General features: G+C 40.9%; 1 protein-coding gene across 1 annotated transcript; it reads left to right on the forward strand.

Annotated features, from left to right (window-relative positions):
• Positions 1 to 10335: 10335 nt before the first annotated feature.
• On the forward strand, positions 10336 to 60107 carry sema6a (sema domain, transmembrane domain (TM), and cytoplasmic domain, (semaphorin) 6A). The gene is made up of 20 exons (XM_007897367.2): positions 10336 to 10364; positions 22499 to 22639; positions 22977 to 23094; positions 27554 to 27614; positions 28494 to 28556; positions 28865 to 28966; positions 33245 to 33335; positions 34340 to 34459; positions 35546 to 35634; positions 38255 to 38472; positions 39255 to 39386; positions 41643 to 41798; positions 43958 to 44131; positions 44346 to 44486; positions 44637 to 44714; positions 45234 to 45292; positions 46518 to 46538; positions 46756 to 46806; positions 49742 to 49903; positions 56185 to 60107. The coding sequence occupies exons 1-20, from the start codon at positions 10337 to 10339 to the stop codon at positions 57357 to 57359; spliced, it is 3180 nt and encodes a 1059-aa protein (XP_007895558.1). The 5' UTR covers position 10336; the 3' UTR covers positions 57360 to 60107.
• Positions 60108 to 70815: the final 10708 nt, after the last annotated feature.

Consider the following 70815-nt stretch of genomic DNA (forward strand, 5'->3'; position numbering starts at 1 on the left):
TGGGTCTAATTGCACTCCTTTGGTGATCAGGAGGAGGAGATCATTTGCCTGTTCTGTACCTGGTCTCTGAAAAGTCCCATGTTTTTTTTTTTGGGGGGGGGGGGGTTGGAAGTAACTCGCATGGGGATTTATTTAGAGTTCTGTGACATCTCTCTGTCTTGCACCCCGTTCTTTTGCTAACTACTTCAATTTGGCACGAAAATGGCTGGTAATCAAATGAATGCATCACTAAATCGGATTTACCGAACCTCAACACGCAGAAGCTCCTGCAGCAGAGCAAAGCCTTTCACATCCCACGGAGTGAGAATTTTAATGGCATAATGAACTAGAACCAATTCACTGGCAAGATGAGAAAAAAAAACCCACCCCATCTGTGTGTGTGTGTGTGTGTGTGTGTGCATGTGTTCTGCTGCAAAAGGAATTCTCCAAACCCTGCTTTGAAACCAAAACATGATAGCGGTCAGGCTCAGGCGTTTCCAGCCACTTAAACCGAATTACTGTTGTGCACATTAAGGATTGAGACTGCATTGGGGGTCAAATGTAATTCACACAGTATTATGCATTATTTCAAAAAAGGTTCTCCGACCATCATGAAGGCAGCACTGTGAATTTTCGGTGCACTCAAGTGGTCCCAAGTGTCATTCAGTCACAGTTTCTGCCTGTCATTGTAACAGTGTGTAGCTGTAGGTAACTGCAATTGGGAGAGGGGTACAGATAAGTTAGGACTAGTTGAGCTCCCCAATGGCTTGGTGTGTAGAAGCAGCACAAGCTTAGTCACACACTGCAGAAAAAGTCTGACAGTCTTTGATTTAGCTGATATCATTCAGGGAGGTGGCAGAGCTTATGTACAAAGAAGGGAGGGAGCAGAGCTTGAGGGTCCAAAACCCAGCGCTGGTTGTCCAGCGCCCTTTCCGACGTGAACGGCGCTATACAAGTGTAATTTGTTGGGTGTTAATGGATCTCAGGCTGACTGGGCTGCGGAATAAAGCGGCATCAGCCAGGATTCGTGCATGCCTTTTATTCCTATTGTGAATGGAAAGTGCTTGTGTGAGGATAGGGGCTCAAGCTTCGTTGCTCTCCACGGTGGCTGAGCTGGCTCGTGTAGAAAAATGAGCACTTGTGAAAGGTACTGGGCAAACCTACAGGAGAGAAGAGGGGAGAAAAAAATAGGATTTGAAGGATGGTCACACATCAGGTTTTAGCAATGTTCTTTTCCTCAATGCTTTATTTAGCTAAATGCAATGCTGGGAGATCAGTGTAGCAAAGTCAAACATTAATGGTAGGTGCAATCTGCAATTTTAGTTTTGACTGTGAGAATGGTCAGAGCACTTACCCTAGTGGGGGCCAACATGCTTTTTACTGAAACAAATTTCTGCTTCAATTCAGTTTGGTTCCATGAACAATCCCGGTGCGACCCAGTAATAAACCAGGCAGTCAACTAGTTTACAGTACATTTTGCGAAGCACTTTGAGATGCCTTGAAGACGTGATAAGGTGCTATATCAAATGCAAGGATTGTTATTATTATTATCGTAACATCATTGCATTTCATATCACAATAAACTTGTGGGTCTTGCTGTCATTGGCACCCATTGCCAGGTAGGCAGTGACTGGGCGATAGTAAAGCGGCCTACATTCATGGACATCCCAAAGGAGGCCAGCTCTTTTTCGTTGCAGTTGTGACTATAAGATACTGATGACCTGCAGCTTAAACCCATTATTATAGCAACAGCATCTGGTTTAGGTTTTACAAGAACAAACTGATGTATTTGTGGATCAAAAAAATAGAACATCTCTTGAGCATCAATTCATTGGCAGTTGTAAACTTTTTCTTTGTGTAAAAAAACCCTTTATTTTGAATTTTCAAGGCAAAATCCACGCCACAAACTGAGTTCACACACAAGGTCCAATATCTGTTACAAAAAGAAGTAAATGTTCTAGTTTAATAGATAACCTGTAATAATAGAACTGTTGTGTCTGTCCTTGAATAATCAATACAGTGAGTGGGCACATACACTAAATTGCAGTCTGTGTGTGCAATTCAGAAGGTAGAATTAATTCTCAAGAATACGAAGCTGCACAGCTTTCTCAATAAATTATTATGGTCAAACAAAGCTTCAGAAATCACCCAAATGCTTGAGCAAAATTTGATCCCGGTGATGGCAATATAATTCTTATTTCATACAAAGAGTTAGTTATTTGTTAGATTGGAGCAGTGCTGCATGGCAGGAAGACAGTAAACTTAATCTGCTTGTAGTCTGCCTTGTCTGGGCGCCGTGTCTAGTTTTTAATCAGTACAGTTTTGGTTGAAAACCGCAAACTAACTAGAAAGCTTGTGTAGTGTGAATACTGGTTTACAACTTGGATTTCTGAGGGACGACGTTTTATAGCTCTGTACATAAACAATGCCCCAAATGACTGTGAAGAATACACCTGTCAACGGTCTGTTTCAATTGTTTGTAGATTACTGGTGAAACAGGAAATTTCTCACAATAAAGATGTCCGACTAATGTTAGTTACACTTGTAGCTGTTAATAAAAGAAGTAGACCTTGAGCATTCAAGTCATTGAATGAAAGAGAGGGGGAGGCGGTTTGCACTGCTCTGACAATTCTGCTAGCAGTCACACTGCCCTCCAACGTCTAAACATATGCAGTGCAGCAGATGGTGAAGGATATCCATTTCTGAAATGTATACTAATGTATTTTATAATGGAGCTATGTTGATCCAATCCTAGCCTAGAATATTATGTCAAAAGTCTTTAAGAAAATTTCAGGTCAACCCTGCTGACGGTTTCCACAACAGTAACCAGCGATTACATCAATAGTATTTGATATATCACTTGCCCTGGCCAACAATGCTCCAGATAAATTACTCGCTCTCTTTGTGGGGCTTGAGTCAAATTGATTGCAACATTTACCTACAAAGAGGCAGTTACTACATTTCCCAGCAATTACCTGTGAAGTGAGTTGAGATGTTTTAGAGGCGTTATATATCAGATTGCAAGGATCGTTATTATTTGAGGATTCACATCAGTTCCCTCAGTCATGAATTTTCTAAACCTGGATTTTTTCCCTCTGATTGTCACCTCTCCTCAAGTGGGTGACTTGTGCTGAACTGCATATGAACAGGTGCACAACACCCACCACAACTGTTCATCATGTGTAAGACATTGAGTTTTGGTAGATTAAGACTGAGAGGTAACACAGCTGAATCCTATCCTCATCCAGAACCCATTCAATTAGGAGTTGATGCAGCAGTAGAGTCAGTGATATTATTATAGAACAGTGATCAGAAATAGGAACAAGTGACCTATTTCTTTTCCGCCTCAGAATCGTTCATCTTTCTCCCCCTCTACCGTGCCCCCAACCTCAACTCAGGAGTACAGAGGTGAATTCTAACCTGGGATAGCAAAGCAATAGGAATGATTAACTGACTGGGCGTGATCAGACTTCTAATGAAACTGCACAACATGGAATTCTAAACCCATCTATAGTAAGGTATATCCTCGTGAATGAAAATTGCTTTTGTTTATGAATCAAGAAAAAAGGTGCCAGAACCCTCTTCCTGAAAGCATTTCAGACTCACAAACTGGCAAGATAAGAAGTTCCTGTGGGAATTATGGTGTTACGCTGCCATGGTTACAAGGAGCTGGAAGCCTGGGTCTACCGTAAATCCATCAATTACTGAACAACATAAGTTAGTGGAGAGGGGGAGCTTTAATTATCAAGTCTCCTTTCACATGTTCTGTTGGTTCAGAAGTGACTTCTGCACATCTGTAACAGATAAGCACCAATCTGTATTTTAATTACTAACTGATCTGAGCCAAACCAATTACATTTGTTCAGAAAAGTCAAAATTGTAACCAGGTTTAGAAGATTTAGAGCAATATGTGTCTGTTCTTTCTTCATCTGTTGGTGTGTTTACTCACCCATATACAGTGGGACATTTGGCCAATTTCAATGTGTTCTGCCTAATCGTAGGGTATTCTAGAGTGTTTGTACTGAGTTGTTGTACACTTTTGTATTTTTCAGGCTTAATGTATTGATCTCTGAAAGGGAGTGAGTTGCAAGGGGATTTTCAAAACAAATACTCTTGTATTGTATATTGAATGGGTTTATTTAGTAGTCTTGTGTTTGTGGTCTTTAGGAGGTTATCTTTCTGAGATATTTACATCCTTGAGTGCCAAGGGGAGAATACTGTGATAGTTGTGGGGTTTACACAGTGTACACTGGCTGTGGTTTAGTGAAGGGGTAGGAGAGAAATGGAGGGATTTGCATAATGGCTACAGATAATCTAAATATGGAGAAGGGCCCAAATGTGTCTGAAATCAAATTTAATCCAAACCCTCCCACCCCTCCCCCCCCCATCCCTGGAAACCATTCGTGATCTAAAGGCATGTCAAAAAGCATCCCATAATTACCCTGGCAGAAGGCTGCTCTTTGTTTTGTGAACGGGGAAATTTTAAAGGGACAGTCCCTGTGCAAAGGAAGTCAAGAATGTGAAATGATGGTTTGGAGTGTTCTTTACCTTTTACTGCCTGAGATAAAGTCGTTACTTGATGTTTAGCTGCATTTATGTTTGATGCATAATTTTTTAAAAATCATTTTTAATGTACCTATCTGTAGATGGCTGCATATATTTTTACTAAGTAAGTATCCAAAACATTGATCTGCTTCATGTTCGCTAACTAAAACAAGCTTTAAAACAAACCCTGGATGCCAGTGCAGCCAAAGACTACAGCGTTCTATAGATTTAAAATGTTCCCACTGTTTATAGCATAAAATTCCTGGTTGCAAAACACTGCTTCTGCCATCTAGCATGGATTTTTTTCACCTCTGGCATTTTAGATGGAGATTGTCGTATGCATTGGACTTGAACCTCTAGGCCATCAAGGTGGTTGTCCTGTATAGGTCCTTCCATCAAACTACAAGAAAATATCAAATAGCTGATGAGGAAACCCTTGAGACATGGGATCACAGATGCTACCTGGTGACTATTCTCTGGGGAAGAATTTAAGAGAGGTTTCTTTGGGGATGAGCTGGCTCCAAGGTGATTTGTCCAGCAATGGAATATCAGAATTGAATCAATCCACTGTGTCAATCTTGGTAGGCTAATTCTGTCCAGAAAGACCCGCAGTACTCTGTAAAGCACTGCCATCCTGGCTCGTCGGCAGCATTGAAGGGATAGACCAAGTCCTGGGGGCAGAGATTATTCTCACTTGGCTCCTATTAACCCAGCAGGCCAAAGCGCTAACAGGATGATCTTGACTGGATAAGCCAGACAGTACTTACCATTGCAAGCTATGCGGATTTAGCTGTTTAAACTCCAGCAATACCTCAGCACAGACTCTGGGGACCTTACATCTTTAGCTCCTGCCAGCATGTTTCTAATACTTTCTGGAATGAGGTAAACAAAGTGTGTCATTCTGTGGAGAGAGTTCAGTCTATACTAGACAAATGGGAAATTTCGTGGTGGCATGCATATGTGGAAATCTTTAGTATGGATACTGACTAACTAAACAAACAGGGATATATATCATAGGCAGTGAGCAAAGGACAAACTGGGTACTGTCTCCAACTCAATTATTTATCAGCCTTAATTCCCTTGAGTGGAAACATTGTTATGATGTAAATAGATATTTGGGCTAAAACACAGTATTCCAAATGGATGGGCTTTATCAATTCTGATTTGTTTAGTTTTTATTGTTTGAACTACATAGGAACATAGGAGGAAAAGTAGCTCCCAGAACTGGGGATTATAGTAAATTAGTTGCCTTGGTCTTCTATTTCTTTTGCCTATGACGGAATGGTTTGAAAATACTGTTGGTATTTTTATAGTCCCTGAAGATAAACGTTTCACACCACTGATACAAACTCATTGCCAGAATGGAAGTAACCTTTGTGCATTAAACTCCAGACCAACGGTGACTCTTTGATAAAGAGAATATGCCACTAAGTGTTCTACATTGAATCATTCTTTCACTTTTGCCAAAGACCTTCATAACCTGTTCACGGCTTTGTGTCTTGCAATCATTCACGATACAACTGAGGCATTGTGGTCAGTGCCTTATTTTGAATGAGTTAATGACATTTCTGGGATCTATCCACAATGTGTCTACCAATGTCTAATTGTATCTGATCTATTTTGTACAAACCTAATTCCACACAAAACAAAGGGCAAGTTTCCTTAGGTAAAATACAAGGGCAATTCTAAGATGTACAATGATTGTATCTATAAGTTTGCGGTAGGATTTCCCAGTGGAGATCATGGCTTATTGATATTAATTTTGTTTCTCTGTATTCTCCCACATTTGTTAAAAGTCCAGTCACTATTTCCTCAGACCGCTATGAGCCGAGCGGACAATCATTTATAATCTGAGGTAGAAATGTTTCTTTTCATATGTTCATTTTTCATAAAAAAGATTGTTTACAAACCCAATGCTGTATTTAAGCGCATTTATCTGATCAAAGTTGTCACTCTCAGTGTAGTGCTGCATGGGAATGTGACAGCATTTGCAATTTAAGTGCCTCCTTGATTGTCTTTTCCTCGCTTGGAAGGCACTGCTCATTAGAGATGGCAACATGGTTCGTTTAGAGCAATGGGGACCACAGCTTCCTTTGTTTACTGCTTTACTGGAGGCCTTCGAACTTCCCAAACCTCCACAACTGAAGGCAGCGACAGAAGGTCGCAATTCGGCACCAAGAACAAAAAATAGCTGTTGTGGCCTGGTTCACTCATTAATTATTGACAAATATGGGACTATTAGGAGGAAAGAAACCTCTTTTGTGCATGTGTGTGTGTGTTTTAGGGCTCACTTGTTATCAGAAATGAGAGCAATGGTGCATCACCTGGTCGCACGTTGTTTTGCACAATGGGGGCATTAAATAAATAATTATGGTTCGTAAGCCAAGACGTTCTTCATTCATGAGCGGAGTCCAGACCGGAAAAAAACCCAAGAGTATTCCATCAGCCCAAGGATCTTGCATGCACACATCTGATTTTGCATTCCACCTCCAAATCTTCTCAATGTATGTGCTCTCTCCCAACTGAATCACAATCTGATTTGTATGCTACCTTCAAAACATCTCACGGAGAGTGCGCCCTCCCTCACAGCCATCTAATAGTGAGCAAAAATGTTTTTAAAAAAGAAACAAACTTGTTTTAACTCAATAACTGGATGACGTTCAACAACAATTTGAAGGTTATGTATCCATTCATATTAATCTGGATGGCTTTTAACTGCAGCAGAAGGAGGAGTTAAGTTATGGGTTCATTTTTTAAAATTGAAACTACATCACATTGTTTCAACTGTGCTTACGGTCATCTCCTCCCTCCAGCTGTGCATTGTGCTCCGCCACTGTCAGGCACTCTGGGACACTACCCTGCGTCTGGGATACTATAAAAATGCATGTTGTTGTTGCTGTTCCCTTGATACGTGTTGCACGTATTGATGAACCTCATTTCTGCAGTGTGCAGGTGAGCTTGCTTACTTTGAATCTTACAACATTGTTTTGAAATTGTCCAAGAAATCATGGGGGGCGTTAGCATGGGTTAATGCAGCTGGAAATGGATCGATTATGCTACACCGTAATACATGTGTAGTGATTCTTTCTGTGTATATAAACATAATCTGTAGTTAGTTTAAAACTTAAAAGCTTGTACCAGGAATATCCTATTGGTTCAAGAGGCCTCAGTCCGTCTGCTAGCAACAACTTGTCTGAGCCTCCTGGAGTTTTCTGCAGTCGAGAAGGTGTTTGCCTGGGGCAGTTTGTTTAATGCTGGCCTTGGAACAAGCTAAATTGGGGTTAGAGTTGAGAGTGTCAGTAACTATAACCAGTCCACTCCCTCTCTAGACCGTAGCGATTGCGACTGCCCCTCACTTTGTGACTGAGTAGGTTTATCTTTCAGATTAGATTGAGCTAGTTCCTTACCTCTACCAGCAACCCAAACACAAGGAATTTGGATTGGTTTGGGATGGTCCGTAAGCCAATCTGTGCAGGTTTAGATGTCGCTTTGCTGATGTTGCATATTCCTGAAGCATCTCTTAGTTCACTGAGGAAATCTTCTAGTTTTGCACTCGATTAAATCATTAAGCTAGCGCCTGCCTGTGTGATGACTGACTACACTGGGGATAGTGCACCTTGATCCTTGCTATCTACGCAGCCAGCAAGTGATTTTATTGATTATGCATTTAGAAAAGGCATTTGTGTGTGTACTGCTTTTATTTGCGTGCAGAACGAATTAAGCCTTGTGAACGATTCCTTATTTTATAGGCTTTGTTTTCTTCATTTTTAATAAAAAAGCATATTTGCAAGTTCTCTGGTGGCTGATTGCTCCTTTGTGACAAACTAAATCAATACATTTCTTAATCAGGTTCGGGAAGCTTCAGTCTGTCAGCTGGAGCATGAAGAGAATAGGTACAAGATTGAAGACTGGAAGAGGCAGCCCTATCTAGTCACATTACCTTCTATTATGCAGCTCTGCAAGGTTCCTCTTTAGCAATTATAATTGGCACATCTGCCTTTGCCTTGACAGCTAAGTGCATTTTGCAAGTCTCAGCTTTCGCCATATGATGGCTGTGATAGACCAGAACTGTGAAGTACAAGTCAACACTGGGCACAACTCATGGTGACTATTGCTGGTAGTTTATATTAAAAATGCATCTAGTGGAATTCAACAGCTCCTCCATTGCCTGCGAGAAAACCTCCAGCTGAGTAAAGAGCAGGTTTTAATGCTTTTAAGTGTTTATGCATCCATGGCCTAGATGTTCATTCAAGTGTAAGCAGTACCTGACTTTTCATTTACTGCGATGCACTGTACTTACCGTTGTTAATAGCTGGTAGTAAATGCCACACTTACCTGTTATTGTTCCTGAGCCCAAACTGATTTTCTAATTAAAAATCTAATATTAGTGATAAAGTGCGAGGCTTGTAATTTTCTCCCCTATTATAACTTAAAATGATCAACCCCAATGGAATGGTTAAAGCCAAACCACCTGCATGGTAGTTTGGCAAATCCTTTATATTTGTTTAGACCCATGTGATACAATGACCTGCTTCGATCGCATCAGTTGCAAGTGGTATATTCCAGCTGTCTCCATGCCAACAAAAAAGTGTGGGCAATGTTTTTTGATAACTGGACCAATCCCCTTTCAATGACTGCTCACTGAAATGATACACCCAGAACTTTAAACGATCTTCCTGTTTTAGAAGCTGTTTGACCTGTTGTGGATTTCCTACATTTATTTTTGTTTGATTCCCAGCACTGCAGGTTTTTTTATTTCCCAAGAAATTTTAGTTGCGAAATGGTGAATCCTGAACACAAAGCAATGCCTATAACACAAGCAACGGAAACAGGATTGCATTTTTTCCAAAAGGCTCTGCTACTGAAAGGGCTTCTTTTTATAACCTAATCTAGTTAAAAGGGCACTGTGTTCATGATTAATAAGTATTTGACATATCTTTTTGGATTTGTTTACAAACACAACTGCATTGCTATGACTGCAAAATCAGATAACTTACTCAGAACAACAATGATACATGGCTGCAAGAGCCTTTTCTCCATCTAAATAGTTAAAAAAAACTTTTTCAATATTCTATGAAAAATATTGTTGATCCCCTCGATGAACGAAAAAAGATACCGAAGATACCGTCAACCATTGAAACCTCAGTGAGGATATTGTATCTGATATTTGTGTGGCTGTTTGTGGGACACTGATATACGCAAATGGGATGCTATATGATCTAAAAATACAGTCACTACAGACTCACAGTAAAATTTTGTGAAGCACTTCTGAGATGCCTTGACAAAGTGATAAGGCGCTATATCAAAGCAAGTATTATTATGGTCATTATGGATTTCCAAATCTCCTAAACATTGATGGCATACTGTGAGCAGACCAAGAAAGGCACCCCTGCCCCTTTTCTTTCCAGTTAGTGCAGCGCTTACCATCTGGGACATCTCTGTGTTTGTCTTGTGTGACCTTAAAGCAAACATTAACAGACGAGAGCTTTTTATACATCGGGGCCACTTCTGAAAGCAAACGGTTTGGGTAGCCTGCTCCACTCACTGACTAATGTTGTGGTTTGAAATTGGATCAGCCACAATACTTGTCCTGGTGCCAGAGAAATAAATTAAGTTATTCAGTAGTTTTATTACAGCTTCATTCGCAGCACCTTGGCACAACTACACCCCCCGCCCCACCCGCACTTGTCTTCAATGAGCTCATTGATGAACTTTGATCAGGAGGGAAGATCCAGAGTCCTCATTTTAAAATAAGTTTCCATCTCAGTGGCTTGCGTGCTCGCTCGCTCGCAGGCTAGGAACAAGCAAGCTTATGATCTTTGTGTCTTCAGGACTGAAAGGTGAAGGGAGAATTTACAGCGAGGATGGAACTGGTTTAAGCTGCTAACTGCTACTGGTGCTTACTTACTGTGCTCTTTAGAGGCCTGCGTGTTATTCTGGTGATGGTTTGAGGGGCACATTTCTAACCAGCGAATCTTCAATACTGCATTCAAAAGCAGTTAAGGTATTGCTTTAGCTGTTAACTGAATGGAATTTGTGAGGCTATTTATTGGAGTGAGGCCAAAAGAAAGCAGTCCTCTTTGTTTTACTTTGCTTGGCCAAGCTAGTAGGCAGAGCTAGCACCTCAGCAACTGTTCTACCGCTTCAGTATTGAGAACTTTTGGGTTAATTCCCTGTTGACACGCTCTTCCCAATTCTTACTGTTGTAATCATGATTCATTACAACAGTAAGAATTGGGAGGTGATGGTGGAGGGTGAAGAGTTTAGGCAGCAACGCTAAGCACAGTTGGCACACTGCATTTACTCACCACTTTGAGACCAGCCAGAGAGATCTGACAGTTTTCAAAGGATATTTAGGGGTTTGAAAACCTATTCACAGTTTCCTTATTTTTGCAAAAAAACTTTTTTTTCAGCTTATGGCAGTCCGTTCCTCCAACCTTGTAATTTGTTGTTAATTTGTTGTTATTGAGCTGTCATTCCTTTCCATTGGAACATCACTTGGTGTCATTCGAGAGCTGACTTTTGCTTCAGTAAGCAATTGTCATTGTTCTGAAAACTGGATTTCATATGATCGGACCAGTCTGCTATACAGCAGGTCACACAGAAGCAACTGAATCAAGCTGAGCTCCCTCAGCTTGTTTGACAAAACCATCTGGTTCGCCTTGTTTCAGCATGCATTTGTTTCCTTCTACTAGCCTCAACCAAACAGTGCAACCACCACAGTGCCAGCTCTAAACCCTCTTCACTTGATGCTTTTCCTGCAATGCCTCGCAGGCAGATCAGACCATTTTTGTGCGCTCTTATGTACATAACACATTCATTTCAATGGTGAGATGTAATCCCTTTGGAAGAACTTGCATAAATTATTTCAGAGGATGCTGAGGACTTGCAAGTAGGCTGTTTAATGAAAGAAAGCAGCTGGTGGAAATTGACTTATTTGGAGACTTAATTTGAAAAACCTTACGAAGTTTCCAAGTTAAATTAATTGGAGTATAAATGATTGTAGTCTAAATGAATAATCCTGTGATAACCGATCTGCTTAGTTCAGAAGTCTCCATTTTTAACCAAAAATGTTGCTTAGTTTTGTACTTTTGCTTGGATATATAGGCTTGTCCAGGAGATCAACGTCTTCTGGGTAGCAGACACCCTTTGGCAGGATGAACCAATCTCTGGTTCAGTCCTTCAGCTGCCATTCTGGCCAACAACTGCTAACACTTAATAATAATAATAATCCTTGCATTGTGATATATAGCGCTTTTCACGTCGGGAGGACGTCCCAAAGCGCTTCACAGAATATACTGTAAAGTGAATTGACTGTATATTTGTGGGCGAACGCGGCAGCCAATTGCGCACAGCAATGTCCCACAAACAGTCGTAGATTGAAAATGACCAATTTATTATTGTTTTGGGTTTTTTGGAGGGATTATTATTAGGCGTGTGGAGTAAGGAAACTTGCCCAAGGTTTCGCCCTGCCTGGAATTGAACTCAGGTCTCTCGCTTGCAAAGCGAGTGCTCTAACCACTGAGCTACAGGACTCCACTTATCCCAAATAGCAGGCAGATTGGAGTGACAAGCAAGCACACATGAGGGATTGACTCCCTCAGCCATCTAGTTGGGATAAGAACACTTTGCTGCCAACTCTAATGGTTCGCTTGTAACTTAATGTATTTTTTCTGTAAAGTGCACATTCAGGGCTCAGTGCCCATCTAGGCCACGATGCTGAGTTCCTTGGTTCCCTTTCAAATTAATAAATTTTGCGTTCATCAGAGCAAGGCAAATTTTGAGAGAAATGTGTAAAGCTTATATCGAGGCATGTGTCTTAGTGGTTAGAGCACTCGCCTCACAAGCGAGAGGACCTAGGTTTGATTCCCAGACGAAACGTTTAGCAAGTTTCCATACTCCATATCTCTTTGTTCATCTAGCAGTAAGTAAGAACCGGTTGGCGGATTGCTTTTCCGGGGGTAATACTCTCTCCAAAAATAATAATAATTTGGTCACTCAATAATAATAATAATAATCCTTCCATTTGCCATAGCGCCTCATCACATCTTTGAGACGTCTCAAAACGCTTCACAGAATATACTGTAAAGTGAATTGACTGTATATTTTGGGCGAAACGCGGCAGCCAATTGCGAACAGCTGTTTGTGGGACACTACTGTGCACAATTGTTTGCTGCATTTCGCCCACAAAATGTACAGTCAATTCATTTTACAGTATATTCTGTGAAGCGTTTTGAGACGTCTCAAAGATGTGATAGGCACTATATCAAATGCAAGGTTTATTATTATCGCAGTCTCTTAATCGTTGGTTGTTCCTCTCACAGACCACCGTATTTTCTGAGCTATGTCAGACATGTTTCATTGTCACAATGACTGTTGGCTGTAGATTTTAACACTGATCTGTTATAAGTGGATGTTGGTTTCTTGCATACCGGTGTTATTTGCTTGCTTTATCTTTGCTCTAACCCATCTCCCTTGAATTCTTGCATTACCTCTGTTGAAGACATTTGAACATTTTTTTAAACAATATAATTTAAATTTATCTTTCTCCCTAACCTTCAGGTCACTGAGCTTTGGTTACCTTATGTTACCTTGCACCATGGTCATCATAAATTTGTAACCCCAAGCATGAAGGTTAGCAAACCCATTCAGTTGTGGATGTGTTTCAGAGATGAGCCTAACCTTGCCCAATGTCCATGTATGCACACTTCCAGCAAGGATCACTGGTTAGTGGTCAGCAGCAAGAAATCTGATTTGAGTTTTCTCCCTAACGTGGGGCACTGAGGTCAATTGTAGCCTCCCTATCTGTCTGTACCCCAGCTAAGATCATAGCTTGGCACAGACTGAGGATTTTCACAGTCTTATATGGCTTAACTACTCAATGAATAATACCACTGTTATTTGAGCTGAAAAGTAAATACAAAGCTTCCATAATTTCCGAAATAGGTTTTTTAGTTTTAAAATATATTATAAAAATATTTAATGAAGCTGGAAAATAAGTTGTATTCTTAGATAGATAGGAAGGTAATAACTATTTATGCTAATCTTAAGCAGCAGTTAGTTAACATTAAAACAATCTTACTTATGAGAATCTGACACTCAACACTATTATTGCCATGTGGAATTCTGATAAAACACTGACATAGAAAGCTCATCTACAACAACAACAAGATGTATAGCGTCTTTTACGTCGGGAGGACGTCCCAAGGTGCTGGACAGTGTACAGCACTTCAGACCCGGGTTGTGGGGGGAAGGGAGGGGAAGGGGGGTGGCTGATGGCATGGTCGAAGAGGAGGGTCTTGAGGCGGGACTTGAAGGAGGCTAAGGAGGGGGCGAGGCGGAGTTACTGGGGAATGGAATTCCAGAGGTTCGGGGCAGAGTAGCTGAAGGCTCTCCTACCAATGGTGGGGCAGGTGGGTCGGGGGACGTGTAGCAGGCCAGAGCCAGCTGAGCGGAGGGAGCGGGCTGGTTGTTAGGAGGTTAGGAGGTCACAGAGGTAGAGTGGGGCGAGACCATGGAGGGCTTTGTGGGTGAGGACCAGGATCTTGAACTGGATCCTCTGAAGGATAGGGAGCCAGTGGAGTCGGACGAGAGTGGGGGAGATGGGCTCACGGAATTTGGTGCGGGAGAGGACACGGGCTGCAGAGTTCTGGATTATCTGCAGCCTGTGGAGGGAGGAGTTGGAAAGGCCGACAAGCAGGGCATTTGCATAGTAGAGCCTGGAGGTGATAAAGGCACGAACAAGAGTTTCATCGGCCTGAGGGGTGAGGTAGTGGCAGAGTCGGTCGATGTTATGGAGGTGAGGGAAGGCAGAGTGGGTCATGGCTTGAATGTGGGGAAGAAAAGACAGTTGAAGGTCGAACAAGACACCTAGGTTCCTGACTGGCTGGTGAGTTGTAGTGTGCAACCGTGGAGGTTGATGCTGCCAGAGCCTGAGGTGCTGAGGCGCCAGCACGAGCCAAACAGGTGGGCTTCAGTCTTGTTCACATTCAACTGTATATTTTACATTCATCTATAGGTTTATGGAGACTGCTTTATAAAATAAAATTGATTAAAATAAAATCACTTGATGGTTTAAAGTGAGTAAATGAATTACGCTTCGAGTGATAATTCTGCAATGTCAATGAATTTACGGATTTTTTAAATTTTGTTTGAAACCCCATTAATTGCGCACACCCAGAGATCGGTGACGTTACTAGCAGTGAATAATGCTCATCTGCTGCCAGAGATTGGGAATGGCACCAACCAACCAGGAGAAAGTAGCCTTTGTCTAAAACTTGCTCATTTACTATGCATTACATAGTACTTGCAGGATGTGTGTGTGTTGGGGGTGAGGGGTTGCTAGACAGTGTGAAAAACTTGAAAATAATTGGAAAAATTCAGCTCAAACTGGATTCTACATTTTATGTTTCGCCCATAAAATACAAGTCAATCCACTTTACAATACATTCTGTGAAGCACTTTGAGGCATCTGAATGATGTGATAAGCGCTATATCAAACGCAATATTATTTTTCGCATTTTGTCTTCACTGTGGGAAAGGCTTTGGAATTCTATGCTTGTATCAGATATCTCGCAAGCCTTTAGTTTTCCTTTTTTGTTGTTGCATTGTCAATGTCTGGAGATAATAGAGGCTGCATTGAGTCCGTGCGCAGGTTCGAAGATCAGATAAAAAATCTAGAGTTCCATCGGTTGTTTTACTCCACTTCTCAGTGTAGCAGAAAACAGGTCGTTGGCAATTATGTTAATGAAGTGCACACAGTCCAGAAATGCCATGTTTCAGTAATGAGGACATAATGTCTGCACTGTTTCCTACTGGCTGCCTGGACTCTTATTATGGGATGTACAGTGATGTGTGCAAGGCTAACCCTGATTTGGTCTGAAAAGCAGAGCTTTGTAGGATGCACAAAATGCCATGGATAGGGACCATGCCAGAATCCAGACAGCCTTACGATCAAGTTAGCATTGTTCAGAGGTTAGTCTCAGCTTTGTGTGCTCATCGCATAACGAGTAAAGGATGCTATTTCAGTTGTTCAGCTTTTATACAGTGTAACGTATCCACAATAACTAATAATGCCCCCCCAAATATTTTTGATCACTCAATCCAAGACTGTCTGTGAGACACTACTGGCTCAATCAGCTGCTGTGTTTCGCTCACAAAATATGATCACAATATATTATGCAAAGCACTTTGAGACGTCTCAACGACGTGATAAGGTGATATATTAAATGCAAGGATTATTATTATTATAACTCCTCACATACACTGTCTTATGTCCCCATTTGAAGATGAAGAGTTAAAGACCTTTTTAAGAAAACTGTACTCTTCTGCTTAAGCACAGTACAGCACAGTTAAGAACTTTATAAATCCATTGCGTTGCCTTCCTAGGTTAAATCATTGTTTATGCTATTTGACTGAACCACATGAGGATTAATAGCTTTTAGTTTGTATTGGATCAGTGATGTTCTCGTAGTTAGTACTCAAATCTCTTATAAATGAAATGAAAAATTCCACAATGGGCTTGTTTCCTGTGTACTTGATAATTTATCAAAGAAGTGTTGTCTTCATGAACAAAGTGCTTCAGCAAATTGTATTTTGTCTATGTACAAGCAGAAAACACTCAGTTTTAAGTAGAATTGAAATGCATCAACCGTGTCTGACAACCTCACTTAAAAATGATTGATGGCTCTTCGGGTCTTCCTAAACAGAAAAAAGGATTGCCAAACAGTTTTTTTTATGAACCCATGTGCTCTTGCTCCTTCTCTCATTTTCTCTTTCTCTCAAAGGCACTTCACCCCTTTCCCCTCTCCTTTGATTTCTACTGGTCCCAATAAACCTCTCATACCTTGCTCTCATACTCATTGTTGGTATGGGCTCCTCGAATTTGAGTGTCAGAAGATGATTCAGCCATGAAGTGTATCCTAGCAAAACCCAATCCCCTCATGTAAACAATGTCCACTCCACACATGTGCACCTCCAGCAGGGACTGCTGCATAGCGATCAGGAGCTGTGATACAAATGGAAATTGAACCCAGGATCTTCCCAGTCTCTGGTTTAGCTAGTTAGTGGATAAACTATCGAGCCAGCTATATCCTTTAAATATGATGTCCTCACCAGTTGCCTGTACATGTGCACTTGTAGCACACTGAATAAGGACTATTACTAAGTAAGAACAAGACTGTGTAGTGGTGCGTGTATTTATATTGAGTACTTTGTGTACATTTCGTTGGCTGTGAAGTAGACATCAAATAAAAATACATAGAAAGGTAAGCAGCTAAAAGGAACTGTTTATTCTGTCTGTGGGAAAAAGCGCTATACAAATGTAATTTGTTGGTGTTTTTGTTGCTCGTCTCAATAGTTAAGAGCATTATTTGCCTTTGACTGGGAGATTCCAGCTTGAATCCTGATCTTGATTTTGGATTGAATTCTTATGTTTTTTATAGGAAATAATATCTTGGGATACAGTATGTAGTCTGCATGAGCATGCGACTGCCAGGGTGGTGGGAGGCAAACTGGGTGGACCTCGGTCTTCTTTCGTCCAGCAATTCTTATATTCTATGCTTTGCACTGAGGGCTGGGCTGAAGTTTTGTGTGAAATAGAGGGAGTCGGGTTCTGATGTGAAAGGAGATGAGTTCCCTTCCTGTCAGACTCTGCTATTGTTCAGCTCTCAAAGAGGCTATCCCGCATGAAGGGAGTTGTATAAATGCAAGTTGTTGTTCCTAATTTACTCAAATATGTGAACCAAGTTCGCACGACTGAACAGGTCCACGGGCAGGAATGCCTCAGCATTTGGCAGCGAAACATTAGAAAGGGAAATTATGGTGTGAGCACAAAACCCCTACATTTTCTTTGTTATTTTGCAGCGATAGCAGAGAACAGAGAAGAAAAATGATACAATTAAGCAGGAAGACACTAAGATTGATACAGCAGAAAAAATCTTGATGCTTAATTTTGCGGTGCTCATCTGTGTTCTACCTCAGGCTGCATTTGAACAGGTGTCCTGGAAGATTCCCAGGGGACCATTTGCAGCAATGGTTACAAACAGAATTGATTAGCTCTGTGAGGGTATTCTAGTGCAGCAGGACGGATATATCACAGTGCAATCTAATGGTCTCTGCAGTACAGGTTCTTTCCTATTTAGGGGTAGTTATTAACAGTGCTGTGTAGGTCAAGAGAGGGGTTGGTTCAATTTAAACATTCATTTGTGCTTCAAAGTTTTGCTAACCCCTAGAGCAGTGCTGGTCTATCCAATGCTGTTGATGTATGTGACCCTCATTGCTCTACCTTATCACTTGTGGAAAACAAACTCTCTTAGGTGACATATATATATTAAAGAGGGAATGCTCTCCTGAGCCTTAATCTTTATAAATCAAAACCATCAAGAGATCTATGTCTTGAAATATTCACTGGTTTTCATTCGTCAAAGATCAAATCTTGTAATTGTTGAAGATAATGGAAGATTGTTTCAGGACAGCTGTCGTGTCTTACTCAGTTTCAAATGCTTTAAACTTTTTTGAAAAGCTTGAGATAAGAACTAGCAGCATATAAAGCCCAATCCATTCCAAGAAATGCTGACAAGAGGGAATCATGTCTGCTTAATATGGATCTCATGTGGGTTATGAACTCGGTGTGACTTTAATGTTTTGGATTTTTGCTGTCTTTAGTGACATGCTGCCTAATTGGTTTACATTCACAAGAGCTCACAAAAGATTGAGATGAAACAGGTCATTCGACCAATTTGATCTCATTCTTCCATTCCAGAAAAGGTTTAAATCAGTATACGTGTGAAGTTCTATATTGGTATGAATCCGAAATCCTTTTTCCAGTGTCCAGTGTAAATATTCAGGATTAACCTATCAAAACTGAAACTTATGTATATATTGACCTCTCTGACCCAGACTGCACCACATTTAACTTCAGTTTTACCTCTGTGTAAAACTTGTGGTTCAAAGCTTGCCCTATATTAATATAACAAATTACTCTATACAGCAATGTCATGCACTATTGTAAATGTCACATTGCTAGACTGTGGAAGGGTGGATTTGGGTGGTAGAGAGCGGGTTTCACTCTATGGGAAGCCTAGCTGAGTGAGGTTAACCGGAACAGTTCAGACATTTTGCTTGATTCCCAAAGTAGCTTTAAAATAAAGCAACTATGGGACTGGTATAAACAAGGTTAAGCCTATCCAGTATGAACAAAGATTGTTCTAAAAGTCTCAGTAACTGCATCTATCATGAAGGACTTCCCAATAATAATAATAATCCTTGCATTTGATATAGTACTTTTCACGTCGGGAGGACGTCCCAAAGCGCTTCACAGAACACACTGTAAAGTGAATTAACTGTATATTTGTGGACGAACGCGGCAGCCAATTGCGCACAGCAATGTCCCACAAACAGTCGTGGATTGAAAATGACCAATTTATTATTGTTTTTGGTTTTTTTGGAGGGATTATTATTAGGCGTGTGGAGTAAGGAAACTTGCCCAAGATTTCGCCCTGCCTGGAATTCAACTCAGATCTCTCGCTTGCAAAGCGAGTGCTCTAACCACTGAGCTACAGGACTCCTAAATGGCTCAGTGTGTGAATGGACAGCTTGATGTGAGGTACTGAGCTGTCCAGATTAGGAAGGTTTGATTCCTGTTCTCTAGCGAATTAGATCGTCTCAACCAGGACAGCAGTAGAGGCTTTAATGCCGTGAGGTTAGCATGGGACTGTCAGTCAAGGTTGCTGCTCCCTATCGCTATTCTTTGATCTTGACTGGAGAGTAGATATTGGGTCAGTTCCAGGATCGAGTCAGGTTGTGATGCGGCAACAGTCTAATAGTCTGGACAGCTAGCCATGCAGCTCGCTGTGCAGGTTGACTTGCGCACCTACGTCAGGTCATTGAGTTCCACTGACCCATGTACTCCTATAACGATGAGTCAGAAGAGGAGGGGAGAAAATTGCGGTCACGGAGGAAAAAAACTATCACTAGAATCAAAACACATTAGTGTCTGGGGTATACTATTCAATCACAACAAGCTGTTCTCTTCTTTTTAAACATCTTTTTCATACTTATTCATTAAGTGGAATAACCTTTAAATTTCTTCATAAGGCAGTGGAATTTTAATTGTTTGGATAAGTGTAATGCTGAGCAGAAAAGGCTAGGCTCTGACCTCCAGCTTCATTGCGTAACTTCTCTGTGATGTCTCCTTGAGTCATGATCCAGCCCTTTACCCTTCATTAGCTTTATCTACTCTTCCGCCAACGATGGGCACTTAATCATCTCCCAGAGATTTATATTTTATCCTTTGCAGACTGCTGACCATATTTCACCTCTTCTAACATTAAACGCTGCTTCTGTCACCTGGGTGTGCAAAGACAGAATTTACTACAAAAATAGCAGCTTTTCCTTCAACGTAGAGTGTGACACTTGTTGCTGAGATGGACTGAAAAGGGTGAGATATCAAAAATAACCAAGAAAGAGGAAGTGCTCAGTAAACTGTGGATATACTAGAGAAGAACAGAGGCATGTGAGCATAGTGGGTAGGTAGTGATAATCTGTTCCAAAATACGTGGTTGTGACTGTGATTGATATTATAATGTCACTGTTTTCTTCAACTGCCTGGGGGAATACTTGGCTTGGAGGGTGAAGATAGGAGGTTGGTAGTAATATCCCATTAACAATATAATATGATTATGATTGACATTGTAATGTCAGTGTCATTTTGATGCTCATCACTTGAAAAGGTATTCGGTATCTGAGGGAATGCGATGTGAAGCTATTCCTACTGTTAAATAGTTTAGTGGAATGAAGTATAGAATGTACAAAACTTACAATCTTTAAAAAAANCTTGGGAAAGTAAGATAGAATACATTGTGATTAATATTTGGAGATACTGTACGTGCTATTGTTTTCTCATGCCTACTGCATCGATGAAAGAATTTTAGATTAGGGACCAAGCAATGTTCCTTTGAGGAAAATTTATGTTAACATATGTCATTGTAATGAATGCTAGTGGTCTGTATTCTGGGCTCAGGATATTTTGTTGAACGGTAAAAGGTAAATTTATACAAGATTGAAGTAACCGTTTAGAAATGTAGTTTTCAGAGGGATGCTAATTCGATATATTTTGAGTTGTTTTCTTTCTGCTCAATTAGAATCAATTACAACTGTAATTGATTGGCATGATTATCAAAGTATTAAGTTATAATAGGTGATTAGTCTTTCATTCTTGCAATCCTCATTGAAAGGTGTTTTCAGATGAGTTGGACAGTCATTGTGTTAAAAATGCTTTATGAATTGTTATAGCAAGCAGATAAATATTATCAAAAACCCTCTTGTTGTAGTCAACACCCAAAATTCTCCCCCCCCTTTCTCCCTATTCAGTGATCTCCATTGTGTTTGAGACATTTATCCTTTGTACCCTTAGTGCTCTGTGAGTTGGTTGGTGCAGACTCTTATGGGTTGAATGGCTTCCTTCTGTGTTGTAAATTTCTATGAAAGTAGTGATGTAAATGCATATTACTGTTGGTTACATACAGATTGCAGTACAACAATAAGAAGTTGTTCTAAGGCTAAAAGTCTGGCAAATTATGTCATAAAAGCGCCACATTTATAGAACAAGCTTAATAATTGCAGCCCAATTTGATCTTAGTTGTCAGTAAGTAATTCGTAAATTGTTAGCTGGCCTTGCAAAGCCTTGCCTCCTATTCAACATAAATATAATGCTGGAATATAAGAAATAAAATTGTTTCAGGATAGCTCGGTCAGGAGAATGCCAAACTCTTAATCCAGGAATCAAGCCCCGTTGTTGATGAATGACCTAAGCACGAAGATGTGAACCCCTATGATGGGCGCCATATAAATGCATCTTATTGTTATTGGTGTTTCTCTTCACACTGAATCATGCTGGGATACAGTTTTATGGATGCTAGCAAGTCTCCAGTACCTTTGGCGCAATTCTTACACTGTGTGAGCCAGGCAGTGATGGTCAGCAGAATGTTCCACCACTGAGCCTTATTCTATTCTCACCTGATATTCACATATGCACTCAAACCTTTTAGAAGAGGGTCACTGAATAATAATGTGAAATGGGAACCCTGCCTGATTTCTTTCCCCCTCCCATCCCTTGACTTCTTCTGGGTTTCACTTGCATCTGAGCTCTTGTTTATACAGCCCTGGAGTGGAGAGGATTATATGACCGGTAATGAGCTGTTCTTGACCACACTCCCTTAGATCCTAGCATTTCAGCAATAATTGTGTCAGCCCCGCTCCTGACCGACACATTGTGCAGTGACTGCCTTCATCTCACTGTCTGAGAGGTGAGTCTCTGTTGGCATCTGGACCGTGTAAATTCAGATAGGGGTTAGGATTTACACTTCATACGAAGATCCAAACTGGATCAATGGTGCATTTGTTGTGCTGTAATGATGTGCCATGCCACAAGACCGAGAATGACCATTGCTGTTATGGGAAAATGAAAAATTAGAATGACGTCCTCCTGATGTGAAACACGCTATACAAATGTAATTTGTTGTTGTTAACTGAATGCACAGGGCAACTAGATCCTGTGTTAACAATTGTGTCAGGGAGGTCGAAGACTCAGGCCTGTTTTCCTCTGTTCCCCTCTTCCTCATACAGCTGGCTTTGTTGCACTGCTAAGAAAGTAATCTGAAAACAACAGGGTATGTTCGAAAATAAATGAGCTAATAATTCTTCAGTTTATATCCTTTTAAAATGGGTGGGAATGTTTAACGCAGACATCTTGAACATTTTCTCCAATATACTGTGTATCATAAGCTCAATAAAGTGGTTGAATGCTAGAAAGATTGATGGAAACAAATTGATCTTTTTGAATTATAAATAAGAACTGCTAAGTGTGCATGATCAGAATATTAGTCACTGTTGAGAGTCTTGTACGTTTATTTTACATCTACAAATGGGCTGTGATGCTGACTTCTGTCTTGTTTTGCCTTTGTTTCTTCTGCAGGCTTAAGTGAAGAGAATAAATCACAAGCTAGCTGTGCTACTATGAAGTCTGAAGCCTTGCTGCTATATGTGTCGCTACTACATTTCGCCGGGGCTGGTTTCCCCGAAGACTCTGAGCCTATCAGTATTGCACATGGCAACTGTAAGTCCTGAAACCAACTCAGACATTGGGGTAGGGGTAAAAGACCTTGAGAACCGATAGATAAATATCTGAGACTGGGGTGGGATGTGCTAGTTAAATGTTTCCACAATGTAGCGCAGTGAAAAAATTATTATCCTCGCAAGCACAATTTCTTAGCTTGTAAAAGAATTAAGAGTGGTGTCCCCGCTGACTCATAACATGGATTAGGGGAATGAATGCTTGTGAAAATTGCTGTGCGATTACTTTAGTGCCTCGGGCACTGAACTAGCGTGTGGTGGACTGAGTGCAGGAATTGTAATTTAGGCTGATAGTGTGATTATATTGCTTCTCCTCTCAGATACAAAACAATATCCGGTATTTTTGGGTCACAAACCAGGACGGAATAACACACAAAGACACAAGCTGGAAATCCAGCTGATAATGAAAATGAACCGAACACTCTACATTGCTGCTAGGTAGGAATTCTTTCACTAACTTGTCAAATGCAGGCTGGATTTACTTACAAATGCTTTGAAGCTTCAATCTGGCGTTGGGATGCAAGAGAAGCTGCTCCAACGACTTATCTTGTGTATAAAGGGAGCTGTGCAGATGTGACTCGGTTGTCAATGTGGGGGCAGTGGGGCCCCACTGGATGCAGGACATGGCTCAGTGCCTGATAGTCCCTACGTAACAAATCCTTGATCTCTGTTCAAGGGAGTTACAGTGCAGAGAGTGAGGCGAGACTGCAGATGAGGCACCCTGCTGCTGCTTTTGTATTTGTTCTAATGATATTTTACAGAGTGGTGTTGACGGAAGTCACCTGGCCACAATCTGGAAGAAGAACCTGAAGCAGGAAGGGAAATGGGTCTTTATCATTTCACAATATGCTGCTGTTTTGTTTATTGCTTTGGGAGTTTTACTTACTTCTAGAAATGCAGAACTGCTGACCACCAAGTTATAGGTACACTTAGGTTTTGATGGCATACTAGAATTGTTGATCACAGACATTAGGTAATTGGTAGTCTGCCCATTTACAAGAATGAAATAAGAGAAATGCTGTTTGAACAAATTGTACCGTCAAAATCCACTGTCGCAACACTTTACTATACATTCCTGTGAAGCACTTTGAGATGTTCTCCCAATGTGAAAGGCGATTTCATAGAATCATAGAATATTACAGCACAGGAGGCCATTCAGCCCATCGTGCCTGTGTCGGCTATTTGGAAGAGGTACCCAATAAATCTAATTCCTCCGCTGTTTCCCCATACCCTGCAAATTTTTCCTTTCAAATACTTATATTTGATTTATGAAATATAAATCTTATTAATGTTATTATTTTGTTTGCTTTTTTCCCCCCTCAACAAATGTTCTCCTCTGCCCCACCTTTATCTGTAGATATCTCCTCCCCCCCACCCGTCTACTGGAGTTAGATCACTGACTGCTTGGCTGTATCTCACTCAAGTAATCATTATTGATTGTCTTAAGCCTTTGTGGTGAGTCTTAGCAAGCTGTCTGACTGCAGCTGAACTCCACCTTGTCCTCACTTGGCATCACTTCCAGCAAAGATTTCTCACCAGAAGAGATTTCCTATCTCTTTTTCCTCCTCTTGCTAACCCTGAGGCCAATTGAAGTCCAGTACCGTTGTCTGGGTGAGAGCAACACAGACTGGAGATCTAACCTTGGATCTTGCCAGTCTAAATGGTTCAGCAAATCACTGCATAAACTCTCTGGTGAAACTCTTTATTTGCCATTGCAGCTCCCAGATAAGGAGGTAGGTACCGTGTAGTTAAATGGGGCCTGGTAAAGCTGCCTTTGTTTGTAAACAAATGTCCATAAGCCCTGTCACGTGTGCGCAACCTCATTCTGAAAATGTCTGTGACTTTTCCCGATCCCCCAAATAAATAACTATTTAGATGAAGATCTTACCATTACAATAAAATGGCATTGTCATCGGTAACTTTCCATAAACCCAGGGGGCTCTATGTGCATGCTAAGCAGTAGGTTATAGAGGTCATTCTTACATACTGGGGTTGCAAAATGCTTTTGGTGCCTGAGATAAAATTAGGGGAGACTAGATTCAATTTTGAAGACTCGACGTCGGAAAATTAACTGTTGCCGCCAGTGTGTGAGACCTGGTAACTGGGTTAGTGTAAGGCAGCTGCAGGCTATATTTAATAACATGAAGAGAATCCCAGGAACTCATTAATCTTTCCATCAACAGTACGGTAACCGGGTTTGGGCACTGATTTATGACGTGTATAACCAGTAAGATCAGATTGGTTTGGAAAAGTTCATTAGAAGAGGATTTGGGTGTTCATAATCTGTGTGAGAAGCTCAGTCCTTCAGGTTGCTCTTAAAGGAGCACTGATGTCAACAGAAATTGTTAATGATTAGTCACAATAAGGCTGTGCTCAAGTGGCATGTAGTTGGCGTTTGAAGCAATTTTTACTGTAGCATTGCCTTGTTTGCGAAGAAGGCAAAACTTTTCAAACACTTTCAGTACATTTACTTTCCAGCCCTGTAAAGGCAGCAAAGAGAATCCCAGGAACTCATTAATCTTTCCATCAACAGTACGGTAACCCGGTTTGGGCACTGATTTATGACGTGTATAACCAGTAAGATCAGATTGGTTTGTCAGTGTGTCAGTGCTTTTTCATGCCAGTAGTGTGAGCTTGATGCTGCTAGTCGCTGTTAGAAGCCTGAGCTCTCTGTACAACTATACAGGCCACCACCACCCTCCCCTAAAAACAAATCCAGAGATTGGAAATATCCAGTGGTCGGAAAACAATAAGCCCTGAAAGCTGACTGTTTCCACCCCCCTGTGAAATTTGCACACCTTAATTAATGTAATTTCAGGAGCTTTGCAGTCCCCTTGTGTATAAACTCCTGTGCTGCACTTCAATTGCATGAGGAGACAAAGCAAAATGCAAGAGACGCCTTGTAAAGGGAAAGCATAACTGAAATTAAATGGAAATCATTTCCCGTAAAAGAAAGCAGGCTAATCTACATATGGTTTTGTAAATACTTGGGTTATCCTTGAAGCTGGTGTATATTTAACGTGCCCAGTTTTTAAAGGGACACTGACTACAGTATATTTTTCAAAACACTTTGGGTGAGAGATAGCTCTAGGTTTGTCTCTGACATTGAAGAGGTGGGGGAGAAGACTTTGTGATATTCACGAAAGCTTTAATTATGATTTCTGAGAGCTCTAAAGGTGATGAAAGAAAAAAACAGAGAGTGAAGCACATCACAGAGATGGAAGCAAGTGGTGTTTCACTCTCCAGAGTAACTCTTTCCACCCTCTTGTGAATATTGGAAATTACCTCCCTCCCCTTAATCACAGACAAGTTACACACTGATTGATTTGGGCCTGATTGATGCCTTTGAGTTTGTTACTCGGTCGTTCATGAAGATAATGCACTTTTAATTACCTTCTGTCTCTCGTTTTATTTAACCGTGTAACAAAAGTAATTTTCCAACTGTGTTATAGAAGAGATTAGCATTTTGTTAACTGCCCTCATTCTAATCCTCTATTGGTGCTGCTCTGTCACAGTGCTGTACAGTGAATGGGAGGATGATTAAAATAATTCTGTGTCTCTCCGTGCCTGAAACCAAGTCCAAACCCAGAATTTCCGAATGACTTATTGTCTTCCTTTCCAGAAAGTCTTTGGCTGATGAGTGGACACCATCTTATATCACCCAAAGATAAAGCATAGAAATGGGTTTAGCATCTCCAGTTAATTCTTCTTTCTCTGCTATGTTCTTGTAAAGGGACAGTGGGCATGGAGCAATTCAGAAACAGTTACAAATCTGATGGAAGTCATTTTTCTTTGTGAAGATTAGTGTACATTTGTATAGAGAAAGCATAGTGCAAGCAATGCAACATTTCACAAAGAAATAAACATTTGTGAACACAAAGGACTTGTCAGTGCAAGGCACTAAGTGAGAAGAAATGCATTAGGGTTGAAGCATCCCTTAAAATACCTCTGCAGCTACAGGCGTTTCAACTGAACATTTAGCATAAAGAAAAGGGTTACTTTGAGCATGGCCTTGTTGTCGGGTGTAAACATTCTGCTGTTCATTGCTTAAAGTCAGACAATCCGATATAAGAGAGTGTCAAGTTAAGAGTATATGCAAGGGTGGATTTTAAAAGTGCACAGCCAAGGGTTTTGAGTTTGCTGTTCGACTACCTTTCAAGGTGGTGTCTCATATCCACCTTCTCCTCATGCAATTACATTAGGAGATCTAATTGTATTTGTATTGGAAAGACTTAGTGCGAAGCACTGTGCTGTACATTTTAGAAATTGCATCTCTGACCTTTCTATACATTATGTACAGCTGTACACTGAATCCCCTTCCTACTATTACATTGGAAGAAGTGATACCATCACCTGAGGCTGTGTTTAACCCTTGGAGGTTAACACAAACAAGCCTGGAGTCATGTTTACATTTAAGATTTTCCAATACAAACTCACAGATAACTCTGCACAGAGACTGGGAAAGGTGGCTGGAATGTATTGTAGAACACAAACTGTAATTCTGAATTGCTGCTGAAACTCTGTAATGAGGAAATGAAGATACACAGTTCCTGAAAAGCCACAAACAATTACGAGGAGCTCGACCCGTTATCTAAAGTAGGAGAATAAAGTGGAAGAATAGGAAACCGCACAGTTTGCAGTTGAAAATGGATGCACTTAGCTTTATTAAACATGTGGCACATTAAATTGAAATTATTTTAACATTTGATTTTTTTATTAATAGTGATTATAATTCTTTTTTTTTAATGAATCTGTAATAGTTGTATGATTATGTGGTGAACCATTAACACTGAATCATTTGCTCCAGCTGGCCTGCTTTCTGTTTAATGCGATAAGGTTCTGCACACTGTGTTTAAAGTGCTGAAATGAACATGTATCTTCTTTGTTCTATTTATAGAGACCATATTTACACTGTTGAAATGGATACATCCTTCACAGAGCAGATTAATTTTAACAAAGTAAGTAACATGCACTTTTGTTTCTGAGACTGCACAGTGCAAAACACGCACAACATGCAGAAACCTGATAAGACTAAACTGTGCAGTTCAAATGGGGACAGTTACAATTTCTAGTACAAATAAGTTTAGATAAATCCAAACATTAGAATTTCAAAGTACCATTTCCATTAGCTAGCATTATTGGCAGACTTTTCCCAAGCGGAACGCATCCCGGCAAATATGCCATACATTTACGAGAGTCTCGGCTAAACTTATCTTGTGCATCCCACCTCATTAATATATCTTTCCGAGGCAGAGCCATGTGCATTTCAATATGCAATCTGCTAGTTCTATTGAGTAAAGCTCCCAGTTTACATAAACCTAAAATATTCATAAATATTTTTCAGTTAGCATGATACAGCAGCATCAGCAATAGAAATATTAGTTTTTTTTAAACAAAATGTAATTCCACTAAAAATAAATCATTTCCAAATATTTATAGTCAAATCATTAATCACAAATAGTACATGGTACTGGATTTTGAATGTTAATTACTTTTCTGTGTTGTATACTTAAATAGTACTGTGTGTTAAGATCCAAAGCACTGTATTTTAAATATTGTGCGTCGCATAATAATGGGGCCATGTAAAAAATGGCCAATTATCCTGCTTCCGGGTTTTCGGCTTGCCACTGGAAGGTGTCCACCTCAGTGCAACTCAGACTCTTTATTGAGGAATCCAATCAAGAAATTCTCATCACATGAAATAGTTGGGCAAATGACCCATTTCTATGCTGTATCACTATTTAAATAACGCAATTTACACCCAGACAACTTTCTATATTAAGTATTGGCAGTAGATAAGATATATACCATTGTCTTACTCCTTGCTTTCATTCCAGAAGTTAACATGGAGGTCGAAACAAGCTGACATAGACATATGCAGAATGAAGGGAAAACGTAAGGTGTGTATCATTTCTCTAATGGATGCCACTTTAGTGCTACTCCCCCATGTTTGTTATACTATGACACCATTTTTGTTGGATCACAGATTCTATCACTGTGTGGTTCAGTAACTCTATGAGCAATCTCATAATAGGCTCCCTTATTGTTGGCTTTACTTGTTATTATATTGAGTCCTTATAAGAGGAAACTTTAGGAGTTGCATATATATGCAGTCGAAAGCCATAGTTTATGGTAATATTGCACAATGAAGCAATCTGTTTTGATGGGCTGACTAATTTTGCAAATGCTTGTGTTTCTGATCCTCTAGGATGAATGTCATAATTTCATTAAGTTGCTTCTGAAAAGAAATGATGAGACCTTATTTGTGTGTGGGACGAATGCTTTCAACCCATCCTGCAGAAATTATAAGGTACGTGTGGATAAATGGTTTTAATGAAATGTAGGTCTTAAAGTTTTCTGCTCTGCTTAATGAGCTGGATTTCTTGTCAATTGATTGTGACATTACTATGGTCTTTATTATTATTTCATTTTTGATAGTTTTAAAAGATGTGAGTTTTATTAACAATTATTTTGAAGAATTTGCAGACTATTAAAAAAATCTTGATCAAAACAAGATGAGAATCCAGCTGCAAACAACCAACCTGATGCAAGCACTTTACAGCCTTGTTTTCATGACTTTATCGATTGCTGCAGGTGTCAACAAAGGTCTACCGCATTTGCACTGTAACTTGCAGACCTTGGATGTGGGAGTGCTAAGTTGATGTGAGTGACAACTTACATCAACTTCAGACCCAGTACAATGCTGATATACGTCAAGTACACATTGGAATAGAAACAATAATGATGCTTTCACTGAAAAATGTAAGCATTCCCAGTACATTTGACGGCTTTCATTACAGAAATGGCTTTGAGCAACTTCCATTGGACTGAGATGGTTGGCTGGTCACAATCAGCAAATGTGTTACTGTGATGTCTATGCCTTGTCGGATTGCTTAAAAGTAGTGTGGATATACCGACTGCTGTCTGTATAGAAAGGGCAGCATCATGTGTGAAATTGGACACAATTTCCAGGAGGTGAGTTAGTTTAGTGTTGTGCAGCTGTCGTCATTTAGTAATATAGAAAGTGGAGTGATGCTTACCAGACAACTGACTGCTCCCAATGAACTTGTCGATTTTCTTTTAGTTAATTGGGCTACTTTACTTTTGTTATTGTAGTTGTTGCTGTTCACCTCAGATTAAAGATCTCATTGAAAAGAGAAGGTGTATCCCCCAGTGTCCTGACCAGCGTCTAGATTTACTGGTTATTTATTTAATGGCTGTTGAGCACAAATTGGTTCCCATGTTCGCTTACACTACAATCGCTACACTTTACAGAAATTCCTCACTGAGACATTTTCGACATTACAAGCAATATGTTAAATTGCAGGGATTATTATAGCTTTCCAACTTCTCCCATATTACAAAGGAATGAGTGATTTGAAGCTATTGTTTACTGTGTTTAAATTCAATTATTTTACATTTGGGTAATGGAAAATTCTAACTTGGTAATGGATGATCATTGATCCTGATCAAAGTCAGGAGGTAATGTTAAACATCTTGTCTACTTATTCCTATGTAACGTGAGCTTCCTGTTCCAAGTTTCTTGGAAGAGAGTTAAAATTCAACAGATAAATATGTGATCACTCCCTTAGGTTGACTGAAGAAAACTCCTTCAACCCTTTAAACAGCTCAACATTTTACACACCAACCTCATTATAAAACTACCGTGCTTGCCTTATGTCAAAACTTTTCAAAGTACTTCATGTATGAATTATTTTAGTGAAACAATTGTTATGTAGGCAAATATGGCAGCTAATCTGTGCCTGCAATGTCCCATATACAATCAGATAACAACAACAATTCCTTGTGTTTATATAGTGCCTTTCACATGGGGTAGTATCTAGGAACACTTAATGGTGGCAGAGCTTGGTGCCGAGGGCGAGGGATTGAGATAGACGGTTCCAGAGTCTCAGAGCGTAGCGACATTGACAGGAGCCAAGTCTGGAGATGAATTGTTAAATTGGACCTGCTCTCCTTTGGATGAGAGAGAGAGAGAAATATTGTCTGGACTTGCAAATTGTGCAAATGGAACTTTGAGTTCCATTCTGAACTGTTAGAACAGCAGGTGAATCCTTGGGGTAATATCTCATCCAAAAGAAAACACCTCTGACACAGCATCACTCACTCACTCACTGGAGAGTAAGGCTAAATTATGAGTTCACATTTCAGTAGGGGATTGAAGCCCCAACCTTCGGACTCAAGAGTTGGTAATACTGGTACTGCAGACAGAAATTCACTGGCGAGAGTCCTGCTTACCTCCTTTAACCATGTTAGCTCTGAAGTGTGTGGAAGCTCTGGTGTGCGTATAGTTTGGTGTGAGACCGGAAATGTAAACGCTGCACATTTGGAGAGATACGATATAAACATTTTTACCCAGTAGCTACAACATTGGAATATTAAACACCAAAACAGGAAACTTGAATCCACTCCCCAATTTCAGCATATGTGAATTTTGCTTTTCCTTATGTAGGTTTTACAGTGTGGGTGGTGGGAGAGAAGACTGATTGGAGTAGGGTTAGGGGGTGAGGAGTCCCTCCCTGCATTGCCTGACATTACAGCATTGTACAGTTGGATTTGATTTTGAGCCGTGGAGTATGGTATGGCATGAGAGGTACAATTCAACTCCCATGCTGGCTTGCTTTGGGAGAAAGCAACGACTGCATATGGGAAAAAGGGAGGACTGCAGTCAATTCCCCTCTTTATATCAAGAAGAATAGCAGACAATCTTTTAATCTCATTGGTTTACCAGCTGTCAGGGCCTTAATACCTGGAAGGAGCTGAGCATGTGTTCTCTACAGCTTGGCTTGAATTTTTTTCCGTCTCCTCCGCAGTGCACTTGATGGGGCTTCAATTTCACAGGCAGGCTGGTTTCACGTTAATCATAGTTACCTGATCTAGCAGAATGAAAGTCAGTCGAACCGCTCAGTAAATGAGCTGTCCATAATCCCCTTCTCCTGGTTATCCTGATCCAATTTCATCCTAACGTTTACCTTTCAAACATCACTTGGCAATGAGCAGTGCCTAGCACAGTTTAGCATCTTGTCACAAAAATGATCCAGCAGCCTCTTCACTTCCAGCAGAGCGCAAGCCTTTCGTGGATTGCCTGTTGGAGCCATTTGTTAGTGAAGGATGCAACTGCAAGGGTTCTTTTTAATGCTTGCTCCAGCTGTTTTGTGTCTGTGATGGATAAGTGGTGTCGGTTACATCACCTGTTTGGTTTGCAGTTGCGCTTATGGGAATACTGCTGACCCTGGCAGAAGGTCATTGGGCTGAAAGGTACCTGTAATAAGTGTTATGTTTTTGTATCTTGTTTTCCACCATTAACTAATGCCTCAGAAATGTCTTATTACACCAAACGTAATCAGATCTGCCTGCACCTTGTCTGTATTTTCACTTATAGAAAGCTTACAGTACACCACTGGGGAAATTATTTAAAAATACTTATTACATGAGAATTGGAAAAGGGGGCTTGAATATTTCCATAAACTGGTATATTGCTTGTCCTAATCCCAATTTACCACTTTCCGTAACTTTTAACAAAAAATTACTAGGAAAAGGTCCCTTTTCCTTTGCAAAGCATGATACAGTATAATTTTTTTATACAATACACTTCTATTTCTATAGCACCTTTCATATCAGGAAGACATCTCAAAACACTTGACATTGCTTGCTGGGCACCTACACTGGGGGTGGGAGACCAGGGTAGATGGAGAGGGGAAAGATGACTGAAAGCACAGTCAAAGAGGTACATCTTGAGACAGGCTTTGAATGAGGTGAGAGAGGGAGCGAGTCAGAGGACCTCCGGCATGGAATTCTGGAAAATGGGGGCTGAATGGCTGAAAGCCTGCCCGCCAATTGTGGGGCGGTAAAGGCCGGGGACGTGAAGTAGGACAGCATTTGATGAGCGAAGTGTTGAAGGAGGTCTGAGAGGAAGGGTGGATACCCATATAGTTTGACTCTCTAGTGCTGTTCCTTCATGCAGATGAACTCCTAAAGTGGTATATTCTTCCTGATTTGCTGCTTTCATTTATGACAACAAAGTACTGCCATTGGGAAAAGTTCAGGCTTATACATTGTTATTTGTTCTCTTCTTTCTGTTATGTGCAATGCACCCATTTGTAAAGGCTACAAAGTGGACCAGAACAATAAAGAACATTACAGTCACTGTGTTTTCTACAGTTAACATTTTCCCTGGATGACCTGGCCAGTTAAAGGCTTCCCTTATGGTTCAGTTGGAAAAATCATTATCCAATATGAAACTAAGTTACAAAGACATGAAGCCTGAAATTCTAACTTATCTTAACATTTAAAATCATATAGAATTGTGGGAAACATTTAAATTCAGTCTTATTTTGGAAGCTGGTTCTTTAGACTAACTGCAGAAAAACAGCTTCCAAATTCAGACTGAATATAAGAAATTTCTGTAACTTTTGTGCTATCTAAAATTTCTGACAACATAATATTTTGGGGTTAAATCTAGGTGGAATTTTGAGGCTAAGGAAGGATCCTCTAGGTGGAATTGACCCCTTCTGGAAAGTATGTCTTAATTATATATAGCTTTTTCAAGGAATTGTATGTTGTCTTTCAGTTGGATACCCTTGACTTCCTTGAAGAGGAGATCAGTGGAATGGCAAGATGCCCCTATGATCCAAAACATGCAAATGTGGCACTTTTTGCTGGTAAGCAATTTCATAGGGTGTTACAGCATAGAAAGAGGCTATTCGGCCATGTAGTCTGAACCACTGTTTAAACTTCACATGAGCATCCAACCATCCTATTCCCCTCTCCCTTGTCCCTCTATTCCCTTCATGCATGAAATAATTGTGTTGTAGAACCCCTTTCTCCTCCCCGACTCCCTCCATGGGACAAAATTGACATTAACTTACTCCAAAAGCAATAATTCTTTTGAATAAAATTGTTTGCGCAACATGAAGATCATAGTGACTGAGCAAGAGGTGGGTAGAGGGGAGGGAATGCATAGAGTTCATGTGGAGACTGAAGCAGTACTGTGACCTAATAAATGCCTCTTATCATTACTGGAGCACATGACCTAGAAATGTCACAGTAGAGAATGGCTTAACCTCAATCACAGGAGGTGGGGGAAGCAAATCCTTTAAGAGTTGAAAAGAATATTCCAAATGTTATATAGGGAACTTTCAACCCATCACCTGTATTTCTACACCCAAAAATTTAAGCCCAGAAAGCTCATCGTGCAAATTTCAATCCGGCTGCTAGTTACATATAAATTGAACACCATTTTAACAAGCTTATATCTGACATTTCCTGACACATGCGGAAACCTAACTCCATGCTTAAGAGTAGCCAAACCAGACTGAGAGTTCCATCTTTGACGTGAAAATTTCTTTGGAGTGGAATGTGCACTCCTCCCAGGAGAGATACATCCTGAGATACATTCCAGAGAGTATTAGACACAGATTGGTGAGGGTCTAGGCTTGGGCACAAAAAGTGTGTGGAACTGTATTAAATCAGGAGAATGAGCGAGAATTTGTTTTCAGCAAAAAAAAATAATGTTTTTTTCTTGCCTTTCCTGCTTTGCATAATAAGCTAATAAAATTGCTAGCTTCAAAACTGCACCAGAACTAATGTTTTAAGGTACATATAGCATATCCTCCCAACTATTGAAACCTGCGGCCATTGTAGAACACCTTTGTTTTTCTTCCAGAAAATAAGCTTTATTCTGCAACCGTAACAGACTTCCTTGCAATTGATGCCGTCATATATCGGAGCCTTGGAGACAGTCCTACGCTGCGGACAGTCAAGCACGATTCAAAATGGTTGAAAGGTGAGTTAGTGAGATGGTTTAATTTAAAGGAAATCGATAGCGTTGATATGAAATGCATAATAATATATAGACAAATAAATGTAAAAATTAATGTTCGTACCCCTTGCCGCCTCTGTTGCGAAGTAAATAGCTCGCCGTGTAACTGACTGATAGAGATAGGAAGGTCTCAGCTTTGAACCCAGGTCTATGCTGAGTTACCTGAGCTCTGCCAGAGGTGATGCTAGAAGTGCTACACCTGATTTTTTTGTTCCGGGGGTGGATAGTAAAATGCACGTTAGGGCTTCATGCTCTTAATTTGTTTTGCCCACAAAATACACAGTCTATCCATTTTACAGTATATTCTGTGAAGCACTTTCAGACGTCTCAATGATGTAATAAGGAGCTATGTCAAATGAAAGGATTGTTGTTATGATGATTATGATTGTATCTATTTTCTCCCACAATTTCTGTAAGGTTTGCATGTATAGATCTTTATAAGTTTTATGTGTAGTGGCTTATAATGATTTTGTGACCTGCTGGGATATCGTATAATACTTCTCAAATTGGCTATTGGGTAACAACTGGACCACGCAGATCAGAAAGTTTGCTGAGTTCATTTACGAATTCTGGATGTTGAGTGAGGACCGAATCAGACTCTGATGTCATGCAGCACCTTGTTGAATAGTCTGCCAACTCTCACTGGCTAGGCTTCTAAGAAAGGTTACTTCCATGCAGTACTGGAGGGCATGCATGCTGAAGGAACCATTTAGAGAAAAAAAAGAATTTAAAGTCTTGTGCAATAGACAATTCACTGTTCATTTAATTGTCAAGTGTGTTCCTGTGGGAGTCATGCACAGTACCATTAAACAGTGTCCTATGGGTGTTGTTCTGCTCTCTTATGTGTAAATTAAACTGCCTGATTTCAGTACTAACGTATTGAATGGGATCATAGAGAATAACTCATTATAGTCTTTATCTGTGTCACTACTGGACCCTCTTTCACGGCTATGTTTAATACACCTTGGGAAGTCCTCACAAGGTGAAAGACACTATACAAATGTAAATTTGTATTGTATTAATAATATGTTTTTCCTTGTTAATTTGCAGAGCCTTATTTTGTCCAGGCTGTGGATTATGGGGATTATATCTACTTCTTCTTTCGGGAAATAGCTGTCGAGTACAACAGCATGGGAAAGGTAGAGATCAAAATGACTTTTGAATGACTGGGGATTATGATCAGTAAAAGATATAGAACTCTAGGAGCCTTATCCCTTGTAAGACTCTGTTGATGTACCATGACCTCATTAACATGGACTGTTTATGGCCTCTTTACTAACAAAGGATCCATCTAAACTATTCTTCTTACAAGCTGCATTATAATGTAGCATTTATCAGTTAGAAGAGGGAAAGGTTGCTCTATGTACTTTTATAGTGCAGTTCTCAATGCCTTATATTGATTTTATGATCTTTTGTTGAAATGTCTTATATATTCCCAAACAAGCCTTTAGGCTCTTTCTTCCTTCTGGTGGCTTTTCCAGTGGGCTATTGGGCAAAAACTGTGCAACATGGATAAGAAGGTTGCTGATTTTATTCCAGCTTTGTGCTGAGTTGACTGATCTTAGGCAGGATAGTCATTAGATTGCTATAATAAAACTAGAAGTCGCTGGGAACACACAGCAGGTCAGGCAGCATCTATGGGGAGAGGAAAATGAGTTAACGTTTCAGGTCGATAACCTTTCGCCTGACTATTCCAAGATTTCCAGCATCTGCAGTATTTTGCCTTTTATTTATTAGATTGCTACAGTTAACCTTGATCCTCCTGGACTATGTAAGGGTAATATCACACAGGATTCCCACTCCTGATCACTGTGCAGTGACTGCTGCTGTAAGCCTCTCTGCCCTCGCTGTCTGGAAAGGTTTGAGAGGAGTACTGGAATACAGCTAGTCAGCATTTTCAGGAGAAGGGAAGAGAAAGAAAAAGCCAAATTATTAATGCAAAAGAGTGCGTCTCTTGTTGTGAGTAAAATGGAGTAGTTTACTTTGTCAAAGTATCTGTGCACATATGCATCACCTGAAATAATTCTGTAATTTTTAACTGATTTGGAGAGATAATGGACACAGTTGGCAATTTGTACAGCAGGGACTTGAAGAATATCTCTGACTAGTACTTAGTGGTTATGATTCACTGGCCAAATAAGTAGGAAGAAGACCTTGTTTATTCGTAGTAAAAATCATAGAAAAATTATTGGCCTTTCACAGAAGACTATTGTAATGAAATGTGCTGACAGATGTGCAAGTTTCTGAATAAACAGGAAGAGTGTTAACAGAGGGCAGAGTATGAGAACAAAAGATTGGATGGGTTTGCATGTTTATTTAAGGTCACGATAGTAGCAGAAAATTCCAGTGTTGGGCACAGAAATTGCGGATGTGCTGTTGCTTTTGTGTCCAAGGCTGTTTATTTGTCAAAGCCAGACCTTCCTATGTAGTGGGCTGAGGTTGGCTGGGATGGATATTGAAAGCTGAGTAATCTGCATGGAAATGTGTTTTGAGACTAGGCAGTTACTGTTTATGGGGCTCCAAAGGGATTTGTTTTGTGATATTAAAATGTCAGGTTTTGACGAGTTTCAGCATCAGCCCTCATGGGTCTATATAATGAAGCAGGAGGTTCCTAGATCCCTTTAAACTGTTTTCTGTCAACTCACAAAAAGTCAATGGATTGAAATAGCCTGTTTTGCTTGGATATAAATATTACCAGGCTGTTGAGATTGGTTAGTGGATGGACTGAAAGGATGGCAAGAATAGCTTCCATACTCCTTAAGGAGAATGATGGCAGGGCTGAAAGCAAACAGCTCTTTCCTTTCTGTGCTGATTAATGCAATAAGAAGCAAAAGACAGGCTCACAAAAGGGCTGAGTTACCACACTTTACCTGATGCAGACAGCAATCTCTGTAAAATGCTGCTGTAAGTACAAGTACAACTACAGATGTACCTAACCAAACAACGTTTAAAATTCTAATCGCTTTTCTCACCCACTTCTCTTTTGTCCACTGCATTTTAGTTTCCACGTCAGTTAGCAAATAATCTCCGGTGATCTTTGTTTAACCTTGCTCCGCAACACTGCCTGCAGCTCCTTTAGATCTATCGTGGTTGTAAATGGCAACAAGCACAATGACATAAAGTAAAGCACTAGCCAGATGCTCTATGTTTAAAGCAAAATCCTTCCCTGCATGTGAGTTTCAAGTTAAATGCTTGTTCACTCTGTTGTAAGGATCTTGTCCTATACATACTGTTGTTTGTACATCAAGATAGAATGAAAGGCCATTCAGATCATCATGTCCATGCTAGTGGTTGCTCCCTTATTGGAGCTATAATCCTATAACCTCCCTCTTTCCCCATATACTTTAATACAATATTCCTCAAATATTTATCAAATTACCTTTTAAATAATGTTTTTGGACTCGGCTTTACCATTCATTTGTGGTGAACCTGTGTGTGATATAGGCCACTGGTCCCTTGGTAATGGCTGAAGGAAACTTTTGATACTTTTTTCCTACTCCATTTGCAAACCATTTGAGAAAGGAAAGGGAATCTAGCTGGCAGGAATAAATAGTATGCTTTAACACACCAGTGCACCAAGACTCTTGTGCCACTGGGAACCTGGCTTCAATTTATATTAAAATTTTATTGTATGTGATTTATTTGTGTGTGTGGTGGGGTGGGCAGGGGCGTTGTTGGAGATAGGGACAATCTTACTTAAATTAGTGTTGGTAATTGGTGGTTCGAGAGAGATAGAGACTCGTGCTTTTGTTCCTTCAGGTTATTTTCCCGCGAGTGGCCCGGGTGTGTAAAAACGACATGGGAGGTTCTCAAAGAGTACTGGAGAAGCAATGGACGTCATTTATAAAGGCTCGTCTGAACTGTTCCGTACCAGGAGACTCGCACTTTTACTTCAACATCCTTCAGTCGGTCACAGATATTGTCCATATTGATGGCCGTGATGTCGTTCTAGCTATATTTTCTACTCCATATAACAGGTAAACATGGTGTGGGGTAAATCTCCCTCGAGGAATGTAAGACTTCTATTGTTAGAATAAGCAGCCTCGTCTTCTTGAAGAAACAGTGCTTGTTTAAATGGCCAGTGCTGATCAGTAGGCTGAAGGCTGTTATTACAAATAGGTCAAATGTAATTTTACTGGGGTCCCATAATAAGATTTTCAGAGCACACATGCTAATCATCTGCCATTTCTTAATCTGTTCAGTGGTTTGCTGTTTTAAATGAAATTAAATTGTAACAGTATATGTTTACATTTTAACTCTGTAAAATAGCTAGTGTTTATCAATAGAGGTAATACTTATAAATGTTTATCTATTAGCCTAGTGTTTTCTTTGTTGCATTAAGTATCTCGGGAAAACAAACATTATACTGAAAATAATACATATATTTCTGAATCCTTTTGGAATGTGGCTAGAATTTTTATGCAGCCTTTTTGGGGGAGGCTTGATATCTGTTGTCCATTGCTTTTTGTTTGAATTTCGAGCATCCAAATGGTTATTGTTTTCTTGTTAAAAATAAATTCAAGACTGTAAAACATTTGTCCTCGGCAGGGAGCAGTGTCCAGAGAAGTGTGTGCGTGGGTGTGCGTGCATGTGTGAGAGAGTGAGTGTGAGAGGACCTCCGAGGTTAGCTGTGAAAGCTCATTACTGAGTAGCTTGTTTGTAGCAGAACAGGATGCCAAGTTTACTGTGGTTTAAAGATGAATTTTGTACATAGCTCTTGTGTGAACTTGTGTTTCTTCTGGTCAACATCACATTTCAGCATCCCTGGCTCAGCAGTCTGTGCCTACGACATGGCGGATGTAGCCACTGTGTTCACTGGTCGGTTCAAAGAGCAGAAATCCTCGGATTCCACTTGGACACCAGTGGCTGAAGAACGGGTTCCTAAGCCAAGGTACGCTGGCGCCGCTCAGGAATGTTTTTTTAAAAAATTCATACCCTTGGAAGTATAAAAGCTTCTTGGCAACAGTCCTAAATGGTTTTCCGCTGGAATGAATGGACAAAAAGAGAATAAGAATTTGCACTGAAGAAAGCAGTAATGATTTTGTCCTTAATAAAAGTTTTCATCATTTCAAGATTCCCCCTCCCCCCGTGAAAATGATACAACCCTTTTCCTCATCTCATCACAAAACCATAATTCAGCTAAAGGGCGAGCTAACAACACAAAAGATGCTGAACAACCATTAAAGAAAGGGATGTAAGTTGCTTTGACCACTATATATAGGAGTGTTTGTTTTCATTTTATTTGAATATTTTCCTCGCAGTAGATTTCTGGTCTATTCTAAGGGATCAATGTTTAGTCTTTTTCAAGGACTGGGGTTGGATGCAATCTAAATTGGATGCAGTCTAAATTCTTCAGCTGCTGTTCTTACTTGACTTGGTTTATTGCATGAAAGTTGTCCCTTATCAAATAAGTTCTTTATTTGATAAAGATATTTGATAATGGAGTCCTGTAGCTCAGTGGTTAGAGCACTCGCTTTGCAAGCGAGACACCTGGGTTAATTTCCAGGCAGGGCAAAACCTTGGGCAAGTTTCCTTACTCCACACGCCTAATAATAATTCCTACAAAACAATAATAAATTGGTCATTTTCAATCCACGACTGTTTGTGGGACACGGCTGTGCGCAATTGGCTGCCACTTTTCGCCCACAAATATACGGTCAATTCACCTTACAGCATATTCTGTGAAGCGCTTTGAGATGTCTAGAACACATGAAAAGCGCTATATCAAATGCAAGGATTATTATTATTATTATATCAAATGCAAAGATTATTATTATCATTAAGTTTAATTTTATTTGAAAAGTTGATGACTCGTGCTCCTTGTTCCCAATCCCAATTTACTTCAAACTAATTGGTTTGGGGGTCCCTCTATTTTTCAAATTCTGTACATTTTTCCAGCAAAAGGACAATATCACCTTATCTTCGACTGCTGTACTAATATGAAAATTAAAATTGCCCTTTTTATTTCTACTTTCAGCCACATTACTATCCTCATCACTAATTCCTTTTGCTGTAGTTGTCCAGGCTGCAGACTTTTTCTCGTCTTTGGTCAGCGCTGCTTTCTCATGTTTGACAGGAGGATTAGATCCCTTTTGCTGGTGCAGAGAGGGAGCCTGATGAGAGTTGGCAAAATATATCCAAAGAGAGTCATGAGCAAGTTGCAACCAGATTTGGATTGTGCTGTTCCGACAGTAGGCTTTCTACACCTTCTCCTATTACATCTAACAAGCTTTCCACTTGCATCTAGATTTTCCATCTGCAGTATTTTGCTTTTTTCTTCTTCTAGATTTTCTATGTTGAGTTAGCGTTTCAAAACAACCAGAATTTTAGCAAATTCTTAAATGCAGCCCTAATTTCAAAGATGGTTTTCTGCACATTTCTTTTAAGAATTATAGAAGTGGAATTACCAAGCAGAATTTCTACCCCTATTGTGTGAACCTTACAACCAAAACCTCTCTGCATGACACAACCTCCTATACACAAGAACACTTTGGTTTAAATCTTTTGAAGGTTTCTGAAGCTTTTTGACTATGCCAAAACATAACTGACTGCTAGTCTTCTGTGTTAGGAGAAAGGAGACCACTATCTATGGTCCTACATTCACTTTATGATATTCATAATCTCCTTGTTGTCTTCTTTAATTAGAAGAGACACCAACCAGCTAAGCCTCACCAGAATTTGCAGATCTTTTTCTTAATGGATATAAATAAAAAGAAAGCCACCGCAGAAAGAATGTAATGTGATTGACACTAAGAGTAATTCAGTTTATTTGATAAATAATTAATAGAAGAAACTGGGACACGGATAAAATATTAAAAGCGAACATGGTGTACATTGTGGATTGAAGTTCTGTAATTGATGCGGAGAAAATCCCTGGGTCTGTATGTTTCAGCAGCACAGCTACCCCAGTGTGGATCACATGAGCTGTTGGTAAGTCTCCAAGCCTTACAGAAGAAAGCAGTCTTCAACTCCCATTCAAAAATTAAAACCCAAAGAAAGTCCATGAATAGTTTAATGGACGAGATGCAGTGTTTAACTTCCTTTTTACTACCTCATGTGAGAATGCACCCATAATCCTCAAAACCTGGCTGCACTGCTGGCTCCTCTTGGCTGCTTCTTAACAATCCTCCTCTTTGTTCTATGGCAGGCCTGGATGTTGTGCAGGTTCAATGTTACTCGAAAGATATGCGACTTCCAATGAATTCCCAGACGATACCCTCAACTTTATTAAAACGCACCCTCTCCTGGACGAGGCTGTCCCTTCAATCGACACCCGGCCGTGGTTTCAGAGGACGATGGTCAGGTTAGCAACGCCTTCTTCATTCAGTCTTGTTTTCATGCAGTTCAGACTTCGTCTGGCATTGGTTTGAACCAGAGCAACAGAATCTCTGATCCACAGAGGAATTTTATGCAAAGCTGGACCAAAAAAGAAAAGATGGATTATAACTGAATACAACTACTAATCCTTCACTATTGCATCAAGATATTTGAAGTTGAAGCTTTATATGAGGGTTCAGTGGGTATATACACACCCTGGTTTGGAATTAGAGCGTACAGCCTGGGAAGGACTTGCTTTTGATCCCGGTTCTATGTTGTATTAGCAGAATATTGTCGGGGTGATATGAGAGACCACGTGTGGACTTTGTGGCCCCAAGCTAGAGATAGGGGGGATAAATTATTCCTGCTTCTGATCACTAACCAGTCATGCTTGCTGGAATGTGTGTTTGCGTGTGTGCGTGTGTTTGTGTGTGTGTGGACATTAAATGAAGCTAGGATGTGCATTTTATGCAGAAAGAAATTCAGAGGATCAAGAAAAGCGTGGCACCATAGAACATTTTCACAGATGCATTTGAACAGTGGGTTTTGTGGCAGTGTGGACTGCTGGGTGATCGTACAAAATACCTGTTGTAAATCAGCCAAATTTTGTCATTGCTTCAAATTGGAGTCCTGTAGCTCAGCGATTAGAGCACTCACTTCACAAGTGAGAGACCTGGGTTCGATTCCCGGCAGGGCGAAACCTTGGGAAAGTTTCCTTACTCCACATGCCTGATAATAATCCCTCAAGAAAAAAACACACAATAATAAAATTGATCATTTCAATCCAAGACTGTTTGTGGGACACTGCTGTGTGCAATTGGCTTCCATGTTTTGCCAACAAATACAGTATATTCACTTTACAGTATATTCTGTGAAGCACTTTGAGATGTCTAGAAGACGTGAAAAGCTCTATATCAAATGCAAGGATTATTATTATAAGTAAAAATCAGAACAAGCTGAATGTGATATCTATTCAACTGTCTGTACTGACTGAATACAAATATCATATATAGGCTTCTGTGATAGGCTAATGGGTAAAGCCACTGCTTTGTCCGAAATAAGCCACACAGATAAGTCAGCTGATCATTGGTAGGACAGTAGTTGGAATGCTGTGCTTGGCCTCATCTTTTAGGGAGGGGAAAATCAGTCGAGATTTGCACTGCACGTTAACTATCCAGAGATTTTCTCCCTCTTGAATTGCCGACTCCCCGTGACTACATTCATCACTCTCTGTGCATCAAGTAGTTAAATGTAAACTTACCTGTGGGCAATCTGACAATGTTTGAAAAAACGTATAATTTGGTTCTTTTCCAACTGTGTATTTGGGGACTGTTTTAAGTCATCAGTGAAGATCTTCTAGCTTAGTTGCTAGGGAAGTGTTTTGTTTAGTGTGTAATTTGGAGTAACGTGTACTTAAAGGAAGCACAGCTGTTAAACAGTGAACATGCTGTGATTCCCATATATGGAAAAAAAACATTATAACTTATTGTTTTGAGTCTATAAACCCAAGCATAGTGTTGTAAAGGGGTACAAAGCCAAAATGGCTGTCAGCCACAGAGTCACTTTCTGTGCACGACATAAGCATGTAAGAAGCACAGTTGATATTTGCTGCTGACTTGACTTTCTACACACGCACGCTCTCCGTGAGTGAAGGCACCTTAAAATGGTCAATAAATAGTTCCTGACAAAACTGTCAGTCCACATAACTAAATAGCCTCATCCAAGTGTGGAGAAACTGCTGCATTTTGTTGAGTTTGGGCTTTTGGTATTGCAGCTTCAGGTCACTACCCAGTTTACACTGTGAGGCCCCAGTAACACTATCATTTTCCTGGGTACTGTTTTAATATGCATCCAGTGGGGAAAATTGATAATTGTGGAGTACATGACATGTCCAGCAAGAACTACCCTGCTAGTTTGGCTAGCAATGCTTAGGACAATCAATGGACTCCACTTCCAACTCTGCCTTGGGTTACTGCAGACTTCCTCTCTGCAAGGATTCTGCTCTATGTGAACGTTATATTAAATTACACTCTACTCTCTCATGAGATATTTTATGAGCAAAGCTTAAGATTCATCAGAATTTTTAATGTGCATCACTTTCAAAACCTTCACATTAGCTTGAACATTCTCTCTTTGCTTCTGCAGATATCGACTGACTAAAATTGCCGTGGATAATGCAGCTGGGCCCTACCAGAATTACACTGTGGTTTTTCTGGGGTCAGAGAGAGGAGTTGTCTTAAAGTTCCTTGCCAAAACAGGCATTGGCATCATCAATGACAGCGTCTTCTTGGAAGAGATTAACATCTACAATTCAGAGAAGTATGTGTACTGGTACTTCACAATGGGTATCTGCTAATGAGAACAGCTCATCTCCGATTGTGCAGGAGGCATGTTATTGTCATTTCTGTTGAGCGAGCGGCAGGCCAGTTGAAGGAGCATATTGTGCACATGGTTATAACAAGACAGCCTGGTGACAGACAGCCGAGCTAGTGACTACATTTCATTCTCACTTACTAGTTGCCTTTTTTGTCAGGTGCAGCACAGATGGCGTAGAAGACCGGAGGATTGTGGGTATGCAGCTGGACAAGCTCAGCGACTCCCTGTACGTGGCCTTCTCCACGTGTGTGGTGAAGGTACCTCTGGCTCGATGCGAGCGTCATGGCAGGTGCAAAAAGTGAGTTGAGAGTTGTCTTGTCAATTACCTTATAAGATTTGATTTGGCATGGCATTTCATTGCTAAAGTGTATGGGCAGGAAATCCTCTTGTTCTAGGTTTATATCCACAATGATAACACTAAATGATTAACATTTCTGCCTTTCCCCAGGACATGTATTGCTTCTCGAGACCCTTACTGCGGCTGGCTAAAAAAAGGAGTTTGTGCAGAGTTGTCTCCTGCGTTTAAGTAAGTAACAGCTGAAAAAAAGGTGAAAGTGCAAAACGGCCTGACCTGAGAAATTAACCGAGTAGAAGTGAGGGATACAAGCGAGGGTCAGGGCTGAGCCTCTGGCAAATGCTGGGCTCTTCAAAGTGAATGCTGTTGGATTGTTTGTAGGGTATTCTTGCAGATTCCCTGGGGTATTGTGTGTCATTTGGGAATAGCAGCAATTGGCCTGTTGGCCTTTTTTGGTTCTATTTTTAGAATGTCATTCCTTGGTGGTCTTAATGTTAGGGATCAGACTGAACAAAGAGTGACACACTTACAAAGATGTAACTTTAATGCACGGAGAAAAATCACCAGGCATATGAAGGTCAACAATGGGAATCTCAAGCAATTAAAAGAGCACAAATTTTAGCATTCGGCACTTAATGGATCTTGTTGTTTGTTGGGGTATATTTCTGTTTTATTTTCTGAGCCCTAAGAGGAAATATTTGGCTTTTTGGTGTTCCTGACTGTTGATATCCCCCTCTCTCTCTCTTTTAGATCCGGGTTTGAGCAAGATATTGAGCAAGGCAACACAGATGGTCTGGGAGATTGCCAAAGTAAGCAAACCCATGTTTTTCTTGGGTTAAAGATACTTTTGATGTCCCAGTAACAATGTTATTTCAACAGGATAGTGCTTGAACTAAAGAGCGAGTCTTAACAGTGTGAAAATTCCCAAATGACAAAAGGTAGTCATCTCAATGGGCCAGTCTGTATCTTTAAAAGATTGTCTCTTGCTCACTCATCGATACATGCCAATCACAGAAGTTCCATACATTATCACCCCCGCCCCCACTTTTCATTTTAAAATAATAATAAGAATCCTTGAATTTGATACAGCGCCTTATCACGTCTTATTTGAGACGTCTCAAAGCACTTCACAGAATATACTGTTAAGTGAATTGACTGTATTTTATGGGCAAAGAAACACTTACAGCTAGCTTTGTGTTCTTTGAACAGAGTGGTGAAATGCGTTCTAATTGTACGAGTGTTCCTGCCTGATGATATCTGGCTCCCTCTCTTATTGTCTTGTTAAGTGCAGAACTCGTGATCTGAAATATTATTGAAAAAGAATAGATGCTGCTGGTTAAAATAAGGAAATTTGAGGAAATAGTTTGAAAATATCTCATGATGTGAATATTCTGACTGCTTAAAGCAAGGCAGTTTAGGGATCCTTTCAATAAAGTCAGTCACTTCTTTTCCATCTGCAGGTATTTCATGGTAAACTTATTTCTTTGCTAGTAGAAATATGTTTTACCTTTGTCCCTAGGTATTTTGGAATGAACGAATTGCAACATACCCTTTCTAATTAGTTTGAGAAATGTTACTCTGACCTCTTGGCTGCTTGGATATAGAAAATAGCAGCATGGTTTGAATGAAAATGGGAATGTGGCATGAGAAAACCACACACTTTTACAGAAGTGTGTACTAAACATTTAGCTGAACAGTTCCCACAGAAGTGAAATCTGTTCAATGTTTGTTTGAGAGGAATAAACTCACCAACAAATCCCTGCCCCTCCCTATATTCAATGGTGAAGCCTTTTCCTTTCTCCTTTGATACTAGCACTGCACCGTCTACTCTCTGCTGCCTTTACAATCCCATTAACAGTTTGCTGCCATTTCCAAATCACTTTGAACACTTTATCACAGGGCGCCTTTACATTGTAAACGGGTGGAGTGGGGGGAGGTGAGGGGAGTCTTGGTAGGGTGACCCTGCAACAGTTTTAATTTGTGGAGCTCAGCGTTCCTACAAACTCTACTTTTTCTTTTGTTTTCTTTTTCCAGACTCCTTCGTGGCATTGAATGGTAAGCGTGTTGTGATTCTATCATACACTAACTGTTGGCACCAGCATCTGTTAACACTGTAACGATTGTGGCCGGGGTGGGGTGGGGAGGCAAAGATTCTGTTCGTATTCATGTAAGACTTTTTTTTATTAACCATCATCCTTTATTCACCCTATTTCTTTTCTTTTGACACGTATATATGGTTTGTCTTTCCATTCCCCCCTTGTTTTCTTTATAGACCTTTCTACTACTCCACAAGATCATGAAATGTCTCACGATGCAGCACATGGTCAGTGTTTTGCTTTGGTTCTCCCATTTGATTCTTTGACTTTCAATCTGATATAAACCTTCCTATCAATTCATTTGAATACTGTAGACCTTTTAGCTGAGCTTTACCCTGCTTTGCTCTTGCTTTTAGATTTCTTTTTGCCTGTAGTATCGATTTAGAGCGAAACTTTAACTTGTCTTAGTAAAGTATTAGCATAGTGCAAGCCCATGGCATTTGGTGAACAACCTATTGTAGCTTACTCAAAGTTACTGTCCTGCCTTAATCCAGCTCTGGTTTTGTCTAACACACTGAATATAAAAATATATAGAATTAGCTTAGTTACTGTTGATAATATAACCCTGGACCTCTCCTAGCTTATTGTCTATTCTTAAACTTCAGGTGTGATGTGAGACATTTCACATCACAAATTTCTCGTAAACTCAATAACAACAACTTGCATTTATATTGCACTCTTCATGATAGTGCCCTTCACTCGGGTAGCATCTTGGAACGCTTAACTTGTATCTCTATAAGAAGAGGATAATTCCAGAAATTAAACAGGTTTACCAGAGGTACAAGCTTGAGTTCTGACTTATTTTCTTTGCAATGGGTGTTAATATGTAGTGTATTAAAGAGCTTAATAACGGCCCTCCCTCCTTTTTCACCCTCCTCTCCTGAAGGCAGTGAGTTGTGCTATAACACCACCACCAACAACAACTTGTACTTATACAGCACCCTCCACGCAGGGTAGCGTCTCAGAGCGCTTAACATTGGCGGAGCCTGACTCCGAGCCGGGGGAAGGGGGCAGGCAGCTGTAAGCACGTTCGAACATGAAAGTTTTCAGGCGGGACTTGAAAGAGGGGAGAGAGGGGGCAAGGCGGAGGGATTGAGGGAGAGTGTTCCAGAGTTTCGGGGTGTGCTGCGGTTCCACAGGCACGGCTTGGGCTCTGGTACCTCATTCAACCAGCACGTTGTTATGTGTGAACCTAGACAATCAGCATCAGCAGCATTGGGCATTTACTTCATGACTGAGGACATTGCGCAAATTCAAATTGGTTGCTGCATTCGCCTGCAAAATACAGTAACAAAAGAAATTCCCCTGTGAAGCGCTTTGAGACGTTGTGACATAGGCTATGAAAAATGTATGGGTTGTTATTAGTGAATTATAATATTATTCTGAAATATCATTATGTATTCAACAATCAAGGGCTTCACTGCCAATCCTAGCCTTCCCTCGCCTGCTGTCCACAAACAATACCCCACCAGGGATGGTAAGGAGAGCAGGAACCCAGGCTGAGGACTAGAATCAGCACTAATACTAGCCTCCCAGCCTGGTGATGCTAAACCCACTGCAGTTTTCCCCTGTGCTGCCCTGCCTGAGGCCAGTTACCTCAACACAGACCAGGGATCGGAATTGTAACTATTCTGTGTAGCTTAGTACCACACATCACGTGTTGTGTTTATTTAAGAGCTTTCTTACCCGATCCTGTTAATTTCTGGAACATTCTTTAGATTGTGCATAAGTTTCTGTGGAGATGTAAATCAGCAGGCAGCTTATACAGCTGTATTTAATAAGCTTTCCTGTTGTGAATATCTCCCAGATGCAATCAGTTAGCGCACTGTAATCTGCTTTTGGGCAGAATTTCCTCCTAGCCTACTGTCATATCTGGTTTGTATATAAAATAATATAAAAGATGATAAGCTCAAGGGGGGAGAAAGAAGTTTTATTAGAACGTTAAAATGTAGGAGAAAGCAGGATTAGGTGACTTTATGAAAAGTCGAGGTAACTGTAATGAGTAAACATCATTCTAATACGCCGTTTACACACTGACAAGGTATAATTCATGCACACTTTGTAATATATCATTTAATTACAGGGAATTATAGTCTGCCAGTAGTAAACTCAAGTTTACAGTTGTTGTCTTTAAGAGAGATGTAGCGTGTTTCCCAGTAATCTATTTTCTTGTAAATAGTTTCTTCTGTGAGACCAAGGTAGTATTGGTGGCATCCCCACAGCCCCCCCACCCCCATGATTATTTTTTACTGAAATATAAATGCAGCCTCAGGCCACACTATTAATGTCAGTGGCTAAAGCACCGCTTCTTATCATGGCAGATCGTGAGTGATGAAGTGGCCTTGTCAGAGCAGTCTTTCAGCCTGTGGCGGCAAGCAAAATAAATCCTTTTAATGATTAGTTGCTGCTGCAGACTGAAGGACAGTCCTGTGGCAAAATCCTAGTTAACAACCTTTAAAATGTTTGCTTCAATCTTGCTGTCTCTCAAGAAGCCCATTGTGTGGCTGTCACGGCTATTGCAAACTGCTGTCACACAACTGGGACGTGCCGGCAGCTTGCCATCCACTGCCATCTGAAAGGTGCTCGAGTGGCATTACCATTATGTGGCTGCAGATAAAATACTTAAACAGCGACTTTAATCCCCCTGTCATACATGTCTCACCTCCTGTAAATCCTGCATGCCTTCCCCACCCTGTACATTTCACATGTCTCTCCCCATACATCATGCACAACTCCCCTCTTCCCTCTATGTTCCATATGTCTTTCCCTCAATCATGGACGTCACACACGCCTTCAGTTGGGAGCTGAAATCTCATTGTAACCCAAACCTTCGTGTGACGTCCTGGGGATGCCCTGGAGGAGACGCTGTTTACTTCGCATGCGGTGCTCTTAGCCACATGGTGCTGATGCTGCTCGATTCATTTTAGACACCAGTGTCACAGCTGCATGTATCTGGTCTGTATATTGGCTTCAATGGGAGAAACAGGAGTAAATGTAACCATCGAATTGAGTTGATGAGGGTAGTGAAGTTGAGGGTTTTTTTCTCTTTTCTTTCTCTTTTCACCCTCCCCTCCTCCCCCCCCGCCATTCACTTTTTACATAATGTCAAATCTTATCCTTAATCGAATAGAATGACCTTGATTGTGTTTACAATAATGACAGGCCGCTTCAGTTCTGCCTTTTCCACCACCAACCCTCCTACAGCAGTTAAGGAGGGGTATGATGCTCTGGGGAGGATGCTGGATCAGAAGAATGTTGTTGTGTCCTCAGAAAACCTTGACCCGTACGTGGCCAATCCTCCACCCAATCGCCATGATACAAACGGTAAGGCCTTGGAAGCCCTTCTTTCCTGTGGTGGGGCTGAACCACAATGGAGCTGCTTCCAGCTGCACCCAACCTAATGGTAACTTTCAAAATTAAGAAACAATAAATTGGGGATTCCTGCTTGGTTCTTGGCGTCATTCCCAGGTAACTGTAACCGGCATTTCATTCACCCGATGGAGTTGTGTAATGAACAGGCTGAAAGCAACACTATCACTTTTCTCACCTTACCAACCCATCACCGAGACTCAATATTCCTCAGTCTTTATCTCATTGCGCTATCATTTTCCAATATGCTGTAACGTTTTAAAATCAAAATCTATCCATACAGTTTCAAATGCTTGTTATTATTAAATTGTGCCCTATTTATTTTCCAAATGTTTGTTTATTCCCAATAATTATTTTCTTTCTCCCTCCCTCCTCCCCATCTGGGACGTATCTATATATAGATGTGGAGCCTGATCTGCCCACCCACTGGAAATGCTGGCCTTACACCCAGCATGTCCTGTGAAGGACTGGATGAGACGTCCCTGTGTACAGCATCCCCAGACACAAAGCACATCCTGCCTTGCGCGATGGGAAGAGCACGTATATGCTGCAGCACGCTGTACTCCTGGTACACCACAGCACACTGGCGGCTTGACATTGAATTACATCTGACAAGCTTTGAATTGACAGCACAGTTTAGTCATAAGACCTTGTGCAGGTCAGGTACATAGTCAAGTCTTATCTCAGGGACTTCAGCTCACAACAGGCTGAGAATGAAGAGATGAAAGTATTTTTTTCCGTTGGCCATGAAGAGTCCTCCATGAAATGAGTTTAGATTGTTTCAACTCAGACTTAGTGGCTGCAAGTCAAGAGCACAAGATGTCTAAAAAGCCATATGGATAGCTGGTGTGAGAAGTGGGAAACTTCACACCTCTCCAATAAGAGGATGCCTTGTAAGGATAGGGTTAAAGCACATCTTAGATAAAATTCCGGGTCGAGATACTCTTGTTTTCTAAGCTTATGAGTGTGTGCAGACATTGGCACATTGTTGAATTCAGTCTTTAATTTGAAGCCAGTTTTCGAAAGCAATTTGGCCAACAATCTCCCAGATAAAATTGGTTATTCATTTCATGGTTTTCTGTGAGTCAATGCTGTGACCAAAATGAGCTACCATGTTTGCCTTCAAAATACACACTCACTACAGTTTAGAGTGAATCCCATGAAACGCTTTGAGACAACCCACTATCAAACAAAAGAACTTTTGTTATTTTTGCAAAGAAACCACTTCAGAAATAAGGCTGTATTTAAGAATTTGTTAAATTCTGGACTCTCTGAAATGCTACATAAATAGAGTAAATCTAGACCCCAAGTAGAATTTCAATCCCATCATCATCATAATTTACTGAAGCATGACTGTATCTGGCCCATGTTATACCTGGCATGCAAGTTCTTCACAGTTAATCTGGTTGGAAAAACACATTCCACATCACTGACTTTCATGAGGACATTTCTTGTTTAAAAAGCACTTCATTTCAAGCCTGTTCAGTACATTATCCTAATAGGTGTACACCACACAATATTATTATTAGAACTATTCGGTGCCTACAATAAACTGTGTTTTTCTCAGCACATCCCAGTTGAGCATAAACCAAGGGGAGATAAAAACGAATGAAACTAGGGAGCTTTAGATCTTGTGAACTGACAAACCTTGCTCAGCATTATCAAGAAGCCTGAGAATAATGCGAGTTGGAAACTTACTTCAAGGGTAGGTGAGGTAGGTGATATTGTTAGTCATTTAATGCTTGATGTATCTTAAAGTGGAAAGTACTATCTATAGAGTAAGGCTACTTTGTAAATGTACCTGACATGAAAGGTGAGGGTAACAACGAAGAAAGAAAATGTCATCACAAAAATGAAATGGGTCCGTACGTACACCCCTTAACATGGATTGGCAAAAATTCCAACATCTAAGCTTCATATTTTCCTTTGGCTTTAGTTCTCTTTATGCTCAACTGTGGTTATTTCAGGGAATGGGCTGAGCCAAGAATCTTGGCCCCTTATTAGGGTCTCTTAATATTCAGTGCTCTGTGGAGCTCGATCTAATATGTTGTGCAAAAGCTGGAAGCAGTTTGTTGCGTGCGAAAAACAATGGTAGCAGAGGTGACTGCATGGATTGGGTGCTGTGGTGTGGGTGTGCTTTAATCCGCTAAATTGTCAGTGAAGCTTGGTGTCAACTGCACTCGATGGTTTGATTGGAAAATGGATTTGATTTTTTTAAAAAAACTTTGTGCCATGATTTTTTATTCTTCACACTTATCTGGACTTCTGTCTGTCCCCTCAGTTTGTTTTGCACCGTGCTGCATGGGGATTCTTCCTGTTTATCACTCTGTTGACTTGCATCCGGTCACTTTTTTTAGAATGAAATCAGCGTGTGCGGTGTGACTCCATCTGCCGTTGTCTCCGTGCCTTTGCTGTGTTGCTGAATATTGCTCCTTTTTAACCACTTGCTTTCTGTGTTTCCCACTGGCTCCTTGGTTCATGGCGTGCCCATATGTTCAGCCATCTTCCAGTTATTTCTTCTTTGAAACAAAATGAAAAATTACGGACTTTACAGAATTACCTGACTGGTGGCTTCACATAGGCACGGCATTGTGTATGCAACAGCTTCTTGTACTTAAATGTACTCTGGAATTTTTTTNAACAATCAAAAATAGCCCAACTCTTGTTTGCTTAAAATCCTGTTGAATTTGTACAGTCAAATTGAGTCGACCATTTATAACTTAAACAAAAAAAATTTCAGAGTATGCTTCTTGCTGCCATATTTTTGTAATAAACTGATCATTGACTCACCTTTAGTGACAACTGATTGTTGCTCACCAGTCTAACCCTCCTTTCTGCTGCCATTGTATTCAAGACCTCCCTTCCACTGAGCATTTCATCACCCTGTATGAAATGTTCCCAAGGCCTCACAGTATGTAGTACGATTCTTACTAACAACCAAAATGGAAAATTCACTTCAAAGTACAGTACAACTAAAACCCTTTTTTTTCCTTTTAGGAATTGACCATTCCCTTTCTTTTCTCTCTGATCTCTACCCGCATGCACTTTCAGTCCTTACGTAGCAGTTCCTGATCTCTCTCATTGTGTCTTGAGTCAACAATATATTCTTCTCCCTCCCCTTCATCTCTCGAACCCTCCGATGACTGGGAGCTTGTGTAGTCTCTTTGTCTGTATGGTATGGATATTGCACTCATGTCATGCAGGGGTTTAGAATTGCTGGTTTATCCAATTTGATGCCAGAGAGCTTTCATATCTGTACCTTGTATCCGTGTGCCACTTTGTGATATTCTCTTGAACAAGTGAGATTGCAGATACAATTCCATTCTGCAATGCAGTTTTCTCATAACTCTCATAACTGATATACTGTAATGTACAGACAGGATTGAATTTCTGAGCCATCTGTAATTTATTATCAAGGCAGACATGAAGACCGCTGCCTCTTGCTTATGACAACTACTATTATCTGGTGCTCAATGTTCCCATCTTCCCACTAATTGGAAGGCTTGGTGGAAAAAGAGACTAAAGCCTTGATGCAGACTCAAACCTCAGTGCCCTCAAGATTGTGGACTGAGCTTTTGTCCCGATCAGCAGGGTTGACTGTTGCCATATGGCTATAAGCTCTCCTGCAGGGCAGTTGCCAAACTCTTGTTGTGTTTGCTCCTGTTTACTCAGTAAACCTGCAAAGTAAATATCTTTCATAGTTTATTTTGCTGTAACAGCCAGCACTGTGTATATTTTAACATGTTTTGTTTACAAGGTTTGCATATTGTTGAAAGGATGTATTCGATCATTTGTGGGAATTTTACATCAAATGTTAGCCCAGGCTGCTGGACATCCATTAATATGAAGAATTCTAACCTATTCATTACAATTAATACAGGTTGTCATCACACCATTACTTCGGAACCAATGTGTTTCTAGCTTATGATTCAGACATTATTCACTTGGAAATGTTACGGGCCATGACTACTTATATGCAGTGATTTATGTAATTTAAAGACCGAGGTAAACAGATGTGTGTGTGTGTGTGTGTAATATTGGTGTGTATCTAATGGCCTATTTAGCTGAAGGAAAACAGTGGACTTCGAGAAAAGATTTACTTCACTAAGTGGCCTTTTTGGACTGCATTGTTTTGAAAGTTGTGACTTAAAGACTGACAAATAGTGTCTGCTCAGCGGCTGACACCAAGATGGAGTGTGGTTGCATTTACCCAGCAGACCCCCAACTCCCCCCATCAACAAATAAATTGTGCCCTTATATTGACCCCACAGCTGGTGTTAACAAGGATTTACTGTTTTTGTTTAAATACAAGCTGCATTTAATGTCAATTGGATAGTGATTTAGCAAAGTGTAAATTAAGATAGAATTATTCATGGGTTTTTATTTTTGACATTTCTTTGCTGAAATGCAAAACATTTTAAAATGCAGTGAGCTGTACAGTCTGAACGTTTGCATTCATGCAATTGAGTAACAGTGCCGGAGGGTGTAATTAAATAATCACTCGATCATCATGTCTCAGCAACTTTCACGAAGGACTATTTGTTTCAGTATCAATAGACCAACCCTTCCCTGGCTTACTGAGCCCTGGACATGGCTCAGATAGCTGATTTCAGCCGGGGTGACAATGGGGGCACTTCAACTACAATCTGCCCCGGTCTCTTCTGGGTCAGGAGGGAACAATCAGCTGGACAATTCATTTCTGCTAACTACTCAGTGGTCCCTGCTGGAACCAGTGCATGTGTCTGAGCATCGCATAAGCGAGTTTCGGTAAGCATCGGTTTCAGCTGTAATGGACTTCCCCACTCGCCCTCTTTTCTTCGAGGGGAGGACTCCCCTTCTGTACTCCGAGGCAGGATCCCCCCAACTCCCGCTTCCCCTCCCGAGGGCAGGATTCCTCCCCTCCCCTCTCTCAGGGCAGGATGCTTTCATTCCCCCTCCTTTTTTGGGAGCAATTCTCCACTCATCCTTTGACGAAAGGTGCTATGTCAAATGCAAGGATTAGTATTACTTTAATGACTCGTTTGGTGACCAGAATTAACTCACCTACCGACTCGTCTAAAGTCTACTCCTTTTTTGAACTGCAGATACTTGTAGGAATGCTGCCATGAAGTGAGCATTTTATTCAACCTCGGGCTTTGTTTCAAGGCCAAAGCCGTCTATTATGCACCATATGTAAGCCATGTGCACAGAAGAAATTACGGATATCTTTAATTTCATAATTGACAGCCAATGCAAAGGATTAATTCTGCATTTTTTTTTACATAAATCTGGGCACATTTCATTCCTATTCTACACGTCATCACATGATGCATAATATAAGCCCACTGCTTAGACTTATTGAAGAGCACAGCTAGTTGAGGTTTCGTGAGGCCAACTGACTGACCTTTTGCAGAAGCTGCTACAATTCAGATAATATTAAACTGCCAGTGATTTACATGGACTATGCCCACCTCCAGGGCTTTGCTCAGTTGGGCTTGCCTTCCTTTTTTGACATATGAAACTCAAAAGGGTGAATGGCTGAGTGGTTTCATCAGTACTTAAACATAGACCCTTCTGATTTTACCTGAGCTACCCAGCATAGTATTGCTTTGTCCATATATTTGCCTTGTAATATTCACAACTCCACTGGCTGTTTGTTGTTGTGAAGAAATTCAGATTATAGCTTTGGAAGCACCCTCTGGTTCTCAGGGGTTTTGTAAGTTACAGCCCAGTATCCTAGATCATATGTCCCACTGGAGTTTGGTTTCACAAGAATTCTGCCCAATATTATTGTGATATTTTCTTTGTAAACTGTGTAAGAACTAGGAGCAGTGGGACTAGAGGAGAAACTGCATTGTTTAAGTTGTGCACATGCTTGCACTTGTAGGCCACAGTTCACTTTGACCATTATGCTGATTTTCCTTTCTCCAAGTTTTTGAATCTTAACTGTACAGTCCACCTAATAGCATAAAACAGCTGCATTGGGCGTGAGGCTTTTTATTGCTCTTTTATTGTACATGACTTGGCTCCAATGGAAAATGAAGCAGCCTTGTATAGTACTTGAATATCTGTGTCACATGAATGTTCATCACTCAGAAGTGAGTAGCTGCCGTGAGAGAGGAGATAATGTTTTATTTTATAGGTTGCAAAATGGTGTTGTGCAGGCTGAGGATTCCATGACCTGTAAGTGTGAGTGTGTAAGAGAATGGCAATGATTTTCTTGTGCACTAAACTCTGTCTAATGTCTAACGTTTCAGGAGTAATTCGCGAAAGTTACCTCAAAGGCCACGATCAGCTTGTTCCGGTCACCCTCTTGGCCATTGCAGTTATCCTCGCCTTCATCATGGGGGCAGTTTTCTCTGGGATCATAGTCTACTGCATATGCGATCATCGGCGGCGAGACATCGACCTCAGCCGGAGGAAGGAGAAAGAGTCGTCTCATTCACGCAGAGCTTCCATGGCCAGCGTCACCAAACTCGGTGGGTTGTTTGATACACAGACAAAGGATCCCAAACCAGAAGCTCTGCTCACTCCTCTGATGCACAACGGTAGAATGGTGACTCCTAATGGCACAACCAGAACACTAATCAAAGCTGACCAGCACCATTTGGACTTGACGGCCCTGCCGACTCCGGAGTCTACACCCACCTTGCAGCAGAAGAGGAGAATGAGCCGCGGGAGCAGCCAGTGGGAGAGGAACCAGAACCTGATCAATGCCTGCACGAAAGACTTGGGATCCATGGGATCCCCAGTCATCTCCATGGATCTGCCTCTCCATGCATCGCCCAACCACATCCCAAGTGTTGTGGTCCTTCCAACCACTCAACAGAGCTTCCAGCATGAATATGGAGATCAAGGGCACCGATCAGACATGGGGCACATGACTAGTGAAGACCAGAATGCCACACTAGAATATAGAAGTATGAAAAGCCCTTGTCATGGATTGGTAGCGAGCCTAGATCACATACCACCCAAAGTCCCTCAAAGAGAAGCCTCTCTTGCATCCAATAATTCGGGTTTGCCTCATAATGGTCTGGGCAAGCGACTGGACGTCCCTTCTGCTTCATATGCAATTGAATACAAGAGAAACTATCCCAGCAACTCCTTGCAAAGAAATCCTCAGACATCAGCATTCAAAAGAAACCACAATACTAACTCCTCCAATTCCTCTCACCTTTCGAGGAACCAGAGTTTTAATAGGGGAGAGAATCCACCTCCTGCACCACAAAGAGTGGACTCCATGCTCGTGAGCGCAGGCCAGTCTCAGACGCAGGCTGTGACCATATCGAGGAGGTCGAGCATCAATGCAGCGTACAACTCTCTGCCGAGATCAGGAGTCAAACGCACAGCCTCTTTAAAACCGGATGTCCCACCAAAACCTATGTTTGTTCCCCTTTCAAACTCCATGAAGCCAAATGATGGGTGTACATAATCCTGACGGAAGGCAGGAAATTACATGGACCCTGCTTTCTGAGTCAGTGCTTTGCAACCGCAACACCGGTTTTGTTTTACAAAAATAAAAAGCTGATGATAAGCTGAGGATGTTTTCCCCCTTCTCCCTGGGAAAAGTGGAATCTTTTCTTACAACTGCAACAGCTACTGAACTCAGTGTCTGAAAGGTTGGGGTTAGCAGCTATTGGACTGCCGCTGTCTAAGTGGGGGGTTAACAATCGATGCACACTAATGGAATGGAATGATGAGCCAAAAGCACAAAACTGTGGCAAAAAAGTGTCATGTCTTCTTGACCCAACAGCATATTAGTCTCTTGGGAGATGTTTGAAATCAAAGCACTGAAGAAGTCATCTTGGACTTAAAGAAATGGCTGAAGTTTACTGTTTGCAGATACTGTGAAATGCCTCTCAGTGTTACATCCGCTTGGTCACAGCAGAATACTGCCTCTTAGGCAAGGCTTCAGCCTACATCTCTGCTACTGTCCTCCTTGTAATGATTAATGTGACTATTAACACTTAATAGCTCCTGGTATTTATTATTTAAGTGCTATTTCAAAAATATGACTGACTCCTTCAAATGAGTTTATGGATATCTCTTAAGAAAAATCACAAAGAAGTCTAAAATGTAATGATGTTTGTAATTATTTAAGTCAAGTCAATTAACTGGAGACATTCAATGCTTTTTTAAAAAGTAACAATCCACTAACAATATGGAGGTGGAAATCTGAGCTCAGTGTTTCTACTCCGCTGCTGGCAGGGTTATCAAAGTGCTGAGGGAGGGAGGGGGAAAGGGGGAAGGAAGAAGGGGATATTTATTTTATTGTGCCAGGTGGTCACAGGTTCATTTCATCATCCGTGGTGAGCTTAAGGTGGTGGGGTGGGGAGGGAGGGGGGAGTAACGTGTCTATGAAAATGTCCCAGTTTGTCCTCCTGAGAATGAGGAAGCGGGAGAGGAAAGAACTCTGAATCCATGCACACAGATGGCGACACCATCTTTTAGCAAGAGGATGTTATGAGGATTTCATGGTCCTTTTGGTCTTATCAGTAACTGATATTGCAACAAGGGTGCAAACGTGTCATGTGCCAGTCAGCTCAGCTTTGCATGTGGGACAGCCGAGCATCGCAGTGGAGCTGGCATATTGCTGAAAAGCAAGCTGTTACCATGCATAAATCATACTTTTATCGCGCTGGTTCTGACTGGGAATACATCTGTGTGACAAGCCTCTTTTTCTTCCATGTGTAAATTTGTGCCTTACAACATCAATTGTGTACAGTTAGCTTGTAGTCTGCAAACACGTTTCTCCTTTTTAAATAACACACAGATGTGAGCGCACACACAACACACACATACACACATTGTGCTTCTTCTACCTAGGTTTGGCCCATTTTTTGGAATGAAATCAAGTTTGAAAGCAAATACAGTTTTAATCCCCAGTCCCCAGAGAAATCACAATTGATGATGTTCATGCTATGCTCGTGCCAATCTTGCACCCCCTGCCCTTCTCCACACACACACACACACACACACGACTGCCTATTTGTGCAGTTCAATTGCATTTCTCTGGATGTGATTTTTCTTTTTTATATATATATATTTCATTTCAGCACTGTAATACGATGTATTCCCACTAGATAATTCAGACAGACGGATCTGCTTTAATATGGTTTGTGTGGATGGCGGGCAAATAATTGTGATCTGATTGGCTTGTGCTTCGTTTAAAGGCACCACAAAACCTACATAGTAAATGATAATTGAATTGGCAAAGGCAGTCTTAAAGCAGGCTGGTTCCTGCTGTTTTATCACTGCTGTAAGAGCACCCAGAAGGATACAGAAAACCTTTTGGCACAACTGGTTTTAATTATTGTTTTCTTTTTCGTTTTCAGTTTCTGAATCACGCTGAATAGAGTGTTTGTTTTTATCTGTTAAATAATTGTCAAACCTGTTGTGGAAATGAGGTTCTGAAATCTACCGTTCTGTACAAATTTTGTTTTCTCCCTTATTTTCCTTTTTTTTATTTTTGTACTTTTATTTTGCTTTTTGCAGTTTGGTTTTTCAATTGGACAATTACTTGCAAGTCAGCTAGTTTTTAGAATGGTAGCTAGATAATTCGATAAGGAACTAGACCAAAGTGTGTAACAAGGGTGCATGTATATTCTACTTCCGTGTCCTTCATCGTCATTACTTCATTATGTTAGCTATCGTCGCTGCATTCCTTTCCAAGTAAAACTTCAAGACAGTTTAATTTAACTGTGTACATTTCAGGCAAAAGAGGTCTCATACCTTCCTTCTGTTGCTTCTGTGTGATGGTATATAAGTTAACTCTCTGGGTGCAATTTTAATGTATTTTTTAGGATTTTAACTTGAGAAATGTATTGCAGTACTTTATGCAAGAGTTCTGATAAGTTCATATTGAAAGGCCAATATGGTACTCACAGAGTTAATTTGATTCAAAAATGTGATGTCCTATGTAAATGAATGGTAGTTGAGCTATTTGCTGCCTTTTTGTTTTGGCAGTCTTTGTGCATCCCTCTCTGCCCCTACGCGTGCCTTTGGAACTCACCCTTGATATACACTCTTAGATACAACAGTCAGATTCTGGTTGTGTAATATGTAAAATATTGTGATGTCAACACAATCTTTCCCTCAGCTCCACGTCCCTAACATCCAATTCACAACTCAAATGTATGTTGTAAAAAAAACTCTTTAATTATTAAATAATGTAATAAAACCGACTGTTCTGCTGAGTCTTATTGGTCGGTGTTGATCCTTCTTGACTCCTGATGTTGTATTCAGTTTACATTTTGCTCACTTTTATTGGATGTTGCCAATTCCCGGGATTCAACGTTTCGCCACCCTGTTAATCAAATGGTTTCCAATGTGTATAAACTCCTAAATCGCAAAGAATTGAGTTTAGGAATATGGCAAATTTAATCCAAATGTTGTGCTGGGAAGCAAAAAGATTTGAAGTTCTAGAGATTTAATAACTGGTCAGATGAATATGGATCCATGTTTGGCAAAACATGATAAAATTATAGCAGAGGAATATTATGTGAAAAGTATCTTTTGGAGTGCAGTATCTTGGTGAAATGAGACTAAAATTGAGTACTGTTAGTATAGAACAATTATCTAATCGAACTGTAGCTACTTTAAAGGGAAAATGGTCATGCTGTCTCTTGTAGTCCACCACCTGCTCCCTCACCTTATATCTCAGCTCCACCTCCTTGCCCCACTACTCACGGACATCATTAACCTCTTCTTGTCTTCTGGCACTGTTCCTTTCCCGCTCAAAACAGCCACCATCACCCCCACCCTGAAGAAACCTTCCCTCGACCTGTCACAGCTATCTAGCTACCGGCCCATCTCAAATCTACCCTTCCTATCCAAGGTCCTTGAGAGAGCCGTTGCTTCCCAGCTTCGCTCTTTCCTCTCACTCCCACCATGAGTCCCTCTAATCGGATTTCTGTGCTGCCCACAGCACAGAAACTGCTCTGGCCACAAATGACATCCTGACCATGTGCGACCAGGGCTCCCTCTGCCTCCTCGTCCTCCTCGACCTCTCTTGTCACATTTGACACCGTGGACCACTCAATCCTCCTCCACCGCCTCTCCTCCCACCTCAACCTTCAAGGTTCTGTCCTTGACTGGTTCAGGTCCTACCTTTCACACCGCCTCCACTTGGACGCGGCAAACGGCTTCTCCTCCAGCCCCCGCACAGTCTCGTGCAGTGTTCCTCAGGGCTCTGTCCTCAGTCCCCTCTTCTTCACCCTCTACATGCTCCCCCTTGGTGACATCATCTGCAGGCATGGGGTAAGTTTCCACATGTATGCGGATGACACCCAACTCTACCTCTCTGCCTCCACCCTCAACTCCAGGACTACTGGCGTCCTGACCAACTGCCTGTCCGACATCAAGTCCTGGACGAGGGACAGCTTTCTCCAACTCAACGTCAGCAAGACCGAGGACCCCCTGATTGGCTCACGCCAGCGCCTGGCAGCATCAGCCTCCATGGCTGCACACTCAACCTCACTAAGCCAGTCAGGAATCTGGGTATCTTGTTTGACCCTGAACTGTCCTTTCTCCCCCACATCCGTGCCATGACCGGCACTGCCTACCACCACCTCTGCAATATTGCCAGACTCCGCTACTGCCTCACCCCTCAGGCTGTCGAAACCCTCACCCACGCATTCGTCACCTCAAGGATTGATTACGGGAACTCCCTCCTCATCGGCCTTCCCAACTCTTCCCTTCACAAGCTGCAGATCATCCAACACTCTGCAGCTCATGTACTCCCACACACCAGGCTCCGCAACCCCATCACTCCCACCCTCGCCCGACTCCACTGGCTCCCCATCCCCCGGAGGATCAAGTTCAAGATCCTCGTCCTCACCTTTAAGGCCATCCATGGTCTTGCCCCATCCTACCTCTCTGACCTGCTGACTCCCTACGAGCCTGCCCGCTCCCTCCGTTCATTGGGCTGCGGTCTGCTCCACATCTCCCGCCCGACCCGCCCTACCATCGGTGGCCGGGCTTTCAGCCTCTCTGCCCCCACACTCTGGAACTCCATCCCACGGTCCCAAGGCCTCACTTCCTCCCTTGCCTCCTTCAAGGCTGGTCTCAAGACCCTTCTCTTCGATCGTACCTTTGGTCTCCCTCCCACCTCACCGCCTTCCCTCACCCATGCTCGGGCCCCGACATCTGACTGTTCAGTGCTTTGCGACGTCCTCCCGATGTGAAAGGCGCTCTATAAATGTAATTTTGTTGTTGTTGTAAGAAATTGATAATGTGATTACAGTGTATGCTACTCCAATCTAGAACCAGACAGCTAAAGAAGCCATCGGGTAGTTTAAACTTTTTTTGGAGGGGTCAACTGGTTGTCTGACACAGATGTAAACCCATTCCTATGTTTAAGAGTATCCAAGCCAATATACAGAGAGTTCCACATGGGCGTGAAAACTTTCCTTTGTTTGCATACTTTCCCTGGAAAGTATTAAGCACAGATTGACAAAAGCTAGGTTTAGGGACTCAGAATGTGTGTTGGCTTTTAACTTGCAAGGCTAATGGGAACTGAGTGGGAAGAATCTCTGCCTCCAAGCCAGGTTGGCTGGATTGTTAGCAACATTGCCTTGAGGCACTGCTGATCTGCCTGGCTCAGGAACCAGACTACCAAGACCACCAAACAGTGTTGGTTCAATTCTAATATTCCATTGCCAAGCACATCACCTTAGAGCCAGCTCAGCTCCATTTATCTTCTCCCTCTCCCACCCCAGGATAGTTCAAATTTGAATAATACCTCGTGCATCAACTAAAACCCATTTGAAAGCCAAATCTGATCTTGTACTGCAGAAGATCCATTCCTGATTCAGCCAGCAGCCGAGTGATGATGGGTTTGAAGTGAGTAGAAATGGCCTGTGACCGTTTTGTGTACTATCGGCAGAGCCCTGCAATTGGATTTTGTGCTTGCTATCACAGTTGGAGAATGTCAGATGTCATGAAGATGGTGGTGGGAGGAAAAGAAGACAAAGAATCCCAAAATACATTTTCTCCTGGAATGAACATTCATTCAGTGAAATGTATTGTCTGTTGTAAAGTACAATTGCGAGGCTGCCTCTAAAATGATTGGTGTGATGTATTTTGCTGAATAGTATTAAGGGGGAAACTCAAAACCAAGGTGCATGAACAGAACAGACATACGCTTAGTGAGGAAACCAATCCATCTGAGAAAATCTGCAATAGTGTACGATTGTTGAACAAAAATTATACTTGAAAGATTTAGGAAAATCCACTATGTCACTAAAGATAAGAGTCGGTAAGGACAGTTAATGCTTTTTTACCAACTTTTCACATCTAAATCAACAAAATTGAATGCAAACTTGTTCTTTCATAGTGACGCAACCCCCTTTGAGTTATTAAAAGTCGTTTAATGCAAAGTCAAATTCATGGGTGGTTCTGAAGAGTTGGCAACAGGATGCATCTTCCTGGAATTTGGCAAGACAATATGGCCATTCTGCTAATTGTTTTTTAATAATTCACAGAGAATGAGCTTGAAAATTATTCACGAGTTAAAAATGTCACTAAGTTGGAAGTCCTGAATTGTGCAAAATCAAGCCATTCAAAACCTACTATAGTCACTGAGAAAAGCATGTAACATTCTGCTTCGCTTTGTGCTATCATGAACTTATTCTTCCAGCAAGGAGTTCTGTGAATTGAATGTAAACTTTGACTTTTACAATTTTCAGGAACATTGCACTAAAAATATCATTTTAAAACCATTAGAACTTTCTCCTGGAGTTTTTTTTAAACGTACATAAATGAGGCAGAAGTGCATAACCGTAACATAACCGTAACTACCTGCTGTGCCAAGGTTTGTCTAAACACAACAGAAACACTGCTTTAAAGCCCTATATACTGCCTTACAGCCTATCCAATAAATTTAAAATAGTACCATAATACCATGTGAAATGTGGTATGTTCTAATGATCACATCTGGTATTCACAAACTCAAGAGCTTTGTGAAACCTAATTAACATGCAGCAATTTGCCACCAACAAACTTTCTACATATATTCTCAGGGGAGTTTGTTTAAATAAATCGATAGACATTGTAAATCAGCTTCTGGAGCATAGTGAAGCAATTAGCCAGGCATTGCTGAAATAATGCTTTTCACGTTTAATAAGAGGCCCAGACACCAGTTTTGGAATTCTCATTTATTGGATGTCAACTCTGGAAATGGCGTGTGGCTGGACAAACACTAACACTGCAGTAATTCTATAACAACCAATGCAATAACTGGCCCTTCTGGATGACCAGGCATTTTTTAAGGGAGTGTCAATCATGGAACTGTCAGTTTGATCCACTTGGACAATTTGCGTAGATGGATTTTTGTTCAGGTAAGTTGTCTCTGAGCACTTTTGAATCATGTCTCAATCTTTCAAACCTTTAAGTTATCCAGACCAAGGGAGAAAATTGGAGATAGTGTTCCATGAAGAAATTATAGAGATTGTAAAATTTATGCAGCGGCCGTGATATTATCCAGATGGACCTGGCAATCTTGACCTCTCTTGACAACATGAAAGGGATGGGCTACAATATTTATCATTGTCAGACTTTTAATACAGAATAATAGATGCTTAAGATATATTTGATGCTTGCATGAAGAAGGGCGTTAGAGAGATTAATAGGGGTGGAGGCTCATGTGGCATATATAAATAGCAGCACAGAATAATTGGATTGAGTAGCCTGTTTCACGAATGTTGTATATAATAATTATAATAATCCTTGCATCTTTATCATGTAAATGATGCATCTCAAAGCGCTTTATAGGATTTTACTGTGAAATGCAGTGACTGTATTTGTAGCCAAAAGCAGCAGCCAGTTTACACAAAGCAATGTCCCATAAATGGCCATGAACTGAGTAACCAATTCTAATTTGGGGGATTGTTTGCCAGGACACTGGGAGAAATACTTTTCTTATTTTGAATAGTGCTATGGATCTTAGTGCTATGCTATTGAATAGTGCTATGGATCTATGGTGGTTAGAGCACTCGCTTTGCAAGTGAGAGACCTGAGTTCAATTCCAGACAGGGCGAAACCTTGGGCAAGTTTCCTTACTCCACACCCCTAATAATAATCCCTCCCAAACCAAAAACAATAATTAAATTGGTCATTTTCAATCTACGACTGTTTGTGGGACATTGCTGTGCGCAATTGGCTGCCGCGTTCGCCCATAAATATACAGTCAATTCACTTTACAGTGTGTTCTGTGAAGCGCTTTGGGACGTCCTCCCGACGTGAAAAGCGCTATATCAAATGCAAGGATTATTATTATCTTTAACATCCACTCAAATAGACAGATGGAACATGGGTTTAATATCTCATCCAAAGGGCAGCACACCCAGCACTGCATTAGAGTGTTATACTGTGAGTTCAAAGTCCCAACATGCGGCTTGAACCCACAACCTTCTTTCTCAGAGGCAAGTGTGTTACCAGTTAAGCCTGGCTGACACCTAATTATGTTAGTGAACGGATTCTCCAGAGTGGAACTTATTCTGGGATGTTAAAGTGTTGTATCCATTTAATATTTTTTAAATACAATACAAATTACATTTGTAAAGTGCCTTTTACGTCGGGAGGATGTCCCAAGGCGCTGGACAGTGAGGGATTTTGACCCGGGCTGGGGATCGGGATCAGGGAGGGTGGATGGCAGAGAGGGTGGCCAAAGGCCGAAGAGGAGAGTTTTGAGACGCACCTTGAAGGAGGCAAGTGAGGGAGCAAGACAAAGAGAATGTGGGATGAAGTTCCATAGGGTGGAGGCAGAAAGGCTGAAGGAAGGCCCAGCCACCGATGGTGGGGTGGGCTAGGCGGGGGACATGGAGCAGGCGAGAGCCTGTGGAGCAGAGGAAATGGACAGGTTGATATGGGGTCAGTAGGTCGCAGAGATAGGGAGGGGCAAGGCCGTGGAGGAGATGGGAGCCAGGCGAGGTGGGGTGATGGGGTCACGGAGCCTGGTGCGGGAGAGGAGATGAGCTGCAGAGTTCTGGATGAGCTGCAGCTTGTGGAGGGAAGAATTGGGAAGGCCGACAAGCAGGGAGTTGGTGTAGTCGAGCCTATATGTGATGAATGCATGGATGATGATTTCGGCAGCCTGAGGGGTGAGGCAGTGGTGGAGCCGGGCAATGTTGCGGAGGGTGGGGGGGAAGACAGAGTGGGTCATGGCACAGACGTGGGGTAGAAAGGACAGTTGATGGTCAAACAAGACGCTAAGGTTCTGGACTGGCTTAGTAAGGTGGAGTGTGCGACCATGGATGGTGATGCTGTCAGTGCCTGAGGTGTGGAGGCGCTGACGAGATATTGTTTACCCATTACTTAATTGCCATCTCAATAGTTTAAGAACCCTTCACTGGTTTTCATCAAAATCCATATGTAGTCTTTTAATTAGAATTTGCTTTGACTTCTGCCTGTACTGGAATTTGTTTGTAAAGTTCAGCAACATCAATACCCAAGAAACTTTCTTTTCAAGCTCTGACTGAGAGCCAGTATTATTCTACATAGGCTTGCACTAGTGGACAATTTGTATATGAGGTTTATAAATACTCTCTCAACGTTTTGCGATCGTCATTTGCGTGTGTCCACTTCTGTATATCCTGACAATCTATTCATCCATTTTAAAAGTTGTGTTACCAGTTAGTAGAAGCAGCTACTACCTTGTGAGAGCTCAAAAGAACCACTGTTCTGTGCGTTAATCTGATTAAAATCAAGCAGCATGGACTTTGGTGTGCCTAATACCTTGATATTTTCCAACCCATACCTGTGTTCCCCAGGCACAACAAAGGCGAGTTTGCACATTCCAGAACTGGTAAAAGAATCTCTGCAGTTGAGTTTCTTGTTGGCTGGAATGAGAGACTCTTAAGCATCATATGGGTTGTGTGCATGTTGGCATTTAAGAGCAAAGTCTTGGCTGACACTCCAATATAGTGCTGAGGGAGAGTTACATTCTTGGAAGTGCTATCCTTCGGCTGAGACATTAAACCAAGTTCTTATCTTGTCAGTTCTTCATTTTAAATATCCTACAACAACAGCAAACTACAATTGTATGGCACCCTTCATGTTGGAAAGACATCTCAAGGCTCTGGACAGTCAGTTGTTTTTTTGACATTATTTAAAAAGAAAAAACAGTTTCCACTGTTGTATTGGCTAACAGTTTTCCAAACAAATTGGTCATTCATTTCATGGCAGTTTGTGGGACTGTGCAGTGTACAAAATGGCTGCTACATTTGCCAACAAAAGAAATCAGTACACTTGACAATTGGAATAAAGTGTTTTGAAAGGTTTCAACATATGGTGCTTTATAAAGGCAATTACATTCTTTCTTATTCCAGATACCTGGTTGACAAATAGTCAAGGTGAGTAGGATTAATATCTTTATCTTTATCAAAATTTATGTTTTTATCATTTTCAAAGCACTCCTTTGACAGGGAGATTAGAAAACCAAATATTGTGCTCTCTTTACAGAAAATGTGACCATAATAGATGGGCCATTGAAGGTTCTTGTTGTTTATTTGCTTCACTTGATAATGTGCTGTGAGTTGAAAGGTACATATAAGTAAATTAAAAGAAGACATAAATTCTACACTTTGATTAACTTTTAAATTTGATTTTTTAAACCATGTTAATGGCATGTAATACAAAATTGTTTCTGATTAATGCTTGAATGGTTTGCAGAATTCAAACGTAACTAATTGAAAACACTTTTCTGCTCTGAAGCAAACATGTCATCAAAGAGACATGCAGATTCACTGAGCTGCGTGATGCACTGCAATTATAGAATTTTCTGATCTGCCCTTAATTGTGAGGTGCTGTGATGAACTGCTAAGTTTGTTCTCTCTTCACAGGGAAGAAAATACTTAAGTTCAACTCCAACAATATTCCATTTTACATTAAAATCAGACCTTGCATATATAAGAACTTGCAGACTAGGCTGCCATTAATCTGTCTGCTACAACCCTATAGCTCGGAAACTGAAGCAATCTGTGCAGGTGTCCAGATTAATGAATACTGCACTCAGCAAAAACAGATACTGGACCCAAGGTTAATTTGTCTCCAGTCATGAATCTAGGTCATTGTACTATAACTGCAAGCTATAATAATGAGTGAGAAACTCACAAAGATAGCCTGGGTTTGTTTGGAAGATGTTTTCAGCACATTACAGCTCCCACTTAACATAAAATATTGGAGTAGACTCAAAATCCTTGAGACCTGTCACTTGCTGTTTGTAGAAATCTTCCTGATACATCTTTTGGCTCATAAAAACACTAGACCGCTATCTATCTGTGCCTCTCTCATTATTCAGTTCACGTGGACTTACACAGAGAAAGCTGTTTCCGAACAGAATTATTTATGATTTAACCCGTGGAATAAATGTTTGAATCTGAAGGTTCGCGAGAGGCACTGCTCATGTTTAACGTGCAAGCAATAAATATAGAGTCATTTTGGCTGTTAACATTCTCAGAGCATGCAAGAAATCTTCAACCAAGTAATAATAAAGACAACCCATGACTTGCTGTGCCAGAGGGTGCAGGAACATGTGCTTAAAGACTTGTTTCCACTGAACTACTAGATCCAGGTTCACTGCTGTAAGGGGAGCCAAGCAGAACACAAGTATCTTCCCACTGGATGAAATGAAACATCCATCATCTCCCATGCCAATCTCAGCCCTTCCCAGCAGACTGCTCAGAATGATAAAGTAGTGGAGTAAGGCCCTGGGGTGATACAAAAGGAGAAAGATATAAATTAGAAGTACCCATCTCCTAAATAAAACCATTCCTAGGATGAGTGACCTGGATACATGAAAATATATGGAATGAGAAAAAGCCCATCAAGCCTATTTGTTCCACAGAACATTTACAATTTGTCATAGAATACACTTTAATTAAATTCACGAAGAAGATAACAAACCACAGGTATCCACTGCCTCCCCAAAAAGGTGAAATTTGTCAGAGCTCCAACATCAATCAAATAAAACTAGAACTTGATTTCACGCTTACATTTCAGTTCGAGCTGCTCCACGAGACTCATCCCTTGTCTCATTCTAAACAGAATTATTCATCTTTCAGATACTTATTCATCTTTTTAAAAGGAATTAACCAATACAGCATCTACTCCTTCACTTCAGATTAACATGTTTTACTTTTAAACTCCTACTTTCTAGTTCCATATTTAACAGTTTGTTAAATAATTTGCTTACGTTCACTGTAGGGCTCTCACCAATCTACGCCTCTCGACATTAAAGGCACGTTGCGTTATCGTAGAAACAAGACACTTTCTGCACTGATTGTGCCAGTTATGTTATGTCATTAATTCCCATTCCTCCAAATTATCCAAATTATTATTAATCCCACTTTCCCGTTTCTCTCCCATGCCCACTCATGTTTTTACTGCTTACATGTTTAACCATTTCCCTTTTGAATGATTCTATTAGGTTAACTTCTATAATGCCCATAATAATAATAATAATAATCCTTGCATTTGATATAGCGCTTTTCACGTCAGGAGGACGTCCCAAAGCGCTTCACAGAACACAATGTAAAGTGAATTGACTGTATATCTGTATATTTGTGGGCGAACGCGGCAGCCAATTGCGCACAACAATGTCCCACAAACAGTCATAGATTGAAAATGACCAATTTTATTATTGTTTTGTTTTTTTGGAGGGATTATTATTAGGCTCTGTGTGGAGTAAGGAAACTTGCCCAAAGGTTTCGCCCTCTGCCTGGAATTGAACTCAGGTCTCTCACTTGCAAAGCGAATGCTCCAATCACTGAGCTACAGGACTCCATGGTAACCAATTTCAAACAGTAGCAACTCGGTGGATAAAGAAATTCCGCTCTCACCTAATTTTTTTGGCAACATTCCTGAGACTGCAGCCCCTGATCACCGATTCCAAAATAAATAAAAAATATTTTTCCTCCATCAACACGGTCAGGATGTTAAACCCCTGTATCATATCCCCTCTCAATCTCCTCTGCTACAGTGAAAAAAGCCAGCCTCTGGTCATATTATATCCCACTCAATCAAGGTCAAAGAAAGTAAGGTCAGTTCTGGACTCCAGAACGAGAGACCTAGATACATGAACAAATATGGAATGAGAAAAAGATATTCAGCCAGAATATCCGTTGTGAGAATCTATCTTCTACCTCGTCAGCATGAAATATGGAATAGGGTATTCACACTAATGGACACGGAATCACAATGGAATACTTAGGTTTTATGTTCTTATTTGTTTTGGTCATTTATTTTACAGCCCCAATTGCTTGCCAACTGAGATCGTTTTCAGCAGTTACAAATCAGTGGAAACTTGCCAAATGACACTATTACATAGAGACAATAAAACTGCAAATCCCTTTTCCAACAACCCTGTTTTAGGATATTGTTGCATGAGCTTTGCAGAAAACAGACCCTTGCTTGTTAACTTCCCCTAGGAACAGTAAGACTATGTAACATAATACCTGCAGGTTAAGGACCGATTCTCTTCCCGTATATCCTTTGACCTTCCTTATGCACAACGGAATGAACTAGTATCCATTTCAGCAGTGTTCATGTGTTATCCCCCATCACACATTTTTCATATGTCCACTTGGGAAAAGAATCCCATTAAAGTTTTGTTTCCATTCCACAATGCCATTGCATTAGATTGGATTGATTCAAAACCTTTGCTCACCGAGTCGAACAATATTACATAGCGTTTTATCAGAGAAATGGGAAAAAAAGCTGGAATAAATCCTCTTGTTTGGTACTGACAAAAAAAAGTATTTGAGGTAAAATCTTTGTTTCAGATTATATTTCAGATTATATAAATTCAAATTTTGAATATAATTCAGATTTCATTTGAACAACATTAATATCAGTTTGTTTGATACAATAACATCAGCAAATTGCTTTTG

The sequence above is a fragment of the Callorhinchus milii genome, unplaced genomic scaffold (genome assembly GCF_018977255.1).
Source record: "Callorhinchus milii isolate IMCB2004 unplaced genomic scaffold, IMCB_Cmil_1.0 Scaffold1, whole genome shotgun sequence".
Lineage (NCBI taxonomy): Eukaryota > Metazoa > Chordata > Chondrichthyes > Chimaeriformes > Callorhinchidae > Callorhinchus > Callorhinchus milii.

What these genes read in the sequence shown, in the direction of transcription:
- sema6a (XM_007897367.2), top strand. Translation starts at nt 10,337, where the DNA reads ATGATCTTTGTGTCTTCAGGACTGAAAG. An exon ending in TGTGTCTTCAGGACTGAAAG is followed by an intron (nt 10,365 to 22,498) that starts GTGAAGGGAGAA and finishes TTTCTTCTGCAG; the next exon opens with GCTTAAGTGAAGAGAATAAA. An exon ending in TTTCAGAGGACGATGGTCAG is followed by an intron (nt 41,799 to 43,957) that starts GTTAGCAACGCC and finishes TTGCTTCTGCAG; the next exon opens with ATATCGACTGACTAAAATTG.